The sequence below is a fragment of the Neltuma alba genome, unplaced genomic scaffold, assembly GCF_004799145.2.
Source record: "Neltuma alba isolate B1F8T4 unplaced genomic scaffold, ASM479914v2 tig00010342_pilon, whole genome shotgun sequence".
NCBI lineage: Eukaryota > Viridiplantae > Streptophyta > Magnoliopsida > Fabales > Fabaceae > Neltuma > Neltuma alba.
In genome coordinates this window covers 438,235-510,323 of record NW_021635252.1, presented here as the reverse complement: position 1 = coordinate 510,323, position 72,089 = coordinate 438,235, and the positions used below count along the sequence as shown (strand labels likewise).

The 72,089-nt window shown below is 32.3% G+C and overlaps 6 protein-coding genes across 7 annotated transcripts; 2 read left to right on the top strand and 4 right to left on the bottom strand.

Moving 5' to 3' along the window:
• Window positions 1-16,913: 16,913 nt before the first annotated feature.
• LOC114755851 (transcription repressor KAN1-like) lies at window positions 16,914-21,938 on the top strand. Of its 2 annotated transcripts, none has more exons than XM_028944732.1 (6): window positions 16,914-18,417; window positions 18,593-18,669; window positions 19,256-19,301; window positions 19,815-19,941; window positions 21,370-21,466; window positions 21,610-21,938. In XM_028944732.1, exons 1-6 carry the CDS (start codon window positions 17,526-17,528, stop codon window positions 21,718-21,720), a joined length of 1,350 nt encoding a protein of 449 aa, XP_028800565.1. In that variant the 5' UTR covers window positions 16,914-17,525; the 3' UTR covers window positions 21,721-21,938. The 2 variants fall into 2 exon arrangements, with proteins under 2 accessions (XP_028800565.1, XP_028800564.1); XM_028944731.1 differs by having other exon boundaries at window positions 21,367-21,466.
• Window positions 21,939-27,422: 5,484 nt separating this feature from the next.
• Window positions 27,423-31,441, bottom strand: LOC114755818 (uncharacterized). Its single transcript, XM_028944695.1, has 3 exons — window positions 30,997-31,441; window positions 28,412-28,649; window positions 27,423-27,804 (listed from the first exon to the last, which is right to left on the bottom strand). Exons 1-3 carry the CDS (start codon window positions 31,321-31,323, stop codon window positions 27,656-27,658), a joined length of 714 nt encoding a protein of 237 aa, XP_028800528.1. The 5' UTR covers window positions 31,324-31,441; the 3' UTR covers window positions 27,423-27,655.
• Window positions 31,442-34,713: 3,272 nt separating this feature from the next.
• On the bottom strand, window positions 34,714-41,026 carry LOC114755836 (importin-5-like). Its single transcript, XM_028944709.1, has 10 exons — window positions 39,782-41,026; window positions 38,990-39,196; window positions 38,288-38,398; window positions 37,814-37,896; window positions 37,659-37,725; window positions 37,516-37,582; window positions 37,285-37,421; window positions 35,583-35,674; window positions 35,391-35,457; window positions 34,714-34,961 (listed from the first exon to the last, which is right to left on the bottom strand). Exons 1-10 carry the CDS (start codon window positions 41,024-41,026, stop codon window positions 34,797-34,799), a joined length of 2,241 nt encoding a protein of 746 aa, XP_028800542.1. The 3' UTR covers window positions 34,714-34,796.
• Window positions 41,027-43,784: 2,758 nt separating this feature from the next.
• LOC114755817 (zinc finger protein 4-like) lies at window positions 43,785-44,957 on the bottom strand. Its single transcript, XM_028944694.1, has one exon. The coding sequence runs from the start codon at window positions 44,861-44,863 to the stop codon at window positions 44,048-44,050; it is 816 nt and encodes a 271-aa protein (XP_028800527.1). The 5' UTR covers window positions 44,864-44,957; the 3' UTR covers window positions 43,785-44,047.
• A 15,728-nt stretch (window positions 44,958-60,685) lies between these two features.
• Window positions 60,686-63,850, bottom strand: LOC114755814 (pentatricopeptide repeat-containing protein At5g39680-like). The gene is made up of 2 exons (XM_028944688.1): window positions 63,737-63,850; window positions 60,686-63,163 (listed from the first exon to the last, which is right to left on the bottom strand). Exon 2 carries the CDS (start codon window positions 62,835-62,837, stop codon window positions 60,717-60,719), a length of 2,121 nt encoding a protein of 706 aa, XP_028800521.1. The 5' UTR covers window positions 62,838-63,163; window positions 63,737-63,850; the 3' UTR covers window positions 60,686-60,716.
• Window positions 63,851-67,539: 3,689 nt separating this feature from the next.
• On the top strand, window positions 67,540-71,539 carry LOC114755813 (receptor protein kinase TMK1). Its single transcript, XM_028944687.1, has 2 exons — window positions 67,540-69,862; window positions 70,647-71,539. Exons 1-2 carry the CDS (start codon window positions 67,540-67,542, stop codon window positions 71,180-71,182), a joined length of 2,859 nt encoding a protein of 952 aa, XP_028800520.1. The 3' UTR covers window positions 71,183-71,539.
• The last annotated feature ends 550 nt before the right edge of the window (window positions 71,540-72,089 follow it).

The following is a 72,089-nucleotide window of genomic DNA, read 5'->3' as shown; positions in this document are numbered from 1 at the left end:
ATACTATTAATTATTTTTTGTAGTTATAAAGGGACAAAAATTTGGAATTATTAATAATTATTCTTTTCTCAGGTCCCCTAACGTTCACATGAATACGTTACGTGGGTATGGATATAGAAACTAGATATATAGTAGTGTACTTTGGAGTCGATGATTGATTAATTAATATTATATTAATATAAAAAAAACCAAATTAAAGGCCATAAATCACTTTGAAATTAAAGTTGGCGCTAATGTTGGTGGTTGGTTGTTGGACTGTACTTTGTAGACATAATGCGCATATAGATTAATTGTGATAAGAAAGTGTAAGAAGTGAGGTGATTTAAATTTTTACTGCTTTTAAAAAATATAAATGGTTTATGGCGACATAATTTATATTCAATACATATTATTATTTACAAAAAATGGAAAAGAAAAATGTATTATGCAATATAATGCAGTCAAAGTCATCACACTAGCTAGTGCATATAGAGACAATGCTATGAAGAAGATTGTGAGTTAAAAGTTAAACAAAGTAGTAGGTATTAGAATTTACATCCCTAAAACCCCCCCAAAAAAAAAGAGTTCGAATCTTAAATTAACTTGAAATTGAAAAATACAATAGCTTAGTCTTTTTTTTAAAACAAAACAAAAGAAAAATAAGACAGAGTATTCTTTACGCAGTACAGATTAATAACTTTACATTTTAAATGTGTAAAATTAGTTATATACGTCCTTGTAAATGGTTAAAAGATGATCCTAATTTTTATATATTTTTGTTGATTCTGACTATAATTGATTTGGATTTATATGAACATATAAAATCTTAAATCTATATAAAATTATACTATTTATAAGTTATAAATAATATTACAACTTTTAAATTATATAGTCTTTTTCTTTCAATTTTTTCTCTCAAATATTTGGTTCCCGTTTTTTTTAATGAAGTTTGCTTTTGCTCTTTTATTATTTACTCACATATTCTAATTCTCTTTTTACTCGTGAACAACAGAGTTCACAAGACACAAAGATAAATATAATACTACCTGTGATCCTAAATATAAGATCTCATTTGATTTTTATTTTGATTCTAAATATAAGATCCCAATTCACTTTGTCTCTCATATTTACCTATTTTTTTTCATGATAGTCCTTATAATAATAATAATAATTTTAACCAATACACTTGATTAGTAATGATATTTTAGAAAATAGAACACTTATTTATTACAAATAACTAACTTAACTAATTTTCTTAATCTACTCAAATTAGTTAACTAGCTCTTATATTAAGGACCGAAGGTAGCATCTCAAAATTAAGTTTTAAATTTATGATCTTCATCACTTTCTATTGTACGTGCAGGGAAAATCCAACTCTAAAAGTAATTCCACTATCATTAATAAAGGCCAAATCGCTGGAAAAAAAAAAAAAGGCCAAATCATTGGATTAAAATATTATTTGGAAGAAAAAAAACCTACTCACTTCATTTGCATTATAAATTGAATTATTGAATAATTAATATGATAGGTCGTCAATAATTATGAACTAGCATATCCGTCCTTATAAGTTATTATTAATCATAGCTTTTTTTTTTATACAATTATTAATCATAGCTTTATTTGTAAAGGAATCCCAAAAAAGAAAAAACGCGTGTAATTCGCCAACTACGATAACATAGGGGTTGAGAAGTCTATTTACATACATTTAAAGTGTGCCCTTGGTCAAATTAATTATTATTATGGGAAATCAAGAAAAAAGTCTCCAATTAAAAATTTTGATCAAAGATATCAAGGGTTCTAACTCAAAATACTACTACTTCATATCTATAAAATTTTCAAAGTATCGATACTTTCTGTACAAAAAAATTCATCAGGTTCTTTCTTGCTAATAAAATTTTCAAAAAGGGCCGAGTTTTCTCTTTATATATATATATATATATATATATATATATTGTAATTGATTTTTTAGGGCCAGTTGTGATTTTAATCTCCCATCCGTGTGGAGATCGGGGGACATTGAATGTAAATTATTATTTAAACAAATTTGATTGATAACCTAATCATTTATATGATGTTGACTTCATAACATATCTCATTAATTTTACAAACATGCATTCGTTACTTATTGCATTTATGCCTACAAAATGGTTTGTTTTTTCCTGAGAGATTTTTAGGGCGGACACATCTAATAACATGAACAGAAAAGGGTACAAATCAACAAGAAGAAGAAGCAAGGGCCCAACATCAATTAATTAATTAATTAGATTTTGGATATCCTAGTCCTTTACTTAATTATTTAGAGATATACATGTATTGGGAGGAAAAAAAAGATATGCATTTGGGTTCAATTTGCTCCCATATTAAAATAATAAAAAAAATCTTATAGTGCCCATTTGGTTTAACTTCAAATAATAACCGACTTTGTATTTAACTATACAAAACTCTTGTCACATATTTACTTAGTACGATGTAACATTATTGAAATTAGGCTGATCTAAACTAACACTATATTCTTCAACAGTGCTTTTCAATATTATGAATAATTTTAAAATTACAACTTTGCTTGCATTAATTTTTTTAATCTCAGAGCCTATATCTTAACTGACCCTAAACACTTCTTTGTAGATCAACTGACACCAAGCACTTCTCTTAAGCTTTTATGCTAAGTGTAAGGTTATAAGTTCAAAATCTAAGTAGGGGTATTAAGGGTGTGTAAGATACGGGAAAAAATTGTCTCTACAAAATATATGATATTCTCATTAGTTTGAGTCAGTAAAGTAAGGAGCCAAAAACCAGACCGAACTGACTTGTTCAACTGGAAAATCGATGATCCGGCCAGTAACCTGATTTGGTTTGAATATTGAACCAGTCAAAAGTTTAACTAAATTGAATTGATCAAAACTGGGGGTGAGTCAGTAAAACTGATGTGAACTAGTGATGAACGGATTTGAATGATTATATTGTTATTAGTCTAATTTTTTTTCATTCAACTCCTAATATCTCAGTCACTGTAAATTTGAATGAATTTTAATGATGATTTTGGTATCAATGATTATTAATTTTAGTTATTAATAAATCATAACTATTAAAATTCTCAATGTTATTGTACTTTGTTATTGTTATAATCAAACTATTGTTATATTTCTTTGTATTTTGTTATTAGTGATTATAAATGTTGTTGTATTTTATTATTTTTAATTAAATTATATTATTTTAATATGACTAGTTTGATCTCAAGTTGACTCCAATCTAACCAACTAACTCTTGAATTACTATCTCAATCGGTTTAGTGTCTAATATAATTTTTTGTTCCTTGCAATAAAGTGAATTTACAACAAGCACGCAAACATTTATAGCGTCTTTTTTTTTTTTTTAATTCAGTGGGCATAAATTCAATATTTTATTTGAAAAGAACGAAACTAATTAATTATCATTGGAATCACGCACTATAACTTTATATTTATAATTTTGTTTGCAACAAACAACAATTCTCTTTATATATGTCGTATGAATGAGTGATTCTTAAAGTACACATCTTCACGTGTATGAACTGAAGTTATTTGATTTCAAAAAACCTTATTGAATTTAAACATAACAAAGGAAAAAAATGCAAAAACTCCAAACTAAGGGTCGAAGAATACCTCTTTACAAGTAGATGTTTCAATCATATGCATCTTTCAAGAAAGCCAAGTACCAATCACTTCAAAAAAAAAGGAAAAACCCATATTCGTGATATTTCATAAATCTGAACAATCGAACTGCAACCTTTAACAATATAATATACAAAATACGCATTTCATCTTACTCATCAACAAATCAGATTTTGAAGAATTTAGATTATAAATGAATAAAATTTAAACCATCTAAATCTAATTATATCAACAATGTAAAAGTTATTATGCCATTTGGGTTGAAGTATTTGACCTATTCCTATGTAATTGATTTTCTTTTTGGGACAACCCCATTTAAATGAGATTTGTATGGTTTAATTTCTTTAAAAAAAATTAAAGAATAAAAAAATTAAATGGAATATAAACAATCTAGATCTTTTTTTTTTTTGGGGTCCAATATGGACTATTATAAATGGTTTAGATCAAGTGTTAAAATATACATCTGATCCAAAACCATTCAAAAAAAATTTCAATAATTTAGGATTAAGGGATGTTTTACCTAGAAGCATTCATAGAAGAGTTATGGATATTTGAAAGTTTTTTGTCTCAATGTCACATCCAGAAATCTTAAAAAATGAGCAATATTAAAAGATATAAAAGAAAAAAAATTCCATTTGCAGGTATATTTGAAAGTGGGTGAGTGGTGTGGAAAGGTGAATACATGAAGAATAATGAAAGAAAAGTAGCATTAATAATTAATAACTGAGAAAGAGAGAAGAAGACGTTGGAGATTGAATTTTTTCCATTAAAAGAGACATGAATGGATGTTTGTGTCATGTGGTTTGGTTGCTCTTATTAAGCTTCACAAATTAAAAATATATAATAATGAAGTGTTCCTTTCATCCTTCTAACACTTTTCTTAGTTTGGTTTTCGTTTGTACTTTGTCATCACATTTTTGGGATTTCTTGGAGATTGAATCACCCCTCTTTGCTTCCACATTTTCTCCACTTCATCGTGCTCTTAAATATAAATTTAATCTCGAAGTTCTTGGGGTTTAATTTTTTTTTTGGGAAATTCATGAACTCGATCTGAATTTTTTCATGTTTATTATGACTAAAGTTCTTAGGGAAATTTTCAATCAAATAAAATATACTAAAATTATCATGCATATAAATAATTCTTAATGCCGTATTGAAGTATATGTGTAATTAATTAATTGGTTATTGGTTAATTAAATTTATTGATACTAATTCCGTGTATGTATCTATTTTTTCTTGCAAGGATAATGTGTAAATGAGTTTGTACAAGTAGCCGGACGATATTTTTTTGTTTGGTTATTAATTGTATTAGATTTTTAATTTTCAATTAATCTTTTGTCGAGAAAAATTATTGACATTTTATTAATCTCGTCAAACATAAAGGGTTCCTTGCCTTTCTTCTCTATTCAGTATTCATTTTTTGTCAACCGTACGAGTGGTTTTTTTTGGGGGGTGCTGAGGGAGAGTTTGGGAGTACTATTTTCAATCATTTTTTGGCTTTACAATATAAAATTTTCTCACATATTTACCTCGTATAGTACAAATATTATTTAAAAAATTAGCAAATTAGGAACTTCACCAAGAAAAATTGGGGGTATTATTGGTATTAATAATTTAATTTAAACAATTGTGATTTATTATTGGTATTATTATGATCAATAAAATGATTTTTTTAACTGCCAACATAAGAAAATAAATTAAATAAAATGATATAATCAATTTATATCCAAAAAATTTGAAAATGTCCAGAAGATGTTGTTGACGTAGATGTGAATTCACTAAAAATTTCATTATGGTTTTCATTTTGATTTTTCATCTATTGTTGTGCCACTATGTGAAAGAAGGTCAACATTGTCCATCTTGAACTGTGAGTTAAATAATATCACAACTAACGAGATGGTTGATATATTATTTATTTCAAATAGATTTTGAGCTATAAAACCCATTAATTAAATATTTCTAATTAATGAATGGCAAAAAAAATTTATAATTAATGGACTAATCCAAACTATATAGCTCAGTTCAATATTTTGTGGTTTTTAACCAATTTAACGACATCACAATTATAGGATGTTCCATTACATGCGACCAACCAGTTCATTATTATTAGTTGTTTCTGATTGATAATTCCAGCCTAATTAAACAAGATGCATACATAATACATTTAATTTATAATTAATCTCTTTATTAATTAGAACAAATGTGCCCCTTATTATTAATGCCCCTTCTGTATAAAACTCACTTGTAAAGGGAAAAATACCATATATATTAAATAAATATAAGAAGACTTTGGGAAACCTGGTTGATCTTTCGAAATAAGGTAGAGTTGTTTAGACAAAAGAGGAAAGATTTTAATGCATGGGATGGAGTAGTTTTTACTTCTCTCTTTTATTTTTGGTTTCTGTTGGCTATCCTATCCAGGCTCCTTTTGGAATAAAAATTAAATTAAAACCTCATTCACATTTGAAATGTTTATCAAGGAAAATAAATTAAATATAACTTGGAAGTAAATATTACTTTATAAAAAAATTATGAAAAAAACTCATTTGGACAGATCAATGAATCTGAGATGTGCTCCTTGTAATTGTTAGAGAATTAGATTAACATTTTATTTTTAGTCAAAAAATCAGCTTTTCTGTTTGCATAAATATCATATTATAGTTTTTATTTAATAAAACGGTGTTAAATGAGATGATGAAGATTAATTTCATAAAGTCCTTGAAATTTTATAAATTAAAATTGATAGTTTTAAAAAAAATTAACTCAAATATGGATGCCTATAATGGATCAAATTAGAAGCATTCAATTCAAACAAAAGAAATTACAGAGACTTGATTTAAAATTGAGATAAATTATAAGGACTCATGGATTTTTTTTTAAATTTTTCAATCATTTTTCTTGCGAAATTAAACAATGCTATCTCTATTTCTTAATATAATATATACCTAACTAATTTAAATAGATTAATAAAACTAATTAAATTATTAGTTATTTGTCAAAAATAAGTATGTATAACAGAAAAAATTAATTAGAATTTTATATTTAAGATCAAATTCAATTCTAATCTAATTCTTATATTAAAGATTAGAGAAAGAGTATAAAAGCACATACTATAATGGTCATGATCGCCCAATCATCAACTAACAGGAAGAAAGTATATTAAAAACAGAAGGATATATCAAAACCATCATTTATTTGATGGACCACGATACCTGAAATAAAAATTGATACAATTAGTCAGACAAACTAGAAAAAATTGTTTATAAAAAAATTCATAATTCATAATGTTAAGACTCTCCCTCAATTTCAAAACTATTGTTTTAGGTTGTTAATCTCCTTTCAAAAGTGTACCCTCATGCAACTAATTATATAATTATATTTCTTCTTAGTTCCCTCGCTCTTTAGGTGGCTAATTATAAACAAAAAAAGTACCTTATCAATCATAATTTCATTCATTTGCGGCCCTTTTGCATGTGACAATGCTCCATGGGGATTTAGTGACAAGAATTTTTCTTATTTATCCTTCTTTAATAATAACTCTTGAATAAAAATTATAATTGAAATAATGATGGTTAAATTAAAAAAGATTCATGTCTTTTATTATAATAATATAATTATGGAATTGTAAAAAAATTTATGAAATTCATATCCTTTTTTTTATATAATTTACATTTACGAGCATGGTTTCACTGAGAATGAAATTCAAACATAATCAAATTTCTCAAAGTCACTAATTGAAAAAATCCAAATAGAAAGAACGATTAACCAATATCACTTCTAATAAATATCACTTATAAAAATGACAATCATCTAAAATTATATTTGTTCTTATCTAATCCAACTGGACACAAAGGATTATTTTAATTTACAGATGTATATTTTTCTAAACCAATCAATTTGACCATCATCATTGATAGGGTTACCTTTTTGTCTAAAATTGGGTTTTTCTTGTTCGTAATATAAATAAAGATAAAACAAGAAGTATATATAGACACTAATTAAAATAGATATTATTAACAAAATTAAAGAATGGGGGAAGAAAATTTAGAGATGCACAAGTTATTGTATCATTGATTAATAATTAATGATATTAGGGAAAGAATTAAATTCTCTAAGTGTATATTCCATTTCCTATTGATAGGAGCATAGGGAAGCTTGATGAAGTATGAAGGTCATTTATGATGATTTATTTAATTATAAGGAAGAGAGAGAAAGAGAGTGAAACATAATAAAGAGGGGAAGATACAACCTATTCCTCATTCTCCACCATACATTCTTGTCAATCTCACATCCAATTAATCACTCCCATCTGCCCCATAACTTCTCTCCCTTCCCTCCTTTATTGTTTTATCACTTGTCACTCTTTGATCCATTTTCCACAGATGCTTCTAAATTATTCTTTCCTATTTTAAATATATATGGGAGTTTCATAATTTATTTTGGTTTTAAATGTGTAACAATTTGATTCATTTTATTTGTTAAACTTATATTATTTTGATCTTAAATATAAAAATAATTAAAAAATTAATTTTAATTTAGAATATGGGGCATTAATATATTTTATCTTTCATAAATAATTATCAATTTTTCTCTAAATTAATTTATCTAATTTATAAACTAATATATAATTTTACGCTACTTTGGAGTGGAAGGGTATGTCACATGTGATAAAAATAAGAAAATAATTTAGTTTTCTTAATATATTCAAATTAGTTAAGGAGTTCTCATTTCAATTATGGGAGGAGTATTTTTTTTGGGCTAAGGTACATCCACATTTTAAAGTATTTTGTGATGCATCAAATACTTTAAAGTATTTTTTTAAATACATCCAGCATCGTGAGATATTTTTTTGTGCATCTAGCATTCTGTAATATTTTTTTGTTCAGAACCCAAAAATATTTTTTTTGTATCTAGTACCAAGACAAAAAAAAAATCAAGATGTTAAATACATTTGAGAAAATATTTTGGGATGCAAGATGGTTTATATCAAGTTCCATTTGATTTTACTGATGATATTTGTTTGATTTTGTTCATAAGGTTAATTAGAGGGATATATATATATATATATGCATGTTTACTGATATTTTTATTTTAATTTTTAAAAACTTTTATCAGTCGTCTATTTTTATTTAAAAATAAAACCTATGTCTTCCTCCCTTCTCTATTTCTTTTCCTATATAGAAGACCTAGTAACATACAGGAAATAAATGAATATAGAATTCGACCTCAAAGAATAAAGTTTAGTTTTTTTCCTTTCAATAAATATTTATGCCAATTTACGTTAAAGTTGGATAAATTTTTTTATTATAGTAGCTCATATGGGCAAAATAATAACGTCATAAAAGGATTTTCCCAAACAAATTAGAAGAGAATCAGTGGTGGGAAGGAGAGTTTAAAAAAATGATGTGAAATTAGCGTGATTGATTTTTATTTTTCGTTTAAGTCAAATAAACTTTATCTCGACCTGTGTGGATTTGTTTCTTATCTTTTCCGCCTGCGATGTGTCTTTTCTTCTTCTTCTTCAATGAAGGATCTGTCTTCTTTTTTTAATATAAAGTAGACATATCTTTTTTATGTAACATGAACATACAGTGCGGTTTATATATTATCACTTGATTGATGGTTTTTTTCAAGTATCTATGAACCACAAAATCAACAGAATAATTGTTTTTTTTAAAATACTCCTTTATTTTTAAATGTAAAAGCTATTTAACTAATTTGGATAGACTAAATAGTTAGATAAATTACTTATTTGTGAAAAATGTGATTTGATCTCCTTAAAATGCTTTCATGTAATATAAGATCATATATTATTTTATAACTTAATTTGATAAATTAGTTTAGAGAAAAATAATAAATACGATGGACAAAATAAATTAAAATTTTACATTTAGTATCAAAATTAGTTTCCTAATTAGTTAGTATATTTAGGACAAGAGGAGTATTTATTCTTCAAGAAAATCATAGTTTGTTGATTTCTTCTTGTAACATTCCTTCTCCCTAGTGCCACAAAAAAAAAAAACATTCCTTCTCTCTAGGTTATTTAATTTGTCTTTATTTAAAATTCAAGCCGTAATATAAGTTACATGTTTTTCATGCAAAGCGCAAATATGGGTTGCATTATTGTTTAAGACTTACGAATAATATAATTTGCCATAAGATTTAATAATATTACATATATGCCAAAAACAGGAGAAAACCTCATATAGAGAAAATGACACTGTTCAGTGTTTGATCTTATAAATAATGTGGTTTTGTGTAGGTTCATTAATTAAATATTCAGTAGACACCAAAAAGGAAAAAGAAAAAGAAAGTGACAAAAAATTGTCAATTATTTACCAACAGACTATTGGTTGATGTCGTAACAGGAGTAGAACGCAAATTTAAATCTCAAAAAATGCATTTGTTGGATAGCTATTTCTTAATCGTTTCAGACCTGAAAGAAATTAGTCTTAACAAGTTTAATGTGACTTGGAGATATCCTTATTTCACTTTAAAAAATTGTCAATTATTCTCTTGTTTTTAAGGTGTATTACTAGCTATCATCCTATTTATATGTCATCAGTTTTAAAAATTTTCATTAAAATCAAGAAAAATTTTTAAACTTATTAGCTCTGTCTAAAATTTTAAATTTTAAATTTTATTTTTATTAAATATATACACTTTAAAAATTAAGTAACATGCACCAATATTTACTGAGGAGTAAAAGAAAAACTTGTGGCAAAAAATTAATGGCCTGACTTATTACTGGAATTTTTTTTTTTTACCTCTCTGCATTTGTAAAGAGTGAAATTTCTCTCGTAACTCGTCGCTGTCGTGTGATATAAGTATAAATATAAGTATACATATATATATATATATATATATATATAAGTCATCATGATCTATATAAAATCAGAACAAATTGTTTGCGTAAAATTGCTATGTACCACTCCGATTTTTAATATAGCTTACTCGTAATACCTTTTCGGATCTTAAAAAACACATTAAATTGATAGAAGTTTTAAATTTTATTCTTATTAAAGTTTTTCTCTCTCTCTATATTTACAAAACTTCTGCATGTCTCTCTCTACATCCTTTCTTTTCAATGAGAATTAAATAAGGGTAAAATTAGAAAACAAGCATTAAATACTATCTCGGATCTTTAATATAAGAACTAGTTTGATATTCAATTTGATTTTAAATATAAGACCTCAATCCATGTTATCTCTAATATTTATTTATTTTTTCCTTAGATAATCCCTATAATAGTTGCATATGTCAAGGAGTTATTATCAATAGGTAATTCAAACATACATGATTAATAAGAACATCTTAGGAAAGACAATATCTATTTATTACAAATAACTAATTTAATTAATTTACTTAATTTTCTAACATTAGTTAATTAAATCTTATATTAAGGATCAGAATATATTACAAGTAACTTACATTTAGCATTAAAACTTCTCTCAACAAAAAACTTACATTTAGGATCCGCGTAGTATGCCTTGAAATTAATTTGTAGGGTCTCTCATTTATATCGTTTGTTAATGATTGAACACCATTTTTCTGATCCCTACAAAGTCTAATTAATTACCTTATTGAAACTTTCAACCATTTCATTGGTGGCTACAGATCGATTAATCTCGGGGCCGCCATCGTGGATCATATTTATAGTTTATGTTCTAAAGCAATTAACAAACTCAAATCAATCACTTCCTGCAATTTGTTTTTAATTTTATCAATCAGTTAGGATCTTAATATGCAAATTAATGAATATGATTGATTTGACATATCATTTTTAACTTTGATAATACTACCTCTTATTCTTAATATAAGAGCTAATTAACTAATTTGAGTAGTTTTAAAAAATTAATTAAATTAATTATTTATAATAAATAGGTGGTGTCTTTCTTAAAATATATTTACTAATTAAGTGTACCGGTTAAAACTACTATTATTATAAGAACTACTTTGAAAAAAATAGATAAATATGAGAGACAAAGTAGACTAGAGTCTTACATTTAGAACTAAAATAAAACTCAAATGAACTCATTGGAAATAATACTATTATTAGCTCCAATCTCAAATATAGGCCATCATTAAAAATAATCGTTAAAACAGTTAAATTTATTTGTAATAAATTGACATTGTTAACTGTTCTTTAATTTTGTGACATGTTTCTTGTGTTGCTGCTGATAAAGCTTTTTGATGTAGTTATTAAGGGGCAATAGTGGAAAAATGATTTAATTATTCATACATATGCGTGGGCGTAAGATTTATAATTTAGTCCGTCACAATTAATCAATCATCTCTCAAATGACTTCATTTTTAAATTACAGAGTATATTTTTAATTTACTTTAATAATGAAGGCTACCAAGATTTTACAATTAATGAAGATTAATATATAATTAAAAATATAAAATTAATATTTTCTTGAAATTTAAGTATAAATAGAAACAATTTTAAAGCAAATAAATTTATTTAGATGATTTAATTTCGTCCAATTAAAAGTAAACAACTGTCCTCCCCAAAATTTAAATTACATGTTTAAATAAATTAAGTGATTAGTTTTAGATGGTTCTTCAATCTATTATTATAATCAAGATGCTGAAATAAAAAAATGAATTAAATTATACAGTTCATAATTAATCTGAATCACCTCGACTAAAAGTTCTGGTCAAAAAAAAATCTCGACTAAAAGAGAAAAGCAAATGTGAAAAGATGACAATTAAAGGCAGAGAGAGGTGAAATTAGAACCAGCTCGATGGATTGATGGAATTGCATGCATTGACCTCAAGGTGGCTGCTGCAATTCATGTTTACATTCTCTAATGAATAGTGGCGCTTATAAAATCCAAAATTTTTATGCCTTCTTCATCTCTAACTAGCTTATCAGAAATAAAAGAAAAAAAAATAATTAACTCATTAACTTTGTTTGAAAATAGAATTTTTTTTTCAACTTTGCCTATGTTTATAGAGAAACACTATACTATACTAGCCTTTAAATTTTCTCCTATACATTAAATTATACTCCCTCCGCCTCTATTTATAAGAAACATAGATTAAAAAACTAGTTAAACATAATAAATATGTAAAAATTATATTTTTTTAAAAAAATACCCTTATCTATGAGGGAGAGAAAGTACAAGGGAGAGAATAAAAAAATTATTAAAATAAAAACTGATACTCTAGGAAATGAGATATTGATTAAATTGAGTATTAAAATAAATAATTAATAAGTGCAAAATAAGAAACTAACCAAGAAAACTTAAGACATTTTGCGGATGTTTCTTATAAACAAGGACAAGATAAAGATGGTACTTGATAGTTGTTTCTTATTAAAAAAAAAAAAGAATGGAGTAATAAATATAATATCTGAAAATAATTATTGGTATGAATTATTAATTTTTTTCTTAAAAGACGTCTTATGGAAGAAAAAGTGCATGTACATAGAGACACGCATTCATTGGCCACTCGTACTTTAGAAGGAGAAGTAGTTTCAGGGGTTGGAATTTATATTTAACAGCTGAAATTAATAAGTACAAAAAATAGCCTGAAATTCATGAATCATGATTATAACATAAAACTTGCCGACGAGAAGAACATTGATATAATTTGTGATTTGATTGATCTGACGCCTACTGGCTAAATTAGGAACCTCATTAAATCTAGTGATTTTGGAGCAAACGTTATTTCTGAATTGTTATGCTTTTTAATTTTTTTTATACACAAATTTTAGGAAAATGGTCAAACTCACCCACGATCCAAGGACAGGGCATCTAACTCATGTTTCCACGATTTTACGGACCAGGCAGGAGAGTACACATGTCTGTACCTCCCCTTGGCTAAAGGGCATTAACCACATGAGAATTAGCCCCAGAAGAGGTCGCTTCCACTTAATTGTGGTGATGCCTTCCCCAATACCGCGACTGGAGCCACAACAAAGTGGCACTCTTTAGGATCGAACCCTCTCCCTTTAGTAAGAGTGTCCGACCCTTTCGCTAGCTGAACCCATGAACGAGGGGTTCTGAATTGTTATGCTATTTAACTCATAATTCATCAGTGTGATCAATTAAATCTCAAAGTCTATGATTTTTCTGCCCCTAATTAAGCTAGATTCGTGCTGATGATACTCCTCTTTCAATTTATAACACGTTTTTAAAAGACAAGTTATAAAGATCAATAAACTCCATTAAATTAATATAGTTTTTTTGGGCCAAATCCATTGAATATGATTAGATATCTTAATTGTTTTAAGAGAAGTATTAACAAATCATAAGAGACCTTATATTTAGTACTATATTTAGAACTAAAGATACAACGGAGTATTTTATAGAGCATTATAAATTACAACCATTTTTTTACCGAGGGAAAAACCCTAGCTAGGGAAAGGCCAATATGTCTACAAAAACAATAAACTTGTTTGAAAGATGGGAAAAGGTTGAGAAGTTTAAGGAAACGAGGGTAAAATTATAGTGGGATGATAAGGACAAAATGTCTGATAATGTAATTCCAAGGCGAAGCAGTGAGAAGACAGAGGTTGGGACAATTTAATATAGTTGCCATTATACGACGAACAATTTGAATGAAGTATTTAACTACTTCTCTGTGTATGTCGGGCAAAAACCATTTCACACACAAACCGTCAAAAACCATGGCAGAAAAAGGAAACAGAATGGAGTAAGAAGAAGAAGAGGAAGATATAGATTAAGGGTTTCTAAGAATCAAATTTACAGATGATATTGAATTACTTTACTATTCTATTCCTATCGATACTGTTCATAAGTTTTATTTTTGGCATTTATTACTGAACCTCCCAAACATTGCCTCTGAAAACATTGCCTCTGAATTAGTGTTGTTGTCTGGCACACTACTGTACATTAAAAAAAAAAACTCTATACTACTTTTCTAGTCTTATTTATAAGTCATCTCCAACATATTTTACACAGACTAGGAAAATCTTAAATTTCATTAACTCTCATTTAACATTTAACAAGTTTTTAACTTTATCCCTATTTAATATATGTTATACTCTATATAAACAAAGTCAACACAATAATAAATAAAGGGTAAAATTGTACATCCATACAAAAAATTTCTCTTAATGCCCTATAAATAAGACCAAAAAAGGTCTTCTCTCTCTATTTTATAAATAGGACCAAAGGAGTATTAATTAATAATTTACAGTCTTGATTAATTATTATTATTAATAGGAAGAATTACAATCAAATCCCATGCAAGAGAAATAACTACTAAAAGGTCTAATAATAACCTGAGCAGCCTGTAATGATAAGTTCTAGAGTGGAGAATAACAATTTCTAGGACTTGTTTTAAAAAAATTTTCTTGCATGGGACCTCATTGTAATTTTCTCTTGATACTGCTACTGCTACATGTGGACAAGCCTGGTGCTAGGTCATCTACGTTGTCAGCAATTAAGGGGAAGGGCTAGCTTAGTTCCCAGTATGAGTTTAATGATCCCATGATACCGGCTATGAGAAATACGAACGTTTTGCTTTTAAATTAAGAAAGTATTTGTAAATAATTTAATTAATCTAATAACTTTTGTGATAAAATGGGGGTGATGAGAGGTCAAAGTTCAACCTTCTTAATAAAAAAATTGCAAAAAGTACATATTCGGTACACTTTAATGAAAAAATTTAACGCATATGTTAATATTTAAGAATGTTTTGTCAAAACTTAAAATTTCAATGTTGACATTTTTTCCTTAATGAAATTAACTAAAAGGACACTTTCCAAAATTAAAGAATTTAAATAAAAAATATTTTGTACTAGACGTGCCTTTTTTTTAAAAAATTCAATCCATATAGAAAAGTGCACAGCTGTGAAATTCATTACTAGTTTTTTCTATTGAATGAAGGACATAAAGCATGGACTAATGAAAGGTGGTTTGTACGGGTCTAATTAGAATACACACACACACATGTAAAAGATGAAATTGACACAATTCATATAACTATAGATTATTGTTTTTGAAGTCACATCAATTGACTATATTTTTAATTAATCTTTTTATATTTTTATTTTCATTACTGTGATTTGTTTTCATTTTTTTAAGTGTAAACATTCCAATTCCTTTGTAATTCTGGGAAAATTATCTTAGTTCTTGGTTTTGTCAGAGCGATGCTATTTCTAATTGCTTACAATATATTTGAATAACATTATACTTAATAATAATAATAAATTTTTTATAATACTTAAAAATTTAAATTTTCGGGCTAAAACACACGCATCAACTTTTTGTTTGAATCCTATGTATATATCCACGTAGGAAAGAGCATACACTTGGGGCGTCAAATCTGAGAATTCAATTATTGGTTTTTCTTTTAAGGAATAATATGTGTAATTGGAAATAATTGGAAGGCATTTTACAGGGAATTGGAATAATGGAATATATAATACAACGTATTTACAAAATTTGGGAAATAGTATATATGGTTTAAGAATTGGCAAGCATATGTACATTTGCACACAAATAGAGAAGCAAACGAAAAGCCCTTTTTCTGTGGTTGTTTCTCCCTTCCGCTGAGGTCACTGCCTTTATACGGTGTTATTTTACTCAGCACATGGATCAACCAACAAAAAGAAAAAATCCAACGCGGAAACCTTTTTTAATTTAAAAATAAAATTATACACTCTCATACAATTAATTAATTATTACAACTTCAATGGAGATTAATATTTATTCTTCTGATTATAAGATATTTTAAACATTTTTTACCAAAATTAAAAAAAAAAATTTCATTAACCTCATCTATCTTAAAATTTATTAAATTTTTATTTTTATCCCTATTTAATATATATTACAAGGAAATAATAATTTACAGAAAAATAAATTAAGGATAAAATTAGACGTTATGATAAATTTGTGGAGATAACTCATATATATACTAAAGAAAAAAAATTACTTTATAAATAGAACCACAGTGTAATAATAAGTAAAGTGAAAAAGGATATAAGCAGGGCATTGAAATTACATGTGGGATTCATCAAAACCTTTGTAGAGACAGGAAAGTAACAGTGCTATGACTTAGCCTTCCCATTTGAGCAAAGAAATAAGTGTCCAGTTTTATATATATATGAACAGTGAGAGAGAGAGAGAGAGAGAGAGAGAAGCGAAGAGTGTGGGGGAAAAGGAATGACACATGAGGGTGTAATTTTTTTTATCCCGTCGACTCCGGGGAAGGGAAATCCAAGGTGACCTTATTTTTTGGGTTACATTTTGTTTTCTTAATTGCTATCTCATTCTTAGAGAGAGAGAGAGAGAGAGAGAATGTCATCCCTTATTGCTCCTCTTTCTTCATCGCCTTCACCTTGCTTATTCTAGTAGTGTCATTTTCCGAGATATACTCCCCAGGACAACAGCCTCCCAAATCCACCCCCTCCTCTCTCTCTGTGTTTTTCACTTTCCATTCCTTTTTCCTTCCTCTCCCTCCTCCTCCTCCTCAGTTCAGTCCCTTCCCCTTCTTCTTCTTCGGAAGGAATTCGTAAAGGCGGTCTTCATATTCAGTACTTCTGTGTTGAGTTTGTTTAATTCCTTTGTTTCTTGTTGCCTATCTCTCTCTCTCTCTCTCTCTCTCTCTGAGTCTTCTTCTCCTGCAAAGCCATCAGATATTCTTTTTCTGAGAGTGCAGAAAGAAGAAAAGCAAAAGAGAGAGGGAGCAGCAACCAATCTTCCCCTCCTCAAGTGTGAATATTATCGCAGTCGTATCGAGTCTCATTTAGCTTGTCAATTACTATTGCACTTTGCTTTTCTGTTTGTTTCGTATCAGATTTATTCTTTTCTACACAAATAAAAAGCCAAATCTCTCCTCTCTCTCTCTCTCTGATATATTTATATATTCTGTAACAAAGAGGAGCCTTCCATCAAGCTTTGTTCCTTTTAAAAGAAGATGCCCTTGGAAGCAGGGATTTTCATTGAGCCTCCACCTGCTTCTTCTTCTTCGTCGACCTCTGCTCCTCCTGATCTTTCTCTTCACATAAGCCCTCCATCAACTTCTTCTTTGATTTGCAGCAACAATAACTATGAAGCTCGGCACTACAGTACTAATAATTCTTCTTCAAACTCTAATTTCTCTTCTTCTTTATCTGCTCCTCGCTTTCATGCCCAAACTGAACTCTCACTGGGAAGCAATTTTGCTTGTGCAACGCAAGAACCAGTGACCCACCATAGCAAAAATAACGGCAACGCGAACCCTTATTTTCAGACCCCCCACCATCACCATTTTCTTCACCGCCAGATTAATCCCAATAATATGAATAACTATGGAGTATCATTGCTTGATGTGTCTCCTTCTTCTTCGCCGGACGGATTGAGGCCCATCAAAGGGATTCCGGTGTATCACAACCGTTCGTTCCCTTTCTTGCCGGTGGACCAAAACTACAAGGATAATCATCATCATCATCAGCAGCAGCAGCAGCAAGCCAGGATGTGCTTTTACAATCCTTCTTTCCCTTCTTCTTCTTCTTCGTCTCCTTCGGGTTCTCCGTACATGGCGGTGGCTGCCGGGGGGTTGGATCCCGTGTCGGCGGCGGCGTATAGGGGGGGTGGCACCGGCAGGTTTAATGGGATTTCTGGAGACGCTTTCAAATCTCATCATCATCAGTATGGGATGGTCGGGCCATCTTCTTCACATGACGCGTCTCCCAGTAGTGGGCTCATGAGATCCAGATTCTTGCCTAAGTTTCCCACTAAACGCAGCATGAGAGCTCCCAGAATGCGGTGGACCACCACCCTCCATGCTCGGTTCGTTCACGCCGTCGAGCTTCTCGGCGGCCATGAAAGTAATCAACTAACTAATCACACTCTTTGTTTTATCTTATTATACATTTATATATGTATATATATTCTCTTATCAATACATGATCAGAATTAGGTTGGTCTTCTCTTTTTGTTTCCAAACAAACAAGTCTGAGATAATGGTTATATATTGATCAGAAAGGTGAATTTTTAATGTAGGAGCGACTCCGAAATCAGTTCTAGAACTGATGGATGTGAAGGATCTTACATTAGCTCATGTCAAAAGCCATTTACAGGTACAGACACAGAGAATATTATTGCTTAATGACTTTAGTTTAATTATTAATTTCATCGATCCAACACCATCATTTTCTTATTAATCTCTCTCTCTCTCTCTCTACTGTCATGGGTTTTTGTGGTGTTGGTGGTCTTATGGTCTATCTATCTATCCTTCCGGCACAGTCGCCGATGAAGAAAGAAAGGCAGTGAATGAATTAAAGACGCTACTCTATAATATAGCGAGAAGTGAGCTCAGTTAGGAAGGTGCCATTAAGTTTACGGTCTGTGTCTGAGACGACCACACAGACACACAGCCTTCTGCTTTCAATAGAGAGAGAGAGAGAGAGAGAGATAGATAACAAGACAAAAATCATCATTTCCCAATAATACACTTCTCCAATTACAACCTTATCAAACATCAACCTCGTGATTAATGACCAAACCCACTCATTTCACCACAATATACTATGGAAGAATCGGACTACTTTTCTCCTTTTAAATTAGGAATTTACCATTAACTAAATAATGGGCATCGTTTTTAATAGTTATATATGTTGATTATTCTATCCTTATATAGTAAAAGTGGCTTATTATTTGATGCAGATGTATCGAACTGTTAAGACCACTGACAAGCCTGCAGCCTCTTCAGGTAATTCGTGTTGCTTTAATCCTTATTACTTCAAAATTTTGATTTTAGCAGCCTTATCTTTTTTCCTTAGAGAGACGTATGGTCATATGAATGTTTTGTCAAAACAAAATAAAGAAAAGGGAAAAAAAAAAAAGAGTCACTGATCAGATGTGTGTTTCTTTTCAGACCCATTTGTTTTTACCTTGGCTTTTCTCAATTTTACTGTAAACACCCTTCTTTTCTTTCTCTTTGGCTCTCTTCTATGTACCTTTACACTACCCCAAACTCAAACCCCTTTTGCCCTTGACCTAGAGATTTCACATGTACATGCTGCTCACATGTCTAAAACTGCATTATATAAATATATAATGAATCTAATGTTTGTGCGCATATATATATATATATATATATATATTCATATCTGAAACTGCATTTCTACTAAAGAGATCTGCAATATATTCATATCTGTTTGTATACATATGAAATGAAGTTCTGGGATTTAATATTGGAAGGCTTGGGATTTTGATGATGCAGGCCACTCGGATGGATCTGGAGAAGATGACATATTTGCAGATCAAAGAGGAAGCAGAACAGATCGATCAGCACAGCAAGATATGGACTACTCTTCTACAACCACCACTCTATGGAGCAATTCTTCAAGGTACGTACAAGTTATATATATATATATATATATTGAATATGTTCAGAGAAGTCAAGCATCTTTAGGCTGAGTTTGAATAATGATAATATGATTCACGTACCCTTCTGGAGGTTCATATATATATATATTTGATTAATATAATTATATGTGTGAGAGATGCTGTAGTACGAGGGCTTTGCATTGCTTTTTTGCTTTTAAATTTGCATGGGTTTTCACTGTTAGAACTCAATGCGAAACCCACGTCCTTGGTGTATATTTATAATTTTTTCTTCCTTTGGACGAATAAAAAGGGCTCTTGTTTGTGGCAGCTTTTGCTTTACTTGTGGTTGGTTTCTTGTTTCTTTTAATTTCTTTTTTCTTCTTTTATATGTATATGTATGCGATATCTTTTGCACCTTAAACAAGTTTTCCACGTAGGTACATTATTTGTGGCTTTTTTGGTATAATAAAGGAAAGCTATAAGACATAATCAAAACGTTAACTAGGATTAAAGGAAGGCACCCCCACACCTGCATATATGCACAGAGACACTTTTTCTTTTCTTTTTTTCTCCCCTTTAATTTACGCGTCTATATATAATCAATTATGCTTTAGATGAGAATGAGTGAAATTTTGTCAAAGATGTGGTTCTTATTCTCCCTTCCATGGACATTTCGAATAACCAAAAGAGAAAAAAAGATTAATTCCTTCATTTTGAGTGCTTCTTATACATTTCTTCAAATATTCTCACATTAGGCAAGGAAAAAGTGCGTACGTGTTGTGTGCTTTGTACTTGTGCTTTAGTTTTTCCTTGTTTTTTTTTATGTGGAAGATATGTTATAACTTTAATTATAGCCATAAACTCAGGTTTTTCTCGGGGAATACAATGCGCACGTCGTAATATAAGACGATCATCAAGTTAAATTCCGGAAACATTCCAAACTAAATTAAATATATATAATTACAGATTTTAACTTAATAGAGTGTAGGTGAGGTCTAATTTGAATTACGTGTATAAGTTTCAACTACATATGAAAGTCTTGTCTTCTTAAACATATAAAGCCATCAATACTCCCTCAGATAAAATACTACTCGTAAAAATTTACTCAACTTCAGAATGTTAATTAAATTGGTGTGTTGTGTGGTAATAATAATAATACTTTCTATATATCTTAATGTCTGGAATGGAAAAAAGATAGTTCAATTACGTCGATCACAAGTTTCCCCACAAAGTTAATTAGAGCACTTTATATATAAGTATACCATTAATTATATACTCTACTGATCTTAAACCCACATTTCCTTGCTTCGCATAGAAACAGATAATTTCAAAAACACAGAATCTTGGGATGATTAATCATTATGATGCAAATAACTTATCATATTATAGTTAAGGGTAAGGCAATTTTTAATTGTTTTTTTCGTTTGGGTTTGGGAAATGATCAGTAGTAGAGAGCCATGGCTTCAAAATAGTACCAAGGAGACGGATAGTCTAAGACCTGCCTTGCAGACACCACCATTATCATCATCAGGGCATCAAATTCAGGTACCCCCCTCTATGACATTAATTTCTTCTATTTAATTAATTTTTTTAATGTTTGTACACATATGGTGTTGGATGAGTAGTTCAAAATCATTAAATTCTGGGAAAAAAGTATAAACCCTAGCTGCGTACTTATATGTGTGCAGGAGTGTGATTCAAGGCAAATGAAGGACAACAACATATCATGCATTAATTTGGAGTGCAAGAACCCAAGCTTGGAGTTTACGTTAGGAAGACCAGATTGGAATGGCAAATGACATGCCTAATTAATTAATAATTTTGATTATTAATTATGAGTTTATTATTACCTCTCAATCCATATCATTCATCCAAATTATATATACTAGTCTTTATGCTTTTCATCATCATCATCATCATAATCTTTCATGATTTAATGGAGAGGGCGAGTTACATATATATCATTTGGCTCCAACTGGAGAAAGATCAATTAAGGGGCCTCATACTTTTATATATAGTTCTACCTTGGTGATTTAGCCTCTTTGTTTTTTTTTTTTTTGAGTCTCTTATGATCATTTCATGGACATTTTTGTTGAGTTTTTTTTTCTTAATTTCATTAATGTACAAGAAAGAAAAGAGAAAAAAAACTTTGATAAGATATATAGATCGAGGAGGTGGGTTGAAACTTTTTCCTGTTTTAATTTCTCAGTTTTGTTGCCCATTAGCTACTCCCCTTCTCCCAATACTTTTGAAAAGGTTATTAAGGAATGAGAACATCCTCTCTTGAAAAAATAAAATAAAAATAAAATAAAATTAATTATTAATTTATACAGGAATCAATATATCTAGTATGAAAAACCGAATGTTTTTATAATCCCAGTCTTAAAGTTGGTGATGAGATATTGCCTTAAACTTGATACCGAATAAAATTTCACCATATATAATTAATTTAATTAACAAAACAAAATTGACTGCACAACAATTTAACTAATTATTTTCTACAAATTAATTATCTAGTTACGTTAAAATAAACAAGATAATTAATGTTTACTCATTCTATATATACGTTGCAAAATCAAATCTTGCAGATTATATATATCCATTGCATAACTGCTTAAATTATATCAGTTCATTAATTTGTTTTAAGATAGTATTTTCAATGCCTGAACACATCAAAGTGTTTTGGGGGGAACAGTTTTCCTGTTCTTTTTCTTAAAAATTGAAGGATATTAAGTCCAAAACTTGCTATTAGCAAACAAGCAATCACGTCAATGTTAGAAAAAGGGGTCAATAATGAGTGTTTCAATTACTTTAAGCAAATTAAATTGGCCAAAACTAGTCCAAAATCTTACTTCCATCTTAAGAACTCTGAAATATGAATGTACTACCTCCAATTTTTAATATAATAAATAGATAATTAGATAACTAATTTAAAAATATTGAGAAAATTAGTTAAGTTGGTTATCTATAACAAATGAGTGTTGGTTTCTTTAGATTATTCTCTTTAATTGTGCGCACTGGAACTAACATACCCTTTAATTACAATCATCAAGGATATTCTAGAAAAAAAGTTATAAATTTCATAAAGAAAGTGAATTGGGGTTTTATTTAGGATCAAATTTAACCACACAACAAGCTTTTATATTAAAACCGGAGACAGTAATATTCGAATAAGACTAATGTCATTTTTCATCCTTTAAATGGAGGATAAGTGGCTAAGAAGGAACGTTTTGAAGGTGAGAGTTTCAAAATGATCATGCTACGTGTAACTGATCATGCAAAATAATTGTCAGGTGCTTTAATTTAGTAAGCTCACCACGTAATACCCTATATTAATTATTCACACAGATTTCACTAAGACGTACTAAAATATAAATAAGACAAAAAAAATTGTAATATTAGCAGGAGAGAGAAAAAATTGTAGTGTCATGAAAAATAACAAATCTAAGAGAAATTAACAAGACAAAGACCATTAGAATAATGGAGAAAATGAAGAAGACAAAAGAGGATTGGAGAATAAAGAAGGAATGATTCTTATTCACATAGGTTATCTCAAATGTGTGTACTAAAATTTTAAGAGAATTATATTGGCAGAAGAGGATGAATATATATATATATATATATATATATATATATATAAAGAGAGAGGGGGGGAGGGAGGGAGCTGTAGATCTGGCGTTGTTGAAAATATTGGTTGATAAAAGATGCTTTGCGATTTATGATAAAGAAAGAGAAACATTAAATCCTATGAATTGTCATTTTCATGGAGTTCTCTGGACTCTTATTCCATGTTGTGTCGATGCATGTCTTGCAAATATCTTAAAAGATTCTTCTCATTTACTTGGATTGTATATATAGTACTTGATTCAGTTAGATGAGCAACTAAACTATATGATTGTAAACAGATTGAGGTACAATAAGTAGTAGTTTCAGTTGAATCTTGGCTTTGTAGAATCACTTCAAAGTGAAGCCAACTTTTGAAGGTGCTGAAAATTGTGCGTGTGTGGGAGGGGGGGGTGAAGCAGAAAATATAACTGCTAGAACAAGTCCTGAATCTTATTGCTAAAGAGTACTAAAGGAGTTACTATCTAATTAATACTTTAATCAAAATTAGAGAAACTACCATATGGTTTTGCATCATAAGGCATTCACATATGCTTATTAATTTTTGTGTTTGTTGGTTTTCTCACTACTATATATGCGCACAATATAGAGATATAGAGGGTGGTTGCTAATGACTTTATGATTTAGTGATATGAAAACTCTCCTATGAGTAGAAGGTTATGTGTTCAATCTCGTTTCTAACTTTAACCTGTTAGTGTCCACGTCTCTAATTCTTAAAAAAAAAAAAACATAGGGATCAGTTAATATATCCAATAATTACTTTATTTTCTTTGTTGCATGATTTCATGTCATAGTCATTGTATGGAAAAAAAAAACCTACCTTTTTCTTTTCCTATGGGGATTTATGACCTCTCAACAAATTCAACGACCAAAACTTTTTAAGGGAGAGAATATACAATAACCTTGAGTCCTTAACTTTTATCATTGACTAAATTAGTTAGTACGAATAGTAATTTAATACAAAAGGGGAAGTGCATAAGTCTTGATCCTTAGATTTATGATCAATTCTAGTCAATATCCCTATAATTACCTAAACTTTTATCATTGACTAACATAATCTTTAGAATTGTGATAATTTTTGTCAAAATCTCTGTTGTTAGCAAATATTAGTATCACCTCAGAGTGTGTGTGTGTGTGTGTGTGTGTGTGTGTGTGTGTCATTTCAAAGAATTGTTTGACTAAAGGTAATCATAATATAACTGTTATTACCTCAATATAAAACATTTTACGATTTCAAATCTTTCACATCTTGACTTTTATTGGAATAATAGAAAAATTATAAGACTGCCATTCATTGAGGCTTCAATCACCGATTTTTGGTTTTTATAATTTATGTTGGTAATAAAAATTAAAAGTAATTATAGAGATGCAGAAAATAATTAATGTCTCCTGACTTTTTCTACCGCTAAGGCCAGGTACTAACGTGGAACAATGAGAAATTAGATCTGATAAAGTCTAATTCTTATTTTCAAGCCATGCTTATTGACTATTATGAGTTTGAAGTTGCCTTCATAACTCAGGCAACTTCTGCATATGTATTGACTTAGAGAAACCACAAAGAGGCTTATAAAGAGTCTTTTTTTCCTCAGGGAAAAAATTCCGTGCTATACTTTAATTAGTTCTCAAATCTTTTGGTAAGATACACTTATGCATTTTGATTTGTTTTATTTTGTTTAATATGACATTTTTCAATCTTAAATATAAACAAAATATAAGTATTGCCAACCGTGATAGGAGTAAGTCCAAGGGAAGAGCTCAATTTCAAAAGGCTAGCTTATTGGGAGGAAGAGCTTGTTACACTTGTAAACCCCATAACACTTATAAGATTTTCCAGTATGGAATTTACAACAATCGTGATGCGCATAGGCTTAAGAGGAGGGTTTAATCCTAAAAGACTAGCCTATTAGGAAGAAAATCATCTTACACTTATAAACCTACTAACACTTGTGAGATTCCCCAATGTGGGGCTTATAACAATGCAACTCCTCTAGAACTGATGTCCCTGGTGGCTTCACACCATGGCACTTCACTCAGTCTCTTGCTAATTAGAACCTTCCGTGGGTAGCCCTTTCCATGACATCAGGCTCTCAATGAAAGCACCAATGTGATGAGCATAAGTTCAAGAGGAGAGCCTAATTCCAAAAGACTAGCTTTTTAAAAAGGAGAGCCTCTTATAACCCTCATAATACTTATGAGATTTCCTAATATAGGACTCATAACACCAACTTACCATATTTTAGTTACTACAAAAAAATGCCATTTTCGAACCCCAAATGCAATAAGCAATGTTTTGTTTAATAGAACAGCTATTATTTTAAAAAGTGAAATAGATAACTGACATTAAAACTCACTCAGTTAAATAAACTATTATAAAACCATGAAATGGCTGAGGAAACACAGAACAAAAAGGAAAACTTTAGGAAGGCAATATATATTGTACATTGTGTGATATAATTTTTTTTCTTTAAAATATCATGAAAACAACTCAAAGGCATATAGATTATTGCTTATTATGAATAGTTTTATAATACTTCAAAATATTTAATCAAAACTTAAAGCTTTTTTTCTTTTATATCCTAGTCTATCAAATATATATAACTCTACTTGTATCGATTAGATCTGACAATAGGCCTGAATATGAGCTTGACTTACTCATTAAATATTCTAGATTAAGCTCAAAGTAGATTAAATCGTAAACTTCTAATAGGGGTTTAACACATTTCCGTTCCTCATATTTATACACCTCTGAGCCCAAGCTTTGATCCACCCCAACTCAACAATGTGAAAGCAAAATGAAAATAGCTGTGTCGTGTGAAGTGGGCCAGGAAGAGTTGGGGATTATTGGGCCTCCTTAAGCGCTATCTCTCTTTCTTTTCTTTAATTATTATTTTAAATAAGTTTGGATTAAGAAGCACACTCCATACTTTGCTCAAACGAAAAAAAGTCACATTCCATACCAAAATTTTCAAGGTTTCTGTCTTTGTTTAATGCTTAACAAGCCATGCATTCAGGACATTCATTTCCTGACCAACATGGTTGAGTTTAGTAAAAAGATGTTAGCTCTTTACAATATGACAAATCAAAATTTAAATTTCTATTAAAAGAAGTGCACATATTTAGTGCATTACAGTACTTCAAACATGATTGTTTTTAATAAACACATCTGTGCCTAAGAGAAAAAAACCAGTTTTAGCTCATGAGCCCAAGTACTCAAATTTTGTCATTTTCTTGACTTTTCAGAACAAAAATTGATATAAGAAATTTCGATAAAATATTTCTTTTAAAAAAATGGGCATACGGATATTAGCTCGGGTCCTTTTTTTTTTTTTGGAGTTTATTAAGATCAGACCTCAAAATCATTTTATCCCAAACAAATCCTGATTTTTAAAGGTCAGCCCTTGAATGAGCCTAAATAGACCCAACAAGCCCAACTCATATTTGGCAACTTTAGTTTAAAGAAATTAAGAAACATAATTATATAGTTGAAATGTCCATAATATTTGAGAACGAGACTCTTAACATTCCATCTCATCTCATACATGGCATTATACCCCAAAGCCCCGAATTGAAGCATTTGGGGTATTCATTTCCTATAATTTCCAGTTGTAGAATCATATTGATTAATTCTCTTCTTTATGTATTCATAACTTTTAGGATTAGTCTTCAATTTTTCAAGCCGATTAAAAAAAAAAAAACAGTTCACTATTGTAATATTCATTAATTTTATCTTACTTTCAAAATATTTTTCAAGAGAACTAAATTTAATCAACCTCAAGGAACCTAGATTAACTATACATTGATAAGAACACATGACATGCAACACAAAATCGACAACATCAGTGAGCTGGATTTTTTTTTTTTAAAAAACTTTTGTGCGTGGAAAGAAAACCCACTATTTTATTCGAATCACACAAAACATCAAACTACCAAACCATCTCTTGCTCATTGGTGAAAATAAACAAAATCACAGGCGTGTCAGATCCAGGGGGATTATGGACAACACATCACACTAGTTTGGACTTTGGTCTACTGGAGACGATGCCTTCTCAAAAAGCATGCACAGAAGCAGCAATATACAGATTTGTGCATAACTTCTCTGGATGATAAGCTTCAATCTGAGTCCAAGTTTTCGATCTTGAGAGGATGCCGAGCATCGGCATAATTTGTTATGGCAGAGCTAGTCACAGTCAAGAATTGTTTAGCCAGTTCAAAGCCCTTTCTGGTAGCCAACCACAAGGTGCAGAAGAATCCAACCCAACCTGATTCAGTAGTTTCAATATTTTCAGAAAAGGGCGGCAACCAGAAACATTGTAGTATTAATATTAGCCCAAAAGAAAGGCAACATGATAGAAAATCCCTCAGGGGAAGCCTAAAACATCATCTAATGGAAGAGAGAAAATGTTGTTGCGGTGGAATTGTATGGCGATGCCAGAAAACTTCCTCATGGGTAATTATCTGCCCATATATAAGCCTAATAAGAAAGTTCGATAACTGGCCCTTTAGAAGCACATATGCCTAGTATTATTGAAACTAATGCAAATTTGTAGACATTGGTTCCTTACAAGCGCATGTGCCTAGTATCACTGAAATTAGTGCAAAACTGTAGACGTTCATTAAGCTAACAAAGCCTATTTTAATTTGTTTACTCTTAACGACCAGATGTTACTTCTTGTAGGCTAAACCTTAACTCGGCTGGGCACAGCATCAATCAAGCATAGTCATTAACCTGTTGTATCACTTAAATTCCTATTTAGAATTACAAATTTATAAAGGCACATATGCCATGAAATAGTTAAAAAAAAAATTAAGCCAGAATGCCAGATCAGATTACTATAAAGGAATTTAAGCGATCAATCAACTTCTTACCTGTAGTTACAAGTATAGCCACAATTGCCCAAAATGAAGCCGTACAAATAGCAAATATGGCTATTGACAATGCTCCAATATATATAGCTGTTACAGATGCAAAGAAAAGTGCCAAGAATCCTCCTGCTACTGCCAAAGACACAAAAAGTGAAATAACAATGGCATTGAAAGTTGCAGCCAGAACCAAAAGCAGAAAGACAAACAACCCTGTCAAAGAAACAAGAGTGATCGTCCCAACCTGCAACAAACAGGGAAGCAAATTGAAAACCAAATGAGATATACAACATCCAAAGCAATAGAAAAATAAAATTAACATACTATATTTTCTTGATATTACAACTTCACAGAAGATGGAAGTCTTCTGCCAAACAATGTCCTTTCAGAGAGGCAATTATTTATTTATTTATTTATCATGCATGGGTAGTAGAAACAATTCATGTCAACATTGTAATTACTAAAGGTTGAGAACAGATGATATCAAAACTGACAACCAAACCTTTTTCCATGTCACCCAGCATGGAAAGGAAACAATTAATAACTCCCTCTTGCATATGAATGATTGGAATATAATCCCTCTATGAGCATCATTCTCATTATTTAAAAAGAATAAGAAGACCATAATTTTTTAAACCGGACTGCAAATTTATGCTTGAGGAAACAGGTTGGAAACATTTCAATACATTTTTGACTTCATAAGTAACCCACCATGTCAATGTCTGACATATTAGCTCCGTTGTGAAATATGCTATCTTTTTGGTCAAAAAAAAAAAAAAGAAGCTATCCTTCTGTCAATCTTCTTAAAAGAACACTCAAACAATGAAAGTGCCAGATGACCTATTCCTACATATGAGTTGTAGTCCTGTCTCGACTTGTGTGAAAGCACCTTTTTTTAAGTGCTTTTAATGCTTCCCAAACTCCCCATAGTCTCCATCAGTAAAGCCCAAGTACAACAAGAACATTAGCACAATCCGTGTACTTCTTGATAGAATAGGCTGGACGACAAATTGATTTGCACCGCTTATGGCAATAACATGAACTCTTGTTCCCAATATTTTACAAGAAAATCCTTCAACCAAAAATAAATAAATTACAGGCAACAGAGAAGCACAACGCAGGAATCTTAGGTAGGCAATAGTTGGTTTTGTGGCTATGAAGTATAGGATGAGCAAGATGATGTTTGAACTTTGAAATTGCACGGAGGCAATAAAGACGTCCTAAGGTCTACATCGTCATAGGTAATATGGTGAAATCACACATAAGCACAAATCATGCATTTAGTACCCATGAACTTAAGGAAAGTTCCAATTCAACTGCTCAATGAGCCAACCAAAAATTGAAATTTAAAATAGCAAAAGTATGTTAAATATGAAAATGGATGGTAACATCTCATAGGTGACTTCAAATCTAGAAATGCAGCATCACATCATATCAGGCTTGGAAATAAGACATACGGAAAAAAAATAATAATCAGGCAAATCTTTCCACTGGTTTTGTTAAGAGAGGGTAAAAATATCATTAGATAATTGAGTTAAACTCTATAAATAGGGTCTTAGTGCACAGGTTAAGGGTGTGAGATAATGTAATCTTCACCATAAAAAGGGGAGGTTAACTTGGGTCCCACGTTAAGAATCCTCATAGGTTATGGGGTTTGTTCATCACCCTTGTGTAAGGGATGATTAGTGTTAACCCAAGTGTGTTACAATAATTGTATGAGCATGTGCTCTATCATGAATAATACATTTGATTTCCATCTTTCTTCTTCTTATTTCTCTCAAATCCCTAAAGTTGACTGGTTTCAAAAAGGATCCTGTAGTTCAGATTTCTAGCATCTCGATCTTACCATATAGCAGAGTTATCAAACTTCAAATCTAATTGGAACTGCAATGACAATCAAATAACATTCTTTCTTCACTCGAAGGTGGGTAAGCTGTGGGGTGGAAAAAGGTTTGTGAATAAATGAAATAAAATTGTATTTCCGTTTTCAAAACACTCATTCTCACTTTGGCAGCTTGAGAACGGGGTATACATGCTTATGGGTCTTCAGAAAAACAATTAGCCAGAAGTATCTTTCCTCAAGAACATATTTCTCCAAGAGCTTTAAATAACAAAGATATGGTGGTCATTGCACAAGGATGAATCCCTCACTAATTTTTCAGGAACAATTTGAACATTTGATCCCTAAAACTTAAGCCGAAGCGATTTTACTAACATATGTAACACTGTAAAGCACATCTAGTGGCTTCCTCCGTTGTTGCCATGCTTGCATTAAGCATACAAACATTGTAGTGAGAACCAAAAAATTGATAAACCGAGTATCCCCCATAAATCATAAGCTCCACAACCAAACTTACAGTGAATCAAATTCAATATCAAATTCCACAAGGTATTCGCCTAAGATTCACGGAATCCACCACATGCACAAACAAGATTCAATTTGTGACTTACAAGACATAAGCGACCACCAATACTTACAGAGATGACAAGGAGACACCACATGGGCAAACAAGATTCAATTTAAAACCTCACATAAACAATGCATTACGAAGTTTGTGATGCACAACACAAAAGCGACCACCAATACTTACAGAGACGACAAGGAGAGCCCGGAGAGGGCTGCCTTGGCGGGTCCACAGAAGAACATCCTGACTTGTGTTTCTAGAAGCCTCAGGAATGCGAGAAGCGTATTGAGAGACGGAGGTCTTGATCCGGTGCAGCAGTGGTGCCCTGTTGTTTCCCTGATCAGCGACCAAAATTGCGGAAACCATATGGTGAAGGATTTCGTACAATGTCTCCCTCTCCTTGGCGTAGCCACCCTTTGTCGCCGGAAAGGTTCCATCAACGTCTTTCTCTGCGGCGACCTCGACGTATGCTCCGTTCGGCTTGGGATTGACCGTTTCATAGGACTCCGCCATTTTCAGTGCAGACTGGGGAGATCGTAGAAGATGGAAACGAAAATGGAATAACGGTAAGAATTTGGAAAGGACGATCAAGATGGGAGATTGACATGCACTTGAGAACCCAGGCTGGTCCTCTCCTAAATTTACTCATTAAGGTCAGATTTTGATACACACGTGGGCTATGATCTGATTTCGTGGCCGCCAATCCTTCAAACAACTGCTACCTTCTGTGCCAAATGTAAGAGGCAGCAGGCGATACAAAAAAAGTAAATATAAGAGATAGGGTTAAGGAGCATCTAGCACCCCAAGTATTTTACCAGGTGCATCCAGTGACCTAAAGTAATTTATGGTGCAATTTTGTCCTCAAAGTAATTAAAATGGTGCACCGGTATCCCATGCTAACAGATCTGTTACTTTGACCGTTAAATTGATGAGTCAGCACAAGTTTGACCAAAATAATCTGACGTGGCATGTCTAATAAGCAGATGATGTGGAATATTTTCGGGGTTAAGGTGCATCCAGCACCCCCAAGTATTTTTCCAGGTACACTCAGTGGCTTAAAGTAATTTATGGTGCAATTTTGCCCTCAAAGTAATTAAAATGGTGCATCGGTATCCTATGCTAACAGATCTGTTACTTTGACTGTGAAATTGATGAGTCAGCACAAGTTTGATCAAAATAATCTGACCTGGCATGTCTAATAAGCAGGTGATGTGGAATTTTTTTCGTCTGCCACTACTTTGTTTTCTCTGTTCAGTAAATGCTCTCTTCGGCTCTTGGAATTTTTTTCAGAGTAAGAAATTTTTTCAGAGATACTCCGCTGGTCCTATTTATAGGGTAGAGAGAGAAGATATTTTTTGGTCCTATTTATAAGGCATTAAGAGAAATTTTTTGTATGGATGTACAAATTTACCCCTCATTTATTATTGTATTGACTTTGTTTATATGAGGTATAACGTATATTAAATAGGGATAAAGTTGAAAAGTTATTAAAATTTAAATGAGAGTTAATAAAATTTAAGGTTTTCCTTGGTCTGTGTGAAACATGCTGGAAGTGCCTTATAAATAGGATCAGAAGAGTAATATTCAGACAAAACAATGGAATTAACAAGAAAAGCCATGTCACTTGCTTATTAGACATGCCAGGTCATATTATTTTGGTCAAACTTGTGCTGACTCATCAATTTCACAGTCAAAGTAACAGATCTGTTAGCATAGGATACCAGTGCACCATTTTAATTACTTTGAGGGCAAAATTGCACCATAAATTACTTTAGGCCACTGGGTGCACCTGGAAAAATACTTGGGGGTGCTGGATGCACCTTAACCCCAAAAAAATTCCACATCACCCGCTTATTAGACATGTCACGTCAGATTATTTTGGTCAAACTTGTGCTGACTCATCAATTTAACGGTCAAAGTAACAAATCTGTTAGCATGGGATACCGGTGCACCATTTTAATTACTTTGAGGGCAAAATTGCACCATAAATTACTTTAGGTCACTGGGTGCACCTGGCAAAATACTTGGGGGTGCTGGGTGCACCTTAACCCTTTAAGATATTAATTTATTTTATCTTTTAAATTTATTGTACTACCTCTTATCCTAATTATAAGAGTTAGTTGACTAATTTGAGAAGATTAAAAAAATAAGTTAAGTTAGTTATTTATAATAAATAGGTATTATCTTTCCTAAAATATATTTACTAATCAAGTTTATTGGCTAAAACTACCATTATTAGAGGGACTATCTTAGAAAAAATACATAAATATGATAGACAAAATGAATTGGAGTCTTATAATTAGGACCAAAATAAAATTCAAACGAGATCTTCTAAATATAAGATATCAATCTACTTTGTCTCTCATATTTATTCATTTTTTTAAGATAATCCTTTTAATAATGATAGTTTTAACCAATAAACTATATTAGTAAGGATATTTTAAGAAAGAAAATACCTATTTATTATAAATAACTAACTTAACTTACTTTTTTAATCTATTCAAATTAGTCAACTAGCTTTTATACTACCTCTGGTCCTTAATAGAAGACCTCGTTTGACATTTATTTTGGTCCTAAATATAAGACCCTAATCTATTTTGTCTCTTATATTCATTTATTTTTTCCAAGATAGTTATTCTAATAGTAGTCGTTTTAATTAGTAAACTTAATTAGCAAGGATATTTTAGGAAAGATAATATATATTTATTACAAATAAATAACTTAACTTATTTTTTTAATCTATTCAAATTAGTCAACTAACTCTTATATTTAGGACCAGAGGTAATATTTAGGACAAAGGTAGTACATAATTGAATAGGAATAATTTTTATAAAAAAAAGTCAACACAGATTTGTTATAAATAATTAACTCAACTAATTTTTTTTAATCTTTTTCAATTAATTATCTAGCTTTTATATTAAAAGTAAAAAATTATTTTTTTGTGCGCTCCTGAATTTTTTTTTCCGCCAAAGTTATAAGTACTAAAAATATTTTTTTTATTACTAGATGCACATAAAAAAATATTAAAGATACTAAATGCATCAAAAAATATTTTAAAGTGTTAGATCACTAAATACACTACAAAATATTTTATGGTATTAGATATACGTGAGAAAATATTTTAAAATATTGAATCCAGCTTAACTCAATTATATATTCCTATCATTTTATAAAAGGCTACTTTAGGGGTTGAAAGCGATATTTATAGTAAGATAACTAATTTACATATTTTAAAAAAAGAGTTATTTATAAAAATGTGTGCTGACCTTTTTAATAATTTATACTGGAAGTTATTTATATTGAAAGTTATCCCTATTAATTGAATGCATCAATGAGTATAACAAAATAAAGATAACTTGGAAAAAATAATAAATGTAACAGAAATAGAAATATTTTTTGTCATTTTTGGTCATCTTCAAATTTAATTTATCCTAAATTCATTTTATGATTAATACAAAATAAAGAAACAAATGTACTCATATATATTATATTGTCATCTTGTTAAAGTCAATTTATGCCAATCTGTACAAACGTTACACTACGCAAGAACATGCCTTGACCAATGGAAGAAAATCCCAGCCCTTTACTCTTAGCATGGCAATGCCTCAAATACAAGAAACACTCTTATGCCTCGAGAGTGTGATGATGATTATCTTCTCTTCTTCAAATGTTTTCTTAAAAAAGGAAAAATATATGAACATCAGGAAGCATTTGGTACGCTTATGTCTCACATGCTAAGGCATTTTGAATACAATCATTACAATATAAAATGTCATAGAATGATACGATTCAATTTTTTTCCAAGAGGCAAGTTACAAATGGTGGAATATGAAATCCCATTTTATGGTACTGTCTCATATCATGATATCATTCTATGACATTCTGGTATTTGGATAGCACTTGTTAATTTGCATTCAAATGTACCAAACACATCCATCTTGAATGTTGTCGGATATTCCAAATAGCACTCATCAAGATGAATAATCTTAAGATGATATCAGGGACGACAACAGTTGCTGCTGTTGGGCATTCAATGACAACAACATTAAGTCCCAAGAACTGCGAGGAATGGCCGTTCCAAACTCCCTCAGCAAATGACTCATCTTCTTGACAGTTTCTGGTGTAGCTAATCTGCTACCCTTATCAATAACCTGACAGGGAAAAAAAAAATCTTACAGCATAAAAGTTAACAAAGAAAGTTATGAACAGAGGAAAAGAAATCTAGTACTTCGTCTTAGTCATCGATGTCAGCTAGTCAATATTCATTATAAGCTGTCCTCTGCACCGTATCTTTGAAAACAAGTCTGGACTCAATTTACATCTTTGATCATATACCTCGCTAATTATTTTTCCATGAGAAATCTCTGATAGGACAGTGACTGTCCCATTTTTCCCATAAATATAAGAGTCTCAAAGCTATGTTTTTTTCAAGAAACCAAGTTCATAAGAATCAAATAACTCATCATCCAGAGATTCAAAGGTGTCCCATGTCATAAATTTGTATCCTATCCAGTGCTTACTTGGCTTTTTATCTAACAGGAATGAAAAGCAGAGGATATGTATATAAGTTGCCAACTCACCTCAACAAATACTGCAATGATCTTGACAAGATTTTGATTTCCTGGGCCTAAAAGATCCATATCTGACCTGAAATATAACCAAGCATTCAATTAATCAATTGCTGTAGCACTCAAAGCTATCTGATTTTTTTATTGATTAATTATTATCATCTTCATAAAAGATTTTTCTTATTGGGTTTAAAGTTTTCTCACCTTGAAACCATTATACAGAGCTGTTCATGCATAATCTTGGCCTCATTCAAATCATCTTTAAGGGGCAATAAGCTTAACCAGGTAGGAACAAGCTGCAGATTTATGCAAATGGGATCAAACCTTTTTCTTTAACACTTTGGTTATGTCACCTAAAGAAAAAGTAGCATAAGTTGATCATGTATACTCTTTTCTAAGAAACTTCAACTCCAAAGTTTTAGTGAAGGGCAACAAATAATTTTTATCATGATCGACAAAACACTACTTGACTTGAAATTCTTCAGGCTTGAAACATGGACAAATCAATGCTTATACCTACTTCACCTTGTGATGAAGTTTCATTTCATTATGACCAACCGGAGGCAACAACGATAAAATTTCTAACCAATTAGTTATAGAGGTTCTTATAGTAAGTCGACGCTCACTTTAACCTAAGACCTTGAGATGCTATAAATAAATAAATAAAGTCCGCTAATATATTTATCTAATTCCTAGCAGTTATCTTTACAGCAAGATGCCAGGTTCTGCATGGATGTAAACATATCAGTGAAATTTGTTGACTGCAAGCTCTACTTTAAGCCCCCTCCCTCCCTCTCCCTCTCTCCCTTCCGCTCCCCTCCCCCCTTCTCCTAATAACGCCTGCATGTACAAAATTATCATATTTCCCTTTCTATACTGTATTTCACTCGTTCTCCAGAACCTGAGGAGCGTAATATAACTGCGTGCAATCTCTGGTCAATAACTTCTACTTCAGAAACTCTAAGACTGAAGTTGAAAAGAGTGAGACCTCCAATCCTACTATCAAATTGACTTGCTTACATTCTGAATTTCAATCAGAAAGATAACAAGAAGTATCACTACTATTAGCAATTAGTTATAGCATCAAGAACTCTTCAATATAAATGCTTAGCTCAAAATAGGGCAAATTCTGAACGGTGAAATGTTGCTTGAGGTTATAAATCCTCCCGATTCCTCTCTTTCTATGTTTTCTTATTTCATAGCTACTTATGCAACGGAAAAGTCAAGGCTTTTAAGCGGAAGAAAAATGCTACGGAAATACAAAGATAGAGTTTTATGTCGAACATAAAAGAAAGCTAAGAACCTGAACATAATCTCATTCAAAATCAACATGCATAAATATAAATGTGATGTTTCTTTCTATCATTCAAAGACAAAAGCCAAAGTTAATCCTGCAAGAAAATTTTGATAGAAGAAAAAATATACTCCCTCCATTTCTTATTATAAGAGACGAATAATCGAATTACGTTAATAAAAAAAATAGTTAAAATTAGTTAAAGACAATCAATATGTAAAAAATATAATTTTTTTTCCAAAAATGCGCTCATTAATAAGGAGAGAGAGCATGAGAGAGAATAATTAAATTATTAAAAGAAAGAAAAGCGGAAGGGGGAAAGAGTGTGAGTCCAAGACAAAAAAGAAATAGGTTGCCAATAGGATAAAAGAAGTTGCTTTTACATCGGAGAGAGAAAGTGAAGATGGGAAGATGATGATGTCAAAGTGCTTCAGGCTCAGTGTGGAGTAATAAATACGGTAATATTAATAATAATATTAATGACAAATAAATGGGAGGCAAAATAAGAAATCAACACAAAAACTTGGAGACAACTTTTAAATGTCTCTTATATATAAGAAAATACCATATGCATCAAATGTCTCTTATAATAAGAAACAAAAGGAGTATTACTTTTGAAGCATCAACGCAGTCACCGTGGCATATACAGATTCTTCCTAGAGCAGAAACTGCAATATCATTTGCTTTTGCATTCTCCAGAAGTGGCTGGCTTGCATGTTGCATTAAAATGTTGAGTCTGGACAGTATCCCTGAAGTAAAGATGGGTATACAAACCTAAGTTAAGAACAAAGATGAAGTTCTTAATCGTATTTCGAGTTGACATAACATATATAAAAAAGATACCCTTGATGAAAGGCTTGAATTGCAGTGATCCAGACTCTGCACAAATTCGGATGCCCCGTGTTGCTTCCTGCAATTTTCATGTGAAATATTTGCAAATGGAATAACTTCCACAACAATAAAAACCGAGAAAGGGGGCAGGAAACCTCTTTAACTTCAGAATTCTTGTCATTGCACGCTTCCAGTAAGATCGGAAGATAATTAACATGGTACCTGCTGATAAAACAAGAAAAGTGACAGTATTTCATTAATTCACTAATCAAACAGACAAGGAAAACTTTTGAAAGATGGAAAAGATTACTTTAGAGCTACTGCAGCACATCGCTCTGCAACAATATTAAAAGTTGATAAAAGAATACTCTTGTGTTTAGGAGTTACGTCACCCTGCGTGCAGAAAGCTGGGGAGAATCAAATTAGAGGACCACAGAGATGGAGATTATATTAGTATAAACTAATTTTAAGAGAACATTCATTTGGATTTTCTTAAAAAATAAAATGGAGGAATAACAAGTTTGGTGCTACTTTAAGATTTAAAAAAACATGCAGTAACTTGTCCGTGGAAACTGAAGTCTGAGATAAACAAATATGTGGGTTTTCCTAAGAAACAAAATATTATGGCTCCAAAAGAATTCCTACATCATATGGAAGTCATGAGCCTTTATGTTCTACGAAATCCTGAACCTTTACTTCTTAATGTCATGAAGGAAGAAAAGATTGCATTTATGACACGCCTTCAAAGGGGAATGCAGAATCATATAGAAGGATATCTTTCTACCTGCAACGATATCAACACTTGGCTTATTACAGTATCCAGGTCCTTGCACAAGAAGCAGCTATCAGGAAGAGAGTTCTTTAGGAAGTATAGCATTGCGGAAGCAGCTTGTTCCTATTAAAGCAGTACAAAATTATAATTATAATTATAAAAAATTTATAATGAAGGTACATGCAACATTAATGTCGTACCTGGTAAGAGTGAGAATGTAAGGAATGGAGACTCATTACTTGCATAAAAATTTCAAAGCAAAAGAGGAAGAATCAATTAGATGAGGGGAACAAAATTCTACACATTTTCTAACAAATCAAAAACACGGACAAAAGGTGAACTGAAGAAGGAGAAATAAACAGGTTAACGGGGGAGTCATTGTTTCTCTAACTAAAAAGCAAGAAGCTATTGTTGTGTCGAGATTTGTTATGCCAAAGCCGTAGTCATGATACATCAGTTTAGTCATGTCAAGGATTGTGTCATAAGTTGGAGGGTGCACATCTCAACGAATAATGATGAGAAGCCCATTTAGTTATGGCTGTCTCACCACAAAATATTCATTTATTCAAGGCTTCACTATTAATAATATGCCAAGGTCTAGAAGGAATGAATATAAAATTAAAATCAATGCATTGAAGCAGTGAACAGGTGACATTTTAGTTGTTGACCCTGCATTTATCTATGTATATACAGAAAAAATCACATCTCTCGCACCTTTACTGTGTCGTTCTGTTCAGTGTCAAGTGCCATGACTAATGCAGGCAAAAGCCTAGAATGATAAAACAGTTGCAACATTTGGACGAAAATTGTAGGCATCGCCATAAAGGTAAAAGCTGCCGAGCGAACTTGAAATTGAGGATCTTGAAATAATTTCATAATTTTGGCAAACACTATCCCCAGAGAATCGTCCATAAACTCCAGCTGGAATGTAAGCACATTATTCTATGTTAGACAGTGAGAAGAAACCACCACCAGAAAGTGAAACCGAACCAATATGAGCGACCAACGAAATTTTACAACGAAGTCCAGTGGAAGGACCATAGACTAAAATGACTAAACGGAAAGGGAAATATGAGTAAGGTAATTGATGCCAAACCGCAAAATGTGTATGATATCATTTTCTAAGGCGTATATGTGTCAACCATCTCTTTCAGACTAGAAATAAATCATAGCTACAACTCGATGAAGCTCACTGAAAATGCATGATGGTTAAGGCAGTATTCAATTTTCTCAACTTTTAGTTTAACCTGTGTTTATTCAGTATTCATCTTGTCTTTCCAATTGAGCTTTTTTTCACCATTTTTTATTAACCAATATTTTGTTTCATGTGGTAGAGTAGAACCCTTGTTTTCCCAGGGTCTAACATGTACATCCTTGGCTTTATGGTGGTGGGGAAATCAAGAATAAAAATTAGTTGTTACTGCCATCCATCTATAGCTTATCTGTTTTACTATCTGTCGGCACAACCAGTCAGTACCATTAATAGAAGGACTAGAGTCAGTTCACCGTTTCAAATGAGAACTCTTTGGCAACAAAAGCAAGCAACGTAATTCCTGCATGACGCTTCTGCCATTCTGGAGATTCCAAGTAAAGTGGCAACAGTTCTGAAGCAATTGGAATAATATTCTGCCCCAGGGTGACAGAAAGTTGATACAAGCTTCCTAATCCAAAGTTGTAGACGTTAGTCTTCCCGACACTTCCATCCTCTTTACCTTTCAATTCATTACTTGTTATATCTTCTTTAATACAGAGCAACATTTTCATGGGGACTAAGAATAGCCTAACCATAGTCTGATGAGGCAGACTTAAGAATATGGGTTTAAAATCTTTTCTTTCTGTCAAGGTGATGACTAATCTAAGGGCATAACAATGTATTTCCTCATTCAATGCTGAGTTCTCCGCAATTTGCAGCATGTCTAAAACCATATCACCGATGTATGGCTTCAGTAATTGAGGCCCTTCTGACACCAACGATATCAACTCCTTGAAAGCTGTGAAAGCATAGCTATCTCGAGAGCTTCTCAACAGTGTGAAGACCCCAACCATCATTGCCCTCAAAAGTTCATGAAACAACCCCGGATTGGAAGGCTCCGAAAATAAAGGCATTAACTTCACAGCAGCTCCAAAAGAAGCAACTTGAACATCAGGGCTCGCCGAAGCCAACCCATCCAGAAACGACGAATGAAGAACCTGAAAGCTATCCTTCAGAACATCACAAATAAACGACAGGCAATCCCTCGGAAATTTCGCTAAAACCAAAAGGGCAATTTCTCGAAACTTGTCATCGCTCGTCTTTCCAAGAGACGTCAATAGAAATTCAAGAAGCTCTGGCCAATGCTTGCCGTCCGTGTAAATCTCACATACCGTCTCGGCCACCACATAACAGAACATTCTCAAAACCGGCATTGAATTCTCTTCATTGATATACGCAAGAAAATGACCTTTCAGTGTGGACTTCGCTGTTTCCCGTAATTTAGGCCACAGGTCGCAAATTCGAAGGAAGCGAAGGAGCCGAATGGCGTTGGCGCGGGTGTCGACATTGGCGCCACATCGTACGAGGAAGAAGAGCTTGATGAAGAGCAATTCAGGGTAGGATTTCTTGGAACATTCGAGGAACAAGACAGCCTGGGACTTTTGGGATTGATCGGAAGAGAAGTAATGGGAAAAGACAACTTCCATTGGGGTATTGTCGTTAGAGCTTAGAATCTGGAAGACCTGTGACTTCAATTGAGAAGAGAATTCAGAATCCATCTTCGTCACAGCAACTTCGCGAGGCTGTGATGACGAATGAGATGAAGGCAGAGGAGGGATTTGGATTCGAGAAGAACAGAGAATATAAGGGTTGGGGTTCAGAGCGTCAGTGAGGCTTCACGTAAGCATGAGACGCGAACATGAAAAAATTAGTAGTGTAATGAGAAGGGGGAAAAAAAGCAAATAAAATGGCGGCTGGAAGCGAAAGCGAGTTTTTTTTTTTTGGTGAAAAAAGATCTGAGACTGAAGCGTGATCCTAGAAGGAAGAAACGACGAAGTCGTTTTGATTCGCAGGACGTCGGAATTTGGGGGCATTTTTAAAATTATTATAAGTACCATACCAAAAACATAATTAGTAAAATGACAAGTGATTCCTACTGTGATTTTTCTCATTTTTTATATGGAAACTTGTAATTTACTTGAAACCTTTTGATAATTATTTTTCTTTTAGAACCACACAATAATTTTTAAAATGAAAGAATGCTAAATTCTTTAGTATAAGAATATAAATTCTTAATGCTGATATATAAAATGAATTTAAATTTGCAGATAATAAAGTTTTAAACAAGCCAATCTTTTTTTTTTTGGAAAAAAAATTCTATGCAATGCAATTGATTTAAAACTATATTCCATTTACAGATAAAATTCAAATAATAGTTATGTGTTAATTATTCACATTATGTTCGCTGCCAAAAAATTTATTCATTCAACTCAGTCTAATAAATACTCCTCCGGTCCTTAATATAGGACCCATTTAACTAATTTGATTAGATTAAGGAAGTTAGGTAAGTTAGTTAATTATAAAAATTGTGACACGTTTTTCCTAAAATACCATAATCATCTTTCTTAATGCCCCTCTCTATCTTCTACTTGATTATGGTTGATGAAGTATCCATAGGGGTAATTTAGAGAAAATTGATAAATATGAGAAATGGGTCTTATATTTAGGACCAAAACCAACTCAGCAATTGGGTCCTATATTAAGGACCGGAGGAGTATTAATTCGTTGTGCCATTTAATTCAAAGTCAAAACTGCAATTCAAAACTAATAAAATGAATAAATTTTAATCGACGAGAAACCATAATTCCAAGAGATCGTTGGGAAGTGTCGGAGCTTCATGATAATAAAAATTATGTAAATTGAGTCGTAATGAAATTAAAATTTAAATTAGTAAATGATATAATAAAATAGCTTGTTACCCAAAAAATAAATAATTATCATCCATGAATTAATTTGAAACCATTACACATATTCTAATATAGTTAACCAAACTCACATATTTTTGGCTATCATTAAAAGAAAATTGAACTTTACCCAGGCAGCTCGGTGAAAGTTTCCTATTAAGGAGAATCTGATTATGTGCAGGTTCAAAGTCTGAAAGAGAGATGAACTGGGGAGAGCTTTCTCTTTAAGTGAAAGAATCTAGGTCCATTTGGATTGATGTGAAATGAGAGGTGTGAAAGCATAAATATAATTAATTTTTAACCAGCAGGATTAGGTCTAGTGGAAAGGGCTAGTCTCTCATAACATGAGTACTAAGGTTCGAATCCCCGCTGGGAGAGGTGCCCACATTTGGTGCCTGATAGTACCTCAAATATGATTACCTCTAATAGGAGGATACCTATACTTTAGCAAAAAATATATATAATTAATTTTTTAATCAAAATTGAACTAATTACCAATTATAACATCTGTGAAAGTTGCCACTCAAATTGAAGACTCATTGATATCAATCTACTCATTTGGATGTTTTTTTATAAATTATAAATAATATAATTATGCTCAGTTAAAATTTCTTCAAGGAAATAAACGTGTAAGAAATATATTTTTTAAAAATACATTATTATTTATAGATGAGTGAAAGAGAATGAATAAAAAAAATGTTATAATTTGTGCAGAGACATAATCAATTCGGGGTAAAAATAAAATAAAAAAGCTTTAAAATTTTAGACATCTCCAGAATATAATTTAAAAAAGAACCAGACTTATTTAAAAAATTGTAACTTGTATCGAGGGTTGGAGAGGGTAAGTTATAAATAGTTTATTGATAAAAAAAAATGGCATGGCATGAAATGAAATTACAAATTAACTTGCCACATTAGCGTGCCTAGGTGGAAGCACATAATTGTAAGTTTGCACCTCAGCTTTATTATTTTTTCTACATATTAATAATGTAGAAATGGAATATCTTTTTCTTACTGAAAAATATTATTTGGCTTCTTAATATATCAATTGGTTCTAAAAAAAATCAATATATAATAAATTAAAAATAACATAAAATCTCCATTACATTAAATTCTGCGGCCCATTTTTCTTCTCATGTCAAAGCTACCATAAAAGCAACGAAATACATGTGGCATACTAGTTGCCCCACCATAGTTTTTTTTTTTTTAAAAAAAATGATGGCATATGATTTAATTAAAGAAGATAAGGAGGCAAGTAAAGAGGATTAAATATCCAAATTATGCCTCAACAACTGAAGACAGCAGTGACTGACAAGTGAGCCAACAAGTTTGAACAATGCTGCTGTCCATCAGTAGCTACTACATTGCTCAGTAGGCTTTGACTTTTGGGGATTTTAATGACTCAACTCCATTTCTGTCTCTCTGATCAAGAAACTTGGCTCTTCAGTTCTGTACACCAGAGCTTTTATCACATTCTTCACAGACAGAAAGTTTGGTGATCATTGGAAGTTCATGAACAAGTATGCTTCATAATGGAAACAAAAGATGAAGAAACAAACTGGAAGCTCAGAAATTACAGTAAACAAAAGCATGATTTATATAACAAGCACATAAGCTCTCAAAGTGTCATCTCAGAGCTCTTATACAAGGAGAAACAAGGAGTGAAACACCAAAGCAGAAATTCCTAGGAGGAAGGCGGGAAAAAAAAACTGATGGAGAAAAAGAAAAAGAAAAAGAAAAGCCCAAACAGTGTTAAAAATCAATCTGGCAATCTTGCCACTGCATCCAAGTCTTACTGTACAAAAATATGTAAATTAAGTTGATAAGCCAACTCCTTCATAGTTTCAATGTTAAATCTGGTGTTGAGTCCTCTTGCTCAAGGTGTACTTCCGGATTCACTTCTGCAAAACTCAAATTTGAACTTCCAGTGACCACAAACTTCTGATGATGATGTTGGTGATGATGAGTATTATCATTATCACTTGCCTCTCCAACCTGCCGGAAACTACCAGGCCATAGCAGTTCTGCCTCATCATCCTCCATGAACATTGGCATCCCAACATGCCCTTGATCGAATCTTGCATTGCTTTTCATCTCGTAAGGCCTCATCATTGATGGTGAAAAGCCATGGTGGAGTGAGGAGTGTGCTTTTATTCCTAACGACCTGAAAGAGCCATGAAGAGGGAGGGATGCTAAACTTGCATACTTCTCAGAGAAAAACCCCATTCTCATAGCTCTCTTTGCTAGTGTTCTTTCCCTCTTGTGTGCATTCTGGTGGCCACCGAGAGCCTGTGAGCTGAAGAACTTGCGCTGACAGTAGTTGCAAGAGAAGACTCTTTGGATGGTGGCTGATGTGGTTTGAGACGCAGGTTCATTACTGCTCTCACTGGTGCTTGAGAATGAGAGTCCTATGGAGTCTCTAGCAGGGCCTAGCGCGCTGTTATTAGAGCTAAGAGTTAAGTCAAGTGAAAGAGGATCTGAATTACTTAGTTGAAATACTATGGTGTTTGTGTTGTCTGACGCGTTGTGGAGGCTGTCACTAGAAGGACCTGCAGATATTTCATGAATGAATATGTTGGATGCAACCTGGCTGCTAATTTCAGATTCATTTTCCGCAGAAGCCTCCACTTCAAGATCCAAGTTAGGTCTCATGACTTGGCTATGCTTAAATTGCACGGTGATAAGTAAAGCAAATGCAGCAATCAACCATCAGATTAAGAGCTTGAAGCTGAAGAATTACTTGGTCCTGGAATTTGGAATGCAATGAATGTTCATTAGTTATACGTAGTAAGCATCAAAACAAGAAATTTTAGACTCAAATTAATCTGAGGAATAGTTGCAAGGGATTCTAACAAATCTGACGTGAATCGTATGTAAAACAATATATCCTCCAGAGAGAAGATACATAAAAATAGAGAAAACAAATTGTCAAATTCTAGGAAACCCAAGTGAGACATAACTGAATTTCAGCATGAGGTGAAAACAATTCAACATCACATATTAGTCCTGGAGTTAGCTGCAAACTTCCTTTATCTAGCATGTCTAACGATTTTTTTTTTTTTGGGGGGGGGGGTTTTAAGCATGTCTTATGGTTAAAGCGCCTTGATCATGAATTTTGATGGCCGGAAGTAATTCCTTCTGTATAGTCTCTTCTACCATTAGGGAAGCAAGGTTACTCATGGTGGCTGAAAGCAACAGAAGGAGCCTATGTTTATGGCGGAAAGCAAAAGATATAGGCATCTTATTACCAGCAATTGGACATATTATATCAGCGAACATACCCAGATCAGTAAAAGATACCAGCAAAACCAACTTTGCTGGTATTTAGTTTTCCTTTTTTTCACCTTTTTCTCAACATTCGTTGAGCAGAGGTTGATATGAAATAAGTTCATGGATTTGTGATGTGGTAAATCAAGAGATAAATTGCACATTTCAAAACAAAAGCCACATCTAAAGATCTGCGGCTCAAAGGGGGATTTTTGATGCAATACAAATTGATCATGCTTTTCATAAACAAGTTCAGCATCATCAATGCCCCAGGATCCTTCCTATAACGTATTCTATTTATTCTGAGTCGTGCAGGATCCTTTTTTTCCCCTTTGGCAAAGAAAAACCCCAAAAAATGATCAGACCCATCTGTTTTAGAATTGTATGGGAACTAATTACCAAGGAGGCAGGCATGGCATGAATATAGATTTACACTAGCATACAGTTCTATAACTTTTCAACATGACTTGTGTAAACAAATCTGATCACAGATGTTTGTTCAGGTCTTTTAGTAACAATCTGACCTCAAATCAATCTAGAATCCAAGATTTTCCAGCAACGCAAAAATGACTTCAAGAGATTCACCATCACAATTGATTGTGCTTCAATCCATTAACAATGAAAAAGAAGAAACCTCGACTCCTAGTTTAAGGAGGGAGAAGATAACATCTCTAGTACCATTTACAAAAACAGAGAACTGCATGCACATGCGAATCCTGGGACAGCATTATCTGGACTTTTATATTACATATGTAACAAAGACGGAGTTTTAAGACACAAAGAGTCTTCTATGGGATATTCCAAAGTCTAAAAATTTCTTGAGAACGCCTGTCGAGAGAAAGAGAGTTGGGTAGTGGAGGATAAAGACAGAACCGAAGAATGGGTTTTAGAAGGTTTGAACATAGAATCAACAAACTATATTCCTCTATTCAGGGATTCTAACTTATCTAAGAACCAAGATAGACAATGGAAAACAAAACAAGAACACAACGAGTAGAGATATAAGCATGACTGTAAAGAAGGAGTATTACATATCCTTTCAAGTTTGAAGATCAGTTGGAAGTGGCTTGCTTTCGAAAATCACCTGAAAACTGCTTTGAAATTGGAGACATCTACTTGCAGTGTTGCTTGTATGGCTAATTATCAAAAGACAAAACAGGTTTGAGTTTTCTATGTTTCCGGAACATTAATAGAGGGTCAGATGAGAGGAGATTCCTTTTTCATTTTTTAGTTAACTGAAAAAGGTTCAAACATGGAGAAAGGGTAAATGGGGAGAGAGAAAGTGAGAGAGACAGACAGAGAGATCGTGGGTATTGATGTTTAATTATGGGAAAGCAAAGGTGAGAAGGGAGTGCAGGGTTGGGGGGACAGTGGTGGGCCATCAGAGACGTTAGAGGAAGGTCTTTGATAAATTTTCCTTGAAAAAGGTTAAAAAGCATAAAATAGATACTGTAATCCAATAAAATATTAAATATTTTGATGGCAACTAACATAATGAGATATGTTCAAGTTTCAAATTGCGTGATTGTAAAATGTTATATAAAATTTTTGAGTGAATAGATTCTTCATTTCAATAACTACTTTTTTGCAAGAAAAAAATCATTTTGAAGATGAATTGATGACTGAGGAAAGAGTAGTGCTTTTCAAAAGGTTTTGCTGGATAATATAGTTGACTGATTTCAATACATAGGTTCTCGAAGAGAATTCTATACTTCTCTCGGATACATATCATTTATATGCATAAATTAAAAAAAAAATCAATATCCATATATAATTTGCAAGTCATACTAGTCATAAGTAATAAACAATGGCAATAATATATATAAATTCCTCTTTAAAATTTCATCCATATATATGTGTGTGTGGACAACACATAGAATTTTAATATAAATATATCGCATAATACATACATATATACATACATATAAAGTATCCTATTTGCACAGGATAAATAAAATGCCTCTACTGTTTTCAAAGTCTGAGGCATTGTACCTCTTCTTTGTGGACTTTTGGACTTTTACAGAAGCAAACAACTGCTCCCTCCATATACAACTTCAAACCTTTCTTTTTTTTTTTTGACCGAGAACTTCAAACTTGAAACTATATAACACAACTGGGTTGTCCAAAGAACGAGAAAAAAATAGAAAGCAAAAAGATTCCCCCCCCCCCCCCAAAAAAAAGAAGAAGAAGAAGAAAATTCTGAAGTGTTTCAGATAACTCCACAATGCATGGGTCAGCTTTCATAGTTTCATATTTGGTTCCATCCATCACGTCCATCATAACCACTTTCTTCATCTTATTCAGACCACAACATCTATTATTCATATACACATACTATACTATACTATACTATACTATATTATACTTGAACATCATCTGTTTCCCCTGTCTTCCTTTTATTTTTTAGTTATTCTTTAAACTTAACAACTCCACTCAACATAAATAATAGAGCACATATCCTCCCCCGCCGAACAAACATTTTATATTATGAATTATTGTGATCACTTTTTCCCCTTTTCCTTTTCTTTTATATTTATACCCTTATATTCTCTGCAATTTTCCTACTGGATGATGCCCCTGTCTTTCAACATTTAACTGTAAAGTGACACAACAGTTGAAGCAACTAATCATTAATATATAGAATTTAAAGCAAGGTTGAAGCAACTAATCATCATTTATCATCACAAGTCTAGCTCTTATGGGCTCAATTTTTTTTTTTTCCAGATTTGGTGAATCTTATTTAGAATAACTTCACAAAAGAAAGCTCAAGCTCCACTACAACCACAATTTTATTAGTTACCCCTTTTCAAATAGCAATCAAATTCTCCGCAACCCTTCAATAGAGAAAGAGAAACCCAAAATAGGATACTGTTGTTATTTTACTCCTCTGTAATTTTGATATGATTTTCTGCACTCACAAAAATAACTGGGCATAGTACGTTCGGAAAAATGAAGAGGGAAAAAAGATGCACATAAAGAAGAACAGTAATACCATATACTGATATACGATCTAAATATAATTATTTGAATTAATTTATAAGAAAAATCCACCTATGTCACCGAAAGACAACAGAATTAGCCCCCACTTATCCGCTTTTTTCCTTGTCTCTCATCACTTTCAGCCACCTTATTGTTTAGAGGAATTAAATTCATATATAGTCACATTCTATTTAGCGCTTCTCATATGAATGATTACATGGCTTTACAAGAACCCCAAACGAATTTTATCTTATAAAAACCAACTCCTTTGATGCTCAATATTTTTTCCAGGATATGGTGAATCTTTTATTGACAGCCTAATCTTCAATACGACAGTAATTTCACAAGTTGTCTCGTACAAATTTTTCTCTAGGGAAATTACTCAAACAGGTAGCATGCATAAACAATAACAGTTTAAATTAGTGGTCCTTTGTTCAGCTAGCCAAAGAGGATAACACTAAGGTCCCGTTTGGTACGAAGCATTGAAAATGAGGGATTGGGATTGGGATTGCAATTGAAAAAATCATTAAAATAGTACTTAGTATGAATAATTGTTTGTTATATGGGATTAGGTATGCCCATAAAGGTGGGATTGGGGAATACCACTTCCCCCCATGGTATTCTCTAATCCCATATACATGGCTTTGACTAATCCCATATATCAAACAATCTCTTATACTAAACACTCTCTTAATAGATTTTTTCAATTGTAATCCCAATCTCAATCCCTCATTTTCAATGCTTTCTACCAAACGTAACCTAAGAGCAATCACTTGTAATTACCTAGAACATGGGAAGCCATGTTGAGAGATGACAAATCCTCTTAATCCACCAAAGCAAAAAGGGATTGGAAGGCTTTTACACACCCACCATGGCCTTCAATCTCTATCACTAGTAAGCTGACAATTTTCGTTGGAGCACATAATGTGATGATCCATTTTTTTCTCCACTCGAAATCATAGGAGCATCATGGCCATAACTCCAATGTTTGAACCTTCTTTTTGTTGAATTTGAAGCGAACCCCTTTTCTTCTTTTCTCTTCTTTCATCCTCATTGAATTTCAGCCACGCGAGTCTCATCAGCAGATCAGCACACCAGAAACAATTGGGTCTCACGCATTTCTCATGCTGAGCTTTCCAGCAATGAAAAGAAAATTCGCAAAATTTTGCTTCTTTTTCCTTTTCTGTTTACATTTTTTTTTTGACAAAAGAAAAATCTGTAATTTATTTGTTCCTTGCCTACAAATTCACGAATATTTTAGTCAAAATCACTTGTTACTTGCCTGCACTCTTCATCACTAGAACGCCATTTCGGTGTAATTTGGGTATAAGCTATAAAAAATCACATCAACAAACTATGAACAGTCTCATCTACATTAGATTATATCCAAAGCACAAAACAGGAACAAACAATATTATTTTTTCAAATGGAAACAAAACAAGAAGAAGAAGCAAACAGAGAATGGGTTCAGTGCTTTTCAAGACTTTTGTGGGGTTGCTAATTCAGATTAAGGTAGAAGGACGGGGAAAATCAGCTTTTCCTTTACAGAATCTCGACTTTTGAAGCCGAAGTTGAGCTCCATGGCAGTTTAATTAATATATACCATTTATTACTCTCTTTTTTTTGGCTATTTGAAAGTAATATACTACCTCCACTCCTAATTATAAAACTTTGTTTATAGATTATAAATAAAATCTTATAATTAGGATCAGACATAGTATTATATAATTATTTTTGTTTACATCAACAAGAAGTTAAATCTTAGCCTCAAGTCTTCAAATGGCCTAATCGTGGAGAATAAATGCTATATATATATATATATATAAATATATATATATATATATATATAGAACATTTGATTTGATGTAAATTCAAAACAATCTTCCGTGTGAAATAATTTTTTAAAAAAAATAAAGGGAAAGCATTATCTTAACGTATCAAAGGAACAAGCATGCATGATTGTAGATTTTCGAATTTTGAGATTCTATTTGTTAATCCATTCCATCATCGACGTATTAAAATAAATAATTGTACATTATTGACCAGTACGGACTCCTTCGTACCCAAATGAAAATTTTAAAAAGCAAGGACACATGTTATATTCCATTCACTTAAATTTATAATAAATTATAGTATACTTCTCTTATCCTTATTGTAGGAAATAATCATGGAGTTAGTATTGGTGCTAACTATAAGATTTATTTTTTATATTTATTAATTTTTTTAATCATTCTTATTTATACTTTCTTGATTATAATTAAGCATACGAGAGAAAAAAGATATTAAGAAAAATTATTAGCATATTTTAGGAAAAAAAATTTCATAAACTAGCTTGCTTAACTTTTTTAATATAATTAAATTAGTTAAATAAGTCTTGCATTAAGGACAATAAGAGTAAATTAGTTTTCTAACTAAAATACAGTACTTTATCTTTTAATTAATAGTGTAATTTTGTGTAATGAATAAAAATTTAAAAATTAAAAGAATAAAGATTGAAACTATAATTAAAAATGAATGGCATAAAGACTTCGAATTAAACATTGAGAAAATAACAAAAAAAGACTTTAAAAATAAAAAAATTATAAATAGAACCTCGTTAAAATATTTGTATTGGTTTTTACAACAATTAATAAGCAAATGATAACAATTTTGTGAATGGGTCATTATATGAAAACTTTCAATTTTTAAGGTCTTTTTTTGCCATTTTTTCTTAAACATTTCATGTGAATGTTTCAAAAAAAAATTAATTTAAAATTTGTTGATATAAATAGGTTTGTCTTAAAATTTTTCAATAGTAAATTTCCCACAAATCTTCCACTAATTTTCATAGACTAGGGATCTAGTTGAAGGCTGTCGCTCGGCAAGGTTCCATTAGTTGAAGTGGTAAAATATTAAAATCCCAAATTGCATATTAACTAATCTATATGTGACACCATTATTATTGTGCTTTTTGGCCTATCTTCCTATCACCCGTTTGTGCTCCACTTTAATCAACAAAAGTAGCTTGTAAGATAATCTTAAACAAGTTTATTTAAAGCAAATCAACATTAATGTGTATATACATAACAAATATATTTTTGTGAATAATTATCTTGCACCTAGTGCTATATTTTGATGAGCTATTCTAAGGTAATTGTTTTTTCAATTCACTAAAATAGACACTATATCTTATTTAAAAGATGTTGAGTCTGTTACTATTTAATCTAACTGTTATTAATGAAATAAACAACATTTAATGAAACATTGTTGTTATGCTATACATGATACATATGTGGAAAAAAATTATTCAATATATAAATTATGAATGGAGAAATATGTTAGAATTTTAAATGGAACTTGATTTAATGTGTACATATGTCAGTTTATAGATTCATTCTAATTTTATAAAAAAAAACCAATAAAAGTCAATGTATATCAAAAGTTCTGTCAAATAATACATAATATTGGATATTTACCCGAAAATATTTTGAATAAAGTTCAAAAGATCTCACACTTCTTGAGACAATATTTTTTTTTTTTGGAATTGGAGAAGCCTGTTGCAAGTAAAAATTGAATTGAACTTGCAACCTCCCACATACAAAAGGAGCATTTCATATCATTAGATTTTATTTACTTGAAAGAAATTTTTTGACTTGAATTTTGGATAAAAGTAGAAATCCTAAAATTAAAAGTACAAAGTCTCAAGCTTTTTTTTCCTTCTTTGTTCTGTTTTTTTTGAAAAAGAAGAGCTTTCTCTGTCAAAAAGCCAAGAATTTTGCTTTGAAATGAACCTAGCAGTGGGGGAGAGAATATGAATGTCGAGAAATGAACATAAAGAGAAAAGCACTTCGTGTAATGGGATGACAAGGCAAGTGTTTATAAAAACAACCAAACTTATCCTACAAAAACCCACTTTCCCATTAAGAATATATCACTTGGATCTTCAAATATGCTTCATGCCTATGCTCTAGTTTAAAGTGAGAATCATAGTTGAGGACCCAAGAAGATTAGAAATATTTACCACACGAATCTTAAAAGGAAGAATTAAAATAAAGTCTCCAAAAAAAGAAAATAATGACAAAACAAGTCTTAGAAGTTGTCATTCTCTACCTTGAAACTTGTCATTATAGTTGCTTATGTTGTTCTTAGGATTTTTTAGTATTTTTTTTTTTTGAGAGCTCATTGTTGTTCTCCCAATCTTAAAACTTATTTGGAATTATCTAAAATCTAAAATTTTAAATTCTTAAAAAAATTATCACCTTAAAATAATATTTTAGAAAAAAGCCATTCAAGGACTCGAATAAATTTTATACTAAGGATATCAAGCTTTATAATTCTCCGTTGATGAATGTTATATGCTATATGCTATATCAAGATTTATTATTTAGAAAACATTTTAATTTATAGATTTTATGAAATTTCACCTATAGAAATGCACAGGGTGTTAAATGCAATGAAAGAAATTACATAAAGTTTATAAAATTATATAATTTAAAAATTAACGGATTTTATATTTAAGGATGAGTGTCTACAATAAATCAAGTTATAAGGATCCAATTCAAACAAAATAAATTATGGAGACCTGATAAAAATTGAGGTAAACTTTAAGAACATGAGAATTAATTTCTCCTTTAAAAAATTACAATTATTTCCAATGGAACAAATATTATCAGGTTTTGGAAAAATACAGCAATTTAAAATTTAAAAGGGAATAAATATATTCACAAGTTAGAAAATTAACTGAAATTCCCCACAAAGCAAATCTGAATTATATGCAGTTAATTGGAGAATTAGAATCATAAGCACATGTCAAAAGGGGATTAGTCTTTTGAACACTTGCAAAGGCCAGGATTAAAAAGTAGCACAGAGTGGTGGGGAGGGAAAGAAAGCAGGTGCATGCTTGTCAAACCCAAAGCAAATTTTATTATTATTATTATTAATATTATTACTATTATTTATTATTAAGTATATTTTTTAATGAAGAATAGTACTGTCCTGTTTTGTGTTGGGTTCTGGCACATAAAATAAACAGGGTTCCTATAGACTGGGGACATGCCTATTAATTAGGCAATTAAGGCCTAAGCACATGTTTAGAGATAATTAATCTGAACTGACAATACCTTCGTCCAATGAAACCTCAACATTTCATCGTATCCACGTGCGTTTCATCTTTGTTCCCTACCAAAGTGCGGTTTCATTGGAATTGGGATTTGATTTAATTAACAACACTATATGTGTGCCAATCTGGTGCTTAATATAATTTATAAGTCACTCATATGAGAGGTTTTTTCTTAAATATTTAATGATTGTTTTTCAATCTTATTCTTATTTAATCACTATAAAAATAAAAGAGAGAAATGTGAGAATCCTTTGTAAACATAGAAAGAAAAAACTATGATAAAGATAAATTTGAAACAATTTAACTATTTATATAATGTAATTTTTGCAATGTGAGAATGAATTACAAGTAGGTATATAAACACATACACCTAATCAATTTAAGCACCGACAGATGTCACTCTAGAATTTCAATTAATATTAATTTTTTAATCATTCTACCCTCTGTTAATAAAAATTGACGATAGGCCAAGCTTATATTTGCAGAGAGAGAAAAAATACTTTTGTTGAATATAATTAGATATTAGTTTATTATATAAATGTCTTACATTTAATATCGGGGAGTATTTGGTAACTTAAGGGATCAGAGAAAATACATAGTACTTGCTATGTTTTTTCACAAAATCATCAACATTATAATTTGCTACGGATTGCATCATTTTTTTCAGGTACAAATATTTTCTTGCTAGAAATAATTCTGATCAAAACATTATCAAATATTAAATATCGACAATTTTCTTAGTAAGAATTCGAAGATGAAAGAGACTAGGGCCAACCCGTTTTACTGGGTGCAACTCTCGTTAGTAATGCACCACCTTTATTTGTCACTTCATATATTCCCATTTTATTATATTACCAACAGTTCTTAATATATAAACTATAAATTAAATATTATATTATGAATTAAATCTAATATGATATCTATAGTTTATGAGGCATGCCTTCGGGCTTAGGTTATCTGAGGAGAATCCCTTCTCTTCATAGAAAGAAGATAATGTAGAAACATGCTATTGTCTTCCTTCTCTTAATTCTGTTACAATCCTCTTGTGGATACTAAGGCTGTGTTTGGGTGACACCCCAAATCATGGTTTGGAGAATAAATCACTCAAACACTCACTTAAAAACCAAAACTATGGTTTTGGGTCAAAATCATGGTTTTGGAAAAAGCAAAATTTTTTTGCTTTTGGAAAAAAAAGGGAGAGTGTGAGAGCCTATAGGATATGTATCTTGTTATTTTTTTTATAAACATATTTTTTATAAATATATTTAATCTTATATTTTATAAATATATATACATATTAATTATTTATTAATTATATTATCTTATGTATTATTAATTATGTTAATAAAAAAATATATTATTAACAATTTTATTCCTTCAAATTAAAATATATCATAAAATCTATTTTTTCTGTAATTATCATATTAATTTATGTCTTTTTTTTAGTAATTTGTATATATAAAAAGTGCTTCTGATAACAACTATCCAAACACTCTCATTTTTCAAAATCACTTTTTCATAAAATCTATTCTCCCCAGAATCTATTCTTCAGAATCACTTTTCCAAACCACGGTTTTGTTTCATCCAAACACACCCTAAGACTGCAACTAAAGACTCAGTCTCTATTCAGATTTTGTAACTTCAGGGTTAAGACTCTCCTTCATGACCTGCACAAGTAGATGAATTTTTTATCGAAGTAACATTTTCACGAGCTCCAAAGTACATAAATAACAATTTACAAATTCTTTTTACTCTATTTACAAATTTGAATTATTTAATTAATTAAGGAATTCAAATAAATTAGCTAGCTCTAACCAACAGGACGTAACATCCTTAAAATATTAATGTGTAATATTAGTTTATAAAAAAGTAAATTAATTTCACAAAAATGATAAATAAAATGAATAAATTAAATTAAAATCTTATAATTACAATTATATATTAGTGATCGCGAGGAGTATTTTATGATATGATTTTTTTTAAGACTAAATTTCGATAAAACAATCAACTTTTTGGGGTTTCTTGAAAGATATGCTTATAAATACATAATTGACTTTAAGAATATTTTAAGACATACTACGTATATGTCCGTGTTTCCGCCGCTTATCACACTACCCAACACTAGCCGCCTCTACCACTTACCGCAACAACAAATATTTTATTCATTTAAATATTCCATAATAAATCAAATCAATATATATATGTATACACACACATATATAATCATATACATACACGACGTGAACAGCAAGCTGCACTACTGTTTGAATGAGATTCCAAATTTAAATCTGATGTTTAAATATTCGTCTAATAGTATACTCCTCTGGTTCTTGATATAAAACCTATTTAACTAATTTGATTAGATTAAGAAAGTTAGGTAAGTTAGTTAATTATAAGAAATGTGACATGTTTTTTCTAAAATACCATAATCATCTTTCTTAATACCTCATCTTCTTCTTCTACTTGATTATGGTTGAGGAAGTATCCATAGGGATAATTTAGAGAAAATTGATAAATATGAGAAATGGGTTTTATATTTAAGACTCAAACCAACTCAACAATTGGGTTCTATATTAAGGACCAGAAGAGTATATAGGAGAGAATTTAATTACTAAAAAATCTTAATGATAAGTACTTAATATGAACATGCTGTTATTTTTTATTTTAAAATTTGTCTTTATATACTCTTTAATTCTTAATAGATTTTAAAATTAAATCTTTTTCTTAAAACTTGATTGTAACTCTCTATAATATACAAACAGACATAATAAACATAATTTATTAACAAATTTATCACATATCCCCTTTGGGTTTCTTTGTGTTTGAAGATTTTCAATTCTACATTTGTTCATGATAAACCAGAAGCCTATATTTAGTACCCGATAATATCTTGATCAGAATTGTCTTTAATGTAAGTATGTGCCGGTGTGTTTTCGCGGGTGTTTGAGCAACTATATAAGTACTTTTCAAAAGTACTTTTTTGTAAATCGAAACAACTTCCTTCACATATTTACTTCGTATACTGTAAAAACACTTTTAAAGTTATGGTTTTATTTCTATCCAAATACTTCCGAAGAAGGGGAAAAAAACCAAGAAGCCTAATGGTTATTCGTTAGAGGCAACAGCGTCTATCGGAATCAGGATTAGTGGCATATATATATATATATATATATATGAGCATATATATATATATATAAAAGCATGCTTCTGTTTGGCTAATTATATTATTTACTGTCACATCAGGTGTCACCCACATGTTAATGATTCGAATTTTGATATCCACAACTTGGAATTGTTGTATATATCTTTTAACTAAACTTATTTGCCATTATGAGTCCACTAGTATGGTGTTGGGATTGGCTAGTGAGATACCGATCGATGAGGCCTTGGAGCTGATCGAAATATGAAAGATGAAACTCCACTTTGCCTCTTATTATATAAAAATGAGGTTATTCCAAATTAAACTATCTAATGATGATTTAGCAGTCATTATACAAATCCTCTTACATTATTTCTCCGAATCTGTTGTAGTGGTGGCTGTTGAATAAGTCTCAAAATAATCAACTTGTAGTTCAATCTTAGTCTTTATGGAAACTATGGGAGACTTATTTGCATTGAATTGATATTTTTGGACACTTTTGGAGGGACAATAACAAGTATTATCTTATTATTATATGTGAAGTGGGTTACACAGATTGTGCGATATCATTCTTTTTTTTTTAATAACCAAAATCTTTATATAAATTGTTAATCAAGAAATTTTATTGAGTATTTTTTTATGCTACCTAATCTGCGATCTTCTTAGACCATCCCTACAGGGACGAACCACCCCTTGGGTGAATCCAATTACAAACCAGACTAATCTGGATCGCATCGGGAACCTCCACTTAAGGGCAAAGTGCTGGCTAAAGGGCAGGCTACATTCCTGCAGGGACGGACCACCCCTTAGGTTAATCCAATTACAAACCAGACTAATCTGGATTGCACCGGGAACCTCCACTTAAGGGCAAAGTGCTGGCCAAGGGACAGGCTGCATTCCCAAGGCTCGAACTCAAGACCTCAGGTTAAGCGGCGAAGTGAGGCTACCACTATGCTAACCACCGTTGGTTTAGCGCCAAACCTTTTTTGTATATATCAAACTATTTCAAACGATTTTCTATCACTTTTTTTCAATAGAAGCTACTTCCTCATAGGTGCTTATTAAAAAAATTATTTATTTTTTGGTGCTTGACCCCACACACACATATCAATATCCTGTCTCATCAATTAGTGCAATTTTATACTTTTGTTTTCTTTTTAAAGCCTAATATTCAAAACCATGTAATATTTCTAGTCTTATACTACTCTTCTATTTTTTAATATAAAATCTAGTCAACTAATTTGAGTAAATTAAGAATATTAATTAGTAATTAGTCCATATAATATGTTTTTTCAAAACACTTTATATATCTTCCTTAATTTTCCCCCTCCATCTCTTACTTAATTATTGTTGGGAGAATATCAATAGGATTTAGCTTGAAAAAAAATTGGCTAACTTGCAAAATAGGTTTTACATATAGAACTAACATCAACTCTCTAATTAGGTCATATATTAAAGACCAGAAAAGTAGTTTTTTTGGTTACATAGTCTTGTAGTAGTTTGATATAACCTTCATTTTATCTTTTTGAACATTTTCCGTTCACAAATAACTCTATAGTCTTTCTCCATTTAAACGATCCAATTTGGATTAGAAATGTGATGTCTCCATTAATGTCATCATTATTTTGCATAATTGATTCAAATATTTGAATTTTGTCATTTGTGAAATGATATGTTCTCCCATTTTAACCTCCAATTTACTTCTAACTTGTCTCTTGTTAAAATTATAAAGCATATATTGTGTATGACTCCCAATCAAGTGGAAATGCTTCAACTCCAAAGTCTTCTCTTGACTTGGCCAAACAAAAAAAAGGTTTATATCATGAGCAAAAATTATACACTTTAGGATTTGTTCTTATATAAGCCGAGTTATAACATTTAAGATTAGGTTAAACAAGTGAGAGTTTAAAAATGACCCTTATGTAGGCATATTTTTATAGGAAAATTTTTTGTCTCACCCCAAGCATTCTCGCATTATATTGTATGACTTTAATATATACAATATAAGTGTTTTTATTGATTAGGGGTGGAAATATATTAGGCCAGGCCTCACCTTTAACAGGCTAGGCATGTGGTGAGGCCTGTTGGCCTGAGCCTGACCTGCAGCCTGTGAAAGGCCTTTTATTTGGCATAGGCCTGGCCTGTAATTAAACCTGGCTCGGCCTGTGACCTATTTAGAAGCCTGCATTTTTAACAAATTTCAAAGATATATAAATCAATTCAAAATTATAATAACTCAATCCAAATTATCCAAAATACAAACAAAAAATATGAAATAATTAGGAATAGGAATAGCTGAATGGGAATAGCTTGAGTGACCTTGGTTAAATTTCAGTACTTGTAAATTTACAATTTTAACCTAAAAAAAAAAGGCCCAGGCCTCCCAACAAGCCTAATAGGCTTATTATCAAGCTTGAGCCTAGTCTAATAAGGTAAACAGACCTTTTTACAAACCTGAGCCTGCTCTTATATTTAAATAGGTTAGGCCAGGCTAGGCCATTTACAGGTCAGGCTACAGGCTCTTGACAGGCTGCCTAACATATTTTACCCTTACTGTTAATACATGAATTTAGGTCTTTTCCAACTTAATAAAAAATAAGTGTTTTCTTTTACTCTCCTATTTTTTTAATTAATTTTTAATAAATAAATCGATTCTGTTATATATCATGAATCCAAATGGGTTCTGAAAACTGCACGTCACCAAACTCAATTTGTGTTCAGTCACTACTTTGTATAATTTCATTGTATCACTTATAATTTTCTCTTTAAGTGAATTAACCTCTTAAATTAATATGAAGTGACAGGAAGTAGTTAAACCAAGGATTCAAAGAAAATGGCAAAGAACAAAAAATACCCGTTCGGAATTGGGTACATTTAGAAAAACGATGTTAAATTTTTAAAAAATAAAAATAAATCTTTGTAGTTGAATATTTTGACCTGTAATTTTCTTCTCAGATTAAATTTTTTGAAAAAATATATATTTTTTTAATACAACCAGCTCAAATTGAATTTTCAATAAATGGCAGGAGAGTATTTAGCCCTTTTTCTTCTCGACATTGGGCAGATAACTTATAAATCCTAATCTCTGTTCAATAAAGAAGTCTAAGGGCCTTCTCTTTTTTAATCAGGCCTTTTCTTATCTTACTCAAGAGAAATAAAAACAGCCCAATTAAACCCCTTCAAAAGAGACCATGAACTGGGCTCCTATCTTAGTGGAATTAGGCTGGTCTTCCACTCTGAAATACTGTTATTAGTCCAACTACTTCGAAACAAGCTGTACAAAAAGCCCTTGTAATGACCAAAAAAAAAACAAGAAGAATAGTTGTTAAAAAAAAAAAACGATTGTGTCCAAAGAGGGAAAAAAAACAAACAAAGAAGAATAACGCTTAAAAAATATAAGCGAAAAAGATGTAACACAAGGCGTGGCGTTTATATTATAACAGACTCAAACCACATTATTTCGTCTGATATTTTTATCAAGTATTTGACAAAATCCATTTTCTAAGTGAACTAAATCAGTTTTGCTTTTGGCCAGAAAAACCCAAGTATACCGAAACAGCTTCGGGACTTCTTCATTAATTCTCCAATCGAACCAGCTAATGCATTTTCCCATGCATATAATCTCTTTCACCTGATATGCACACTTAACTATTTATGCTTGATTAACAAGAACTCTCTTTTATTTTACTTGAAAGGAAAATAAAACAAGTAGTCCCTTTTCCAGATTAACAGCAGCCTCTTGGTTGTAAGCCGCTTCAGATATCGCGTAGAGTACCTGCTTTGGTTTAATACAAGTCGCTTCTAATTGTAACATAAATTTGGAAAACATATTCTCTTCCTAACCCATCATTAGAAATGGACAAGAAAGGCATTTTCTAAAGAAAACAATTAATGCCCCAGAAACCAAGTGACTCACATTTTGGATCATGAAAGTATAAAACTTTTGTAGGAGGAGACCTGTATACCCTATAATGTACCACATTCCACTCAGAAAACCAAAACTGAAAAAAATCAATAATTTGCTACCAGTGATCTGTGCAAGTACAATACCCGTCTTGGAAATGATGGAAACGGTTAGCATCTCTAACAATTATCAGCCTGTTTGTGACCTTTGCAATTAGTTTTACAGCATTGTGGCAATCATCACACATCCTAAGGTTTTTTATCACACGGATTGGTGCTGGTGAAGGAATTTTCATGAGGCCATAAGCTATGGCCAGCTTTTCACTGTGATAACTGAGATAACCTTCTTTCTGCTCATCTTCCACATCATGCAGCACAACATCAGTATCTGGTACATACCCCAATGGCTTAATCATTGCCAACAATTGTTGGACCTTCTCAAAAATTTGACTGGAATCTGGATGATTGCTGACTTCTGAAAGAAAAACGTGTGTATCATTTCTAATCCCAAGCCAACTGGCCCCAGGTTCCTTCTTGATGTTTCTGTCCCTCATCAGTTTTCGAATATTTGCAACTCCATCCCACCTCCTTGCCTTGGCATGCATGTTTGATAGCAGTGTATATGTCCCTACATCATGAGGGTCCATCTGTATGACATGTGCTGCAATTCGTTTTCCCAAGCTGTAATTTCGATGAACATGACAAGCATTGAGCAAAGTGCGCCAGGCAACAACATCCCACTTGACTGGTGTTGTCTTCATGAGGTTCTCAGCTTCTTTGAGAAGACCAACTTTGCTCAAAAGTGCAACCATACAGGTGTAGTGCTCCAATCCTGGTTCAATTTTGAATTTTTTCATTAGATGATCCAAATAGTAGAACCCTTCTTTTACAAGGCCTAAATGTGCGCAAGCAGAAAGAACCCCAACAAAAGTTATGCTGTTTGGTCGTTCTCCAGAATAAATCATGTCTTCAAACACTTTTAAAGCTTGTCTACCAAGCCCATGATGGGAGTACCCACATATCATAGCATTCCAAGTGATGGTATCTTGATACACCATATCTGAGAACACATTATATGCTGAATCAATGCTGCCAGTCTTGGAATACATATTTATCAAAGCATTTGTGACAGTTAAATGATTCTTAAAACCTGCCTTCTCAACCCGAGCATGTAATGTATCACCATGGCTCAATAATGCTAGACCTGCACAGGCATTAAGCAACACTGAGAAAGTACACTCATTTGGGGCAGTGTCCTTAAGATCCATAATTCTAAATAGGTTCAGAGTTTCCTCAAAATGGCCATTCTGCAAGTAAGCTGTCATGACTGCTGTCCACGCAACCACATTTGGATTTTGCAAGCCATCAAAAACTTTTCTTGCATTCCGGACTTCTCCACATTTTCCGTACATGTCTATCATTGTGCTACTAATGAAGACATCAAACTTCAGATCAGATTTCAAGAATTGGGCATGGATTTGCAAGCCTAATTGCAAATTTCTAATATGAGAACAAAAGCCAAACACAGTAACATAGGTGACATTATCCCAAGCTACAGACTGGTCCATCATCCTTGCTAAAACTGCTTCAGCTTCCCTTGCATAACCAGATTCTAAAAGTGCATTCAAGATAGAGTTGTATGAAAAAATATCATAACCAGGCACTGCATCCAAAATCTCCATTGCTAATTCAACGTGAAAACACCTTGAGTACATATGAATAAGGGCATTCTTCACATATTGATGAAACAACAATCCGGACTTTAATAGATACCCATGACATTGCTTTCCCTCTTCAACTCTCCCACTATCAGAACAACAAGATAGAACTGTAGTAAAAATATACTCATTAGGGCATGAATTTTCCAAGGTTACCAAAGCTTTAAAAAGCCCAAGTACTTCCAATTCATCCCCCTTATGCAAATATCCTGCCATTAAAGCACTCCAAGATACTACATTCCTCTTGCACATTCTATCAAATAGCTTTCGAGCGAGTTGTATTTGATTACATTTGACATATAGATTGATCAATGAATTTATCTGAGAGATGTCACTACCTTTTGAACTTTGATTCCTAACAACCAACTGGGCATGAGCAGTTTTGCCGTGGTTTAGACTTTTAGTATCAGCTAAGACTTTCAAAAGCTTAACCAGGTGTTCTAGAGATGAAAATTGTGGGAGGTATCTACCAAATGTAAGGGTGAGTGGTGGAAACTTTAGGGCAAGCAGTGGTTTAGCCATGATAATATAAATTTGCAACTTGTCATATAATGCATGCCAAAAACATTGCCAGGAAAAACTTGAGATATGATATTAGTATAATCAGAACACGGTAGTCAGAAGATGGGCTATAGAATAGAAAGAAATAACAAGACAAGCCCATTACAATGGCAGGGAACCGGTTACATCATTTCTAATGCACCAGCTCTCTGAGCTAGTTCGAAGCAGGCATGTATCCAGATGCAGTTGTTGCAAACTAGGAATCCCTTTTAACTTAACAGAAGATATCAATAGAAACCCTGCTTCTCTTGCCCTACCCAGCATAGCCATGATCCAACACTTCACTTCTGCATTTCAAAGAAATATATTTAATGCACATGAAGCAAAGTGAAATATCATAACTAAACAAAACCAAAGAGGAATGAGTTATGAGTTTATATCATAACTCAATAAACAATGTAGATTGTAGACATAGGCGGACCTGCGTTCCATTCAGCGCCGGCATACTGAAATATCTGAAACATGCATAGTTTTTATAATACCCTTTCAATTTTTGTTCCAGATACCTTGACACAACTCAAGCCACATCATGTACAAGATCACACATCACAAATACCTTGATAATTTTCTAAACTGATGATAATATAAAGAGAATAATAACCAGAATGCCAATGCACAAGAAATCTAACATTGCAACAAAACCCAAAGCATACAACTTGTTAGTAATCAGAATAAAGAGGGCAGAAGCATAATAGCCAATTAAACACCATTCAAGCACAAACCACAAAAAAACTCAACCTGTAGATATTCCCACATTCAAAGGTTTTAAAACAAAGCAAGAAACATCTACGCACGGAACAGATGACGTGGGAAAAAATTTAAATCTAGATTCAAAGCCAGATTGAATGAATCGATCTCACCGGATTTTGGGAGTGGAAAAGCCCTAGGGTTTAACCTTCTTCACTACTTGCCGAGAACAACGAAGCAGACAACGGCGGAAGGCGTCGGACGGAGGGTGGAATTATAAATTATACTATTCTGTTAACAATATTTAGTTAAAAATTATTCTGTTATTTTTTTTGATAAAAAACAATAAATATAGAATAAATGTATTTTTCTATTTCTTTTAATATAAAAACTACTTAATCAATTTGAGTAAATTAAAAAAAATTAGATAAATTAATCAATTATAACAAATATTACCTAACTTTCCTAAACATTAGATTATATAGATATATTAATTTATTAATTAGATAAATTATTTTGAAAAAAATGATAGAAATAAGAGACAAAGTAAAATGATGTTATTTAAAATTAAAACTAACCTCTCAATTAACTAAAACCGAAGGCTGTATTTGGTTCAACCAAGAAAAAGAGAGGGAGGCTGTGTTTGGCTCAACTAAGAAAAAACGAGCGGAGGGATCTCAACGAGGGAAGGGGAGATAAAGAGACAAAAGGGGTTTTAATTAAGAGGAAGGGATAGGAAAGGTTTTAATTTTATATAGACAACTTTACCTATTTTGTATTTGTTTCTTATTTTATGAAATGTTTAATAAATATAATGATAAATAACATTTAATATATAAAATCGCAATTTCATAATTATCAAAATGAATAATTTTTTTTTGCCAACTATCGAATAAATATAACTATGATACATAATTAATAGGTAATATATTTAATATTATGAAAATGAATAATTTTTTTGGCCAAATTATCAAAACAAATTTTGATACTTTCTTTTTTTTCATTTATAAAAAGTCATTTTCAATTATCCCATTAAAAGTCAGGGCATATAGATAATGAAATCATTAATAACGTTATCAAAAAACAGCAACAAACAAATAATTCATAAAGATCTTGCATTTGAAAAACCAAGACTCGTTCCTTTTTTTTTTGAGCTGAAACCAAGACTCATTCATATACACCAAAACAACAAGTCTATTAAACCCACTTATTAAGCTAATTTAGGCCTTGTTTGCCAATCACGATTGAAATCATTTAACACGTTTCACGTAAGTTGAGACAAAACACTTCTTATATATTTATCTCGTATTCTGTAAATCACGATTGAAAAATTGCTTGTAAACTATTCTAAACGGGCCCTACTGCTTTCAGCAGCTAAGCTGTCTGAGTTTGGAAGAATTTATGACAATACATTGCTTTAAACAGCAACAATAACAACATAAATAGTAGGATCACCAGATAAAGCAATCGGAATCAAAATGCTGATTCTTTGCCATATCAAAAGAGCAAATGACTTACCTGTCACTCGGCTAGAAATAAAACTCGAGGAATATGAAATCAATCAATCATGCAAACAATCTTTGTATGTATTACCTATAAAGTATATAGCCAATTACTAACAGATTATAAACAACAATAGATTTTTTTTCATAAAAAGATAAAACGCATTAATTAAAGATCAAATGTTTATATAGAGGTTACGCAATGAGAACAGACTGAAACATAGAAGGAATAAAGAAAACACCTACTTTCCCAAACAAAGAAAGATCATGTAAGATATCCTCCCATATAATATCAGATGGAACAGATATAGAGGAGGATAAAAACAAAGCCTTAGAGCAGTAAATCCCAATCTCATGTTGTGATTCATGAAGTCCAGAAGAAGTGATCCATTCCACAGATGCTCGAATGCAAGAGGGAAGGAAAACAGTGGGAAACATTCTTTCTTATCCGGCAGAATTTTTGCAGAGGACTACCATTGAGACAAATGGTACCATAGCAAAGTCATTTTCGGTGGCTTTTGGATTTAAGGAGTAGAATTGCCCAGCCAGTTCGAAAATGTCATGTGATTGATCAAAAACCAAATTGGGGCATAGAAAATGACTACTTTTCCTGCAAAGAGCTTCCTCCGAAACCTCATTTAATAATTTCATCACACCAAAAGTTACTACTTTGCATATGTAGGTTTTTAAATCAGATTATATAATTTCTCAACACTCACAGGAAGGACCGAATCTGATGAAGAACAGACACTTACCTGAAAGAAGGCGGCAACAGCGGCGGCTAGAGGAGCAGGTGTTGACGGCGGCTGCTGGAGGAGCAGGTGCCGGCGGCGGCGGCTGGAGGAGGAGATGCGAAGCAAAAATGCCAAACCGGGTGGAGCAGGGCGGCTGAGGAGAACGAGCCGGAGAAAAAGGAGTTTTCAGTCAGAAGGGTAAGATCGGAATATCAATAAGTTAGCATGGGAAGACAATTTTTCCCATGGGAAGACAATTTTTCCCCCCTTCTCTCCTTTCCATTTTTTCTAACCAAACACGCTTCCATGAGTCCCATCTCCCCTTCCTTCCTTTTTCCTCTCCTCCCCCAAAAAATCCCAACCAAACAAAGCTTAAGATAAATATTTTTTTCATTAAAAGTCGCTTTTAAGTTACTTATACCTCATTTTTCATATATCAAAAAATGATTGTTAAGTTATTTGTCATTATAAGTTACAGTTAAGTCATAAAATATATTTTAAATTTATAATTTTTTTTAACTTATCCGTTATAATTTTTTTAATATTTATAAATTATTTTCATCTCTATATTTTTTCTCTTTACAATAAATTAAATAGAGATAAAATTAAAAAAAAAGTCATTATTAACCCTTCAAAATCCAAATGACTTATACTTGATACTAAAATTTTATTTTATAAATGACTTATAATAAGAATTAGAGAGATAATAAATAATGCAAAAATATGCATCTAAAGGGGTAAAAGTGAAAAGTAAATTAAAACTTCAAAATAAGAAAATATGTGTAATTATTAAATTAAAATCATAGGAAAGTTATCTAAACTAGAGGCCTAATTATAAATTTACAAAACTAAACTAAAATTATTTTATTGAATAAATATATAACTACAATTAAATTTCAAAATATAAAGTAAATTAGAAATATATTTTTATACTCCTTTAATCTTAAATATAAAACTCATTTTGTATGGTAATTTGCACTATGAAATAAGTGCTATATTAAGTACAGAAGAGTATAATTTAAAAATGATTAAGGGATTTTTTTCTGGTTAATATAATCATTGGCCTCTCAAATTTTAAATTATAAGTTTTTTTCTATCAATGAGTGAAATGGTTTAAGTTCTTATTAAATTATAATGATTAATATTTTAAATAAAATAAAAAATTAAAGAATGAAAATCTATGATTTAAAATTTAAGGAACCAAACCAAAATAACAATAAGTTTAAAAAACTAAAATTTGTATTAATCTGATTTTTCCTTTAAAGAAACTATTCTATTCACTTTGGTAGCATCGGAAAAACTGCTAAAAAAAATTCTTTTCACATTTTTCATTCCCGGGGATGTAGGTATAGCATCTTCCAGCGCATTGTTGGGCGTCCCTTTCCAGCCAAGAAAGATTAGATTGATTTTACTCAAATCATGATCAAAGTTTAACAGATTCAAAAGACCAAAATAAAAAGGACCGTGGCCCACTGTGGACCCCACAGACCAAAAGCATACCCACTCCTCTTCCTATCTCGATCTCCAGCATCCCAACATTATTGTCATGACAACCCGGGGTTTCCGATATGCGGGCCCCACCTCCATGTGCATTTCTGTTCCTTCTTCTCCTTTCTCGCTTTCTCATCACTCTCTGCTCTGGAATCCAGCTCTCCCCTTAAACCGCCATTTGCACTTCTTCCCCCCTGCTTCCCTCTCGTCATTTCCTTCGCTTACTCTCTTTGTTCCAGGAGAACGAATATGAGGAAAAATACCCACTTAAAGTTTGAGCCTTTACTCATTTTCCTTTCTGGATTATTTTCAGTCTTCGTCTTCGTTGAGTCTCAAGCAAACCCTAGCCCAGATGCTGCTGCAATGGAAACTCTTAAGAAGAGTCTCAACGTCCCTGATACTATTGGATGGTCCGATTCGGACCCCTGCAAATGGAACCATGTTGTCTGCGATCAAAGTCGGGTCACGCGGATCCAAATCGGACGTCTAGGTCTTCAAGGTACTCTTCCTCCCAGTCTTGGAGATCTCACCGAGTTACAGCGCTTGGAGCTTCAGTATAATAACATTTCGGGTCCTCTTCCTAGCTTAAAGGGGTTGGGTTCTTTGCAAGTGCTTATGCTTAGTAACAACCAATTTAGTTCGATCCCTAGCGATTTTTTTGCTGGCATGTCTCAGCTTGAATCCGTGGAGATCGACAACAACCCATTTGAGCAATGGGAGATACCTGAAAGTCTTCGAAATGCTTTGTCCCTTCAGAACTTCTCGGCCAACTCGGCTAATATCACCGGCAAACTACCAGATTTTCTTAATGCAGATGTCTTTCCTGGTTTGGTTCTTTTGCATTTGTCCTTCAATAACCTCGAGGGTGGGTTTCCCGCGAGCTTTTCTAGTTTGCCGATTGGGACTTTGTGGGTTAATGGGCAGACGGGTAAACTTAATGGAACCATAGATTTTATGCAGAATATGACTTCCTTGAGGGAGGTTTGGCTGCATTCAAATGCATTGTCGGGTCCATTACCAGATTTTTCAGGCTTGAAGAATTTGGAGACCCTGAGTTTGAGGGATAATTCGTTTACCGGCCCTGTTCCTTCGTCATTGATGAGTCTTAAATCATTGAAAGTTGTAAATTTGACTAATAACTTACTTCAAGGGCCTGTGCCAGTGTTCAATCCAGGGGTTGAAGTGGATATGAGTAAGGACTCGAATGGCTTTTGCTTGCCAACTCCTGGGCATTGTGATCCTCGGGTGAATATTCTTCTTTCCATTGTTAAACTTATGGGATATCCCCAAAGATTTGCTAAGGAATGGAAGGGCAATGATCCTTGTGTTGATTGGCTTGGGATTACGTGTAGTAATGGGAACATCACTGTTGTTAATTTTCAGAGGATGGGTCTATCTGGCACCATATCCCCAGAGTTTGCCTCACTCAAATCACTGCAAAGAATTATGCTTGCTGATAACGATCTCACTGGCACGATTCCGGGAGAGCTCACCACACTGCCTATGCTTACTGAACTGAATCTTGCTAATAATCAGCTTTATGGAAAAGTCCCATCTTTTAGGAGTAATGTAATTGTTGAGACGAAGGGTAACAAGGACATAGGCAAGGATAGAAGCAGTTCAACCCCTTCAGGTTCAGCTTCTCCGAACCCTGCAGGTCAAGGTACAACAGGAGGAAATGGTGGGATTTCTGCAAATAGTGGCAAAAAACCTTCTCATGTTGCGGTGATTGTAATTGCTGTAGTTGGAGGTGTATTTTTGGTTTCAATGATTGGTGTCATAGTTTTCTGCTTGTATAGGATGAAGCAAAAGCAATTAAGCAGGGTACAGAGCCCAAATGCTCTGGTAATTCACCCTCGTCATTCTGGATCGGACAATGAAAGTTTGAAAATAACAGTTGCTGGCTCAAGTGTCAGTGTTGGCACAGCTAGTGAAACCCAAACTGTACGTGGCAGTGAGACAGGAGGAGATATCCAAATGGTTGAAGCTGGGAACATGGTCATTTCCATACAAGTCCTTCGGAATGTGACTGACAATTTTAGTGACAAGAATATATTGGGACAAGGTGGCTTCGGAACAGTATACAAAGGTGAACTTCATGATGGTACCAAAATTGCTGTGAAAAGAATGGAGTCTGGAGCGATAACGGGAAAGGGTGCATCAGAATTTAAATCTGAAATTGCTGTTTTGACAAAAGTTCGCCACCGGCATCTTGTTGCACTTCTTGGCTACTGCTTGGATGGGAATGAAAAGCTTTTGGTGTATGAATACATGCCTCAGGGTACACTAAGTAGGCATCTGTTTAACTGGCCAGAAGAAGGATTACAACCCTTGGACTGGAATAGGAGGTTGACCATTGCCTTAGATGTGGCTAGAGGTGTTGAGTATCTTCATGGCTTAGCCCATCAAAGTTTTATACATAGAGACTTAAAGCCCTCAAACATCCTTCTTGGAGATGATATGAGAGCGAAGGTTGCAGATTTTGGTCTTGTCCGTCTTGCTCCAGAAGGAAAAGCCTCAATAGAAACACGAATTGCTGGGACGTTTGGATACTTGGCACCAGAATATGCAGGTATCTTTTAGATTTTCTTACTGTTTATCATAGAACCTCGTGGGAAATGGGTGCATTCAGAATTTTCAAAAATTATTTTAACATTCATGTCGTCTTAGAAAGACAACAACGCTTTTGTATGTATAGATATTTACTTGTGTAACTAATCCGTGCCAGTTCGAGATTAGGCCAATTAACTGATTGAGAAGTTGATGTATAAGCTACTTTCAGTTGGCCATTTCTTGCTTCATTCATGGCTTTCATCTGTAAAAGATATTTAAAATATTCCATCACAAACTCATGTTATTTCTAGAAAGTCATCATTGCATTTGCATGTCCAATTCATGAAAACAGCCACTGACTCATACGAATAAATCTCACTTTTAAAGCATTCATGGTTGTGTTGAGTAGGCTTTCAAAACAACCATATGCACTCACGTGAGTTCTGATTTGCTTGTATGGGAGGTAAAACATAAAGCTATTTAGATGCTTGCTATTTAAGTTCTTCAATAACATTACTACGTCCAGCCATCAACGTGGCAATAGACCTATTCATTGGCATTCGCATGATAATTTAGGATTTTGGGATGAACCATTAGTTAACATATCACTAGAGCGTCTACATTACCAACTGGACTTAAACAATGATGGACTCGTGTTTTGAGTAGAGCAAGTCCATGACACCACCTAATTTTCCCCATTTGTAGTGACTGATATCAGTTTTTTTTTTTTTTTTTTGGTTTATATCAAACTTCGTACTTCAGTTCATCTTCACTAAATGTTAGTCTTTGTTTATGGATTGCAGTTACTGGCCGTGTGACAACTAAAGTAGATGTATACAGCTTTGGAGTGATACTGATGGAAATCATAACTGGAAGGAAAGCACTTGATGAAACCCAACCCGAGGATAGCATGCATCTTGTAACATGGTTCCGCAGAATGTACATAAATGATGAATCGTTTTGCAAGGCTATTGATCCCGCAATTGATCGCAACGAGGAAACTCTTGCCAGCATTCGCACAGTGGCAGAGCTAGCGGGCCACTGCTGTGCACGAGAGCCATATCAAAGGCCAGACATGGGTCATGCTGTGAATGTTCTTTCCTCTTTGGCAGAACTCTGGAAGCCATCTGATCAGAGTTCTGAAGATATATATGGGATTGACCTTGACATGTCTTTGCCTCAAGCTCTTAAGAAATGGCAGGCTTATGAAGGTAGAGGAGGAGGTTCAGTGGACTCCTCTTCTTCTTCACTTCTTCCAAGCTTGGACAACACTCAGACAAGCATACCAACACGCCCGTATGGTTTTGCCGAATCTTTCACATCAGCAGATGGGAGGTGACCAATCAGGATGGTTTGTAAATTATAACTGCAGTGTTCTTTCTGTGTCTTCATCCTCTTTGCTTCCAACCAAGCTAAGGTTAAAAAATCCTTCAAGCTGTCATTATGAGGTTCTTCGATAAAAATATAAATGCGGACCTTTTCTCCAGCCAAGTATCTTTTACGTGTTATAATTCTATCGAAAATCCTTGTTTCAAGAACTTAAGAATTACATTGAAGGATTTCTCATTTGGATCTTGCTGGCTTTTTCCATGTCTTGTGGCACTCTCTCCTGAGGGTAACCTTGCATTTTCTTGAACACTTGTCTAGCGAGTTTTGTAGACAAAAAGTGAGGATAGATTCTCTGCAGACTCTTTAGTCATGTATTGCTGTCTGTATTGCTGTATTGAATTGTATATCAGTAATTGTAACTCGGTTTCTGTTCTGGACCTTTTGAAATGCACATTTTTATCTTCACAAATATTTTGAACTTGAATTTGGGATGAAGGATATAGCTGGCAGCTAAGGGAGGGAGGTGTCAATTCAAGAGGACCAGGGAATCAGGCACAGTGGAAGGAGTTGTCGTTTTGGGGGAATATGAATATGAAATTGTGAAAACGACGAAAAAGGAGAGGAGTAAGAGTAACGATGGAATAAAATATGTCATGTGGCTTCCAACTTGTTGCCACAAAAGGCTACACTATAATCTACTCCCACATGCAAGTTGAATTTGTTCTTTTCTTCTTTGTCTTTATTAGCAGCTAAGCATGAAGGCAACTTGCCCCAACAAAACGATGTCCTGTTCATTTTTACAACTGGCTTCCATGCAACGTGTAGCGGAGCATAACATGTTTGATAGGACATATTAAAAAAAGTAATTAAGAAATAATGTTTACTTGAAGATATTTCAATATTTTAATTAATTAAAT

Bases quoted from the DNA above. Each gene is read 5' to 3' on its own strand.
- LOC114755818 (XM_028944695.1), bottom strand. From the start codon at position 31,323: ATGGCGGAGTCCTATGAAACGGTCAATCCCAAGCCGAACGGAGCATAC. The intron at 28,650-30,996 runs GTAAGTATTGGT...TGTTTGTTGCAG, and splicing joins GGGCTCTCCTTGTCGTCTCT to GTTGGGACGATCACTCTTGT. The intron at 27,805-28,411 runs GTAAGAAGTTGA...CTACTGAATCAG, and splicing joins GGCTATACTTGTAACTACAG to GTTGGGTTGGATTCTTCTGC.
- LOC114755836 (XM_028944709.1), bottom strand. From the start codon at position 41,026: ATGGATTCTGAATTCTCTTCTCAATTGAAGTCACAGGTCTTCCAGATT. The intron at 37,583-37,658 runs GTTTCCTGCCCC...TGAAAATTGCAG, and splicing joins AGAATTCTGAAGTTAAAGAG to GAAGCAACACGGGGCATCCG. The intron at 35,458-35,582 runs GTGAGAAAACTT...GTTATATTTCAG, and splicing joins CTCTGTATAATGGTTTCAAG to GTCAGATATGGATCTTTTAG.
- LOC114755817 (XM_028944694.1), bottom strand. From the start codon at position 44,863: ATGAGACCTAACTTGGATCTTGAAGTGGAGGCTTCTGCGGAAAATGAA.
- LOC114755813 (XM_028944687.1), top strand. From the start codon at position 67,540: ATGAGGAAAAATACCCACTTAAAGTTTGAGCCTTTACTCATTTTCCTT. The intron at 69,863-70,646 runs GTATCTTTTAGA...TATGGATTGCAG, and splicing joins CTTGGCACCAGAATATGCAG to TTACTGGCCGTGTGACAACT.
- LOC114755814 (XM_028944688.1), bottom strand. From the start codon at position 62,837: ATGGCTAAACCACTGCTTGCCCTAAAGTTTCCACCACTCACCCTTACA.
- LOC114755851 (XM_028944731.1), top strand. From the start codon at position 17,526: ATGCCCTTGGAAGCAGGGATTTTCATTGAGCCTCCACCTGCTTCTTCT. The intron at 19,302-19,814 runs GTAATTCGTGTT...TTGATGATGCAG, and splicing joins CAAGCCTGCAGCCTCTTCAG to GCCACTCGGATGGATCTGGA. The intron at 21,467-21,609 runs GTACCCCCCTCT...ATATGTGTGCAG, and splicing joins CATCAGGGCATCAAATTCAG to GAGTGTGATTCAAGGCAAAT.